This window comes from Ceratotherium simum, chromosome 31 (genome assembly GCF_057802395.1).
Source record: "Ceratotherium simum simum isolate JZ-2026a chromosome 31, ASM5780239v1, whole genome shotgun sequence".
Lineage (NCBI taxonomy): Eukaryota > Metazoa > Chordata > Mammalia > Perissodactyla > Rhinocerotidae > Ceratotherium > Ceratotherium simum.
The window spans coordinates 12,465,570-12,537,658 of record NC_141930.1 but is presented as its reverse complement, the minus strand read 5'-3'; the positions used below and the strand labels follow the sequence as shown (position 1 = coordinate 12,537,658).

The 72,089-nt window shown below is 36.6% G+C and overlaps 1 protein-coding gene across 1 annotated transcript; it reads left to right on the top strand.

The window, feature by feature from the left end:
- The first annotated feature begins 39,953 nt into the window (after nucleotides 1-39,953).
- Nucleotides 39,954-67,034, top strand: PI15 (peptidase inhibitor 15). The gene is made up of 5 exons (XM_004436298.3): nucleotides 39,954-40,226; nucleotides 61,074-61,192; nucleotides 62,236-62,368; nucleotides 62,491-62,606; nucleotides 66,857-67,034. Exons 1-5 carry the CDS (start codon nucleotides 39,954-39,956, stop codon nucleotides 66,990-66,992), a joined length of 777 nt encoding a protein of 258 aa, XP_004436355.1. The 3' UTR covers nucleotides 66,993-67,034.
- The last annotated feature ends 5,055 nt before the right edge of the window (nucleotides 67,035-72,089 follow it).

Here is a 72,089-nt window from a genome sequence, read left to right as displayed (position 1 = left end):
ACACAAGGGAGGCTGTAAAAATAAGGATTTGGCATTTTCAGTTTCTCTAGTGGGAGGAAGGCTCTGTCTCCCACCAAGACACATAAAGGAGGAAATTTACCACGTGTAGAAAGAGGCTTCAGGTGTTTGGCAGCCAAAAATTCAAATGAACACAAGGATTCATGCTCATAGACTTCAAAGACAGAAGCGGAAGAAAACGCCAAACTCATCTTTTTAGTTCAACCTCTTTCCAATTAAGAGGTCTTCTTTAGAGTACCTGGAAAATAATCTTATAATCTCTGTTTGAATTTTCAGATGATGGAGAACTTTTGACACTGCAAGATAATATGCTCTAATCCCCTGCAAATCTTGTTCGAAAGATTTTATTATTGTTTCCATTTCATGGAATCATTTCTTTTTTGGGTTCCTTCACCAAGTAGTCTGTCTTTATCTAGATGCATTGTAGTGTCTAAGTGTCCTGCCTTTGATACGGTACCCGGACATGACTACAATATTCTCCACGTGCGCTGGCAAAGGCAGAGGCTGTTTATTTCATTAAATTAACCTGAGCTTGTGTTGGCTCTTTCAGGCAACCATAGCATAACAATGACTCACAGTAAGCTAAAACCTTTAGATATTTTTACATGAACTGCTACCAAAGCCAGTCCCATAACTGAGCCTCTAAACTTAATTACTTAAAAGACCAAATTGAATTTTTTACATTTATCTATCCAACTTTTATCTATTTAGTTTTAGCTTAGTGATCTGGTTTCTTGAGATAATTTTGGGTTTTAAGTATTTTATTGTCTATGATAGCAGGGTTTCCTTCTAGGATTGTGGCATCTATTAGTTTGTTTGGCACATTGTCTACATTTTCATCCAAGTTATCGATACATTATTGAATAGGAAAATACTACAACAGAGCATTGTGACATTCCACCAATCTTTCTTGAAGGTTGACATTAGGTCATTGAGCAACCTTTTTTGAATTCTGTCTTAAAGCAAACCTGATCTTGCCATTATCCTACGTAAAAACTGTCAGTGGCTTCCCCTTGCTCCTCAGATAAAGGTCACGTCTTTAATATGGCTCTCAGGCATGACATGGTCTGGCCTGTGCTTTCTTCAACTTTGTCTAGGGCCACTTTCCCTTTTCTCTATGTTCTTGCCACAAGGACATTGTAGATGGAATATTCTTTCCTGCTCTTCACCAACTCAGCCCTTTAGGTCTCAGCTTAAGTACCATTTCCACAAAGGAACCTTCTCTAGCACCATAGATTTTGTCAGTTTCCTATGTTAAGTCTTCTCATAAAATCAAATTCCATTCCTTTAAAATTTTCTATTTACAATTGTATATTCATTAGTGTCATAATTTGGTCTAACTCCTCCACCAGACTTAAGCTTCATAAGAGCATGGACACAGCGTGTTTGCTCATCATTATATAACCAGTGTCTGGACCATTGTATGTTCACTAAAACATCTTGTTGAATTAATGATAGAAACCCAACAAATAATGAGACCATTGATCCTACCGAGACTGTGGAGTTGCAGATGAGTGGAATAGTTTTAGGAAGGAAATCCTCTGCACTGTCTATCTTACTTTATGACACCTCTACCTCACAGTTTCTCAATATCAGCACTATTGGCATGTGGGCTGGATAGTCCTTTGTTGGGAAGGTTGGAGGGGTATGTCCTGTGCATTGTAGGATGTTTAGCAGCATCCCTGGCCTCTACCCACTAAATGACTGAAGCATTACTTCTCCCAGTTGAAACAACCAAAAGTGTCTTTAGACATTGCCAAATGTCTCAGGGTGGAGTGGGCTGGGGGTAGCGGACAACAATAATACCCTGGTTGAGAAACTCTGTTCTAACTATATGAGCTTTAATCAATTGTCACATCAAGAAGGACATATCATTTGCTTATTTGTAGTTACAAAACAATGTATGTGAAGTACTCTCACAAGTTTTAGAGATTGTGATGCATTTCACTATTCAATAGACAGGGATGTGATCAGCAGTGCTCACTTATATCTTATTACGACCATAAAAATTTCCATAACTTGGGGACGGCCTGGTGGCGTAGCAGTTAAGTTTGCACACTCCGCTTCAGTGGCCCAGGGTTCCCCGGGGTTTGGATCCTGGGTGCAGACCTTTGCACTGTTCATCAAGCCATGCTGAGGCAACATCCCACATAGAGCAACTAAAAGGATGTACAACTATGACATACAACTATCTACCGGGGGCTGTGGGGAGCAAAAAGGAAAAAAGGAGAAAGATTGGCAACAGATATTAGCTCAGAGCCAATCTTCCTCAAAAAAAAAAAAAATACCTTACAAAAAAGAAAAATTTCCATAACTACTCAAGTCCTAAAAGATCTCCCATTTCAGCCTCTTAGAAAATCACTTAATTTGACAGCAAATAGAGAAATGTTTTATTCAAATCTCCTGTCTGTACTTTGTTAAATAAGCAAAATTTCCTAGGATGTTATATGAATTCGAAGGCCCCATTAGAGGGTTAGATGACTAACAACTTGTTGGACACTGAGTTGCAGATTGTAGGCTGTGACAGCTGGTCTTCAAGATGGCTTCCAAGATCCCACATTGATGTGCGCCATCAAGAAAACTAATCAGAACCTCCTTGAAAATGAGGTGACTCTCGATGTTCTTTCATATCTTGTTGTTTTTATTGATTGTGGGGAATAACATGGTAAATGATATAGGTTGTGGAAAAATCATCAACTAAGGAGGATGCTACAATTTTTACAATGTCTCCTCCCTTATCCTCACCACTAGCCCAGCTAATGCAATCACGATATTACGTACATCACTCTGGATACGAGGTATGATCGGGAAGCATCAGATTTCAATAAAGAGATTTCCAGCCCTCATTATTATGAGAAACAATATTTATTACATAATAAGCATCAAGAAATTATGGCTTGAAATTTTAGCCTATGTTGTGCCATCCACTGTGACATATTAATTTACTGTAGAAAGGAAATGATTCGTAAATCACGGAGGAACAAAAAGAGTTACTGGCATTATCCAGTTGAGCCAACTAAAAACCAAGAGCATTTTAATTATTTTTTTTCTGACCATTCCTGGAAGTAGTTCTCCTCAAGGATAGCATTTTCTCACTGAAATAACAAGAACAACAATGCTGGCACCATTGCTTAATGATGCCTAATGCACTTAGCAAATTTATTCTTCCAAGAAAAAGTTGGGAAGTTAGGAAATTTAGTGCCATTCTTGGAGCATACCTAATTATACTAATGAGGAAAAAATGTTACATCTCAAGCTCTAATCTTTGTGTTGATTGGCCCTAGGTCATTAGAATATACTGCCGAGATGCATGGGGTTTCTAGGTACAAATTCTGAACTCATACACTCAATTTAAAGTAGAGAGATTTCAGAGAGAACAAAAGCAATCACCTCAAAAGTAATGAGAGTTTTGGGTCTCCAAAGCATAGATGAAATATGGAGTGTTAGAAAAATTTATATTAGAAGTCTATAATACAAGGCAAACATGGAGATATCCACAGTCTTGGCAAATATTTTACTTTGTTAATGGGCTAATCCTTATCAAACCATTCCACAAGTCTAGAAAAAACCCGTGCCAACATCGTCCTCTCAAATGTGAAAAGCTGAACAAAATCTTTAACCCTTTGTTACTAAAATAAACTGGCAAAGCTTTCTCACTTCCTGGATGATGCAGTGTGTTCCAAAGCTGAAACAGACCAGACCAGCTTCCTGTTGGAAAGGATAATTCCTAAATGCCATTTGCACTGCTACTAGAAGGTAATGATGAGTTCATAACCTTTACCCAAGACCCATGCTTAAGTGATGTTACCATGTTAATTGCTTAAAATCTAGTTACTATTGTGAACCCTTAAATCATGATTTCATGTTATTAGGAAACCAAAGTACTGAAGAAAATAGGTCTTCGGACTTTTTAAATAAAAAAATACAGTTTTTGTTTTGACAGCAAATGGCAGAGAAATTCACTCTAACTGGGCTGCACAAACTGTATTACTATAACCTAATTTATTGGTCCAGTGGGAGAGAAAAAAAGCCAGTTCTATCAAGCAATGGAATTGATGGTTTTAAAAAGGGAAATGACTTGCTCATTAACTGGATTAACTAAATGAACTTTTTTCTCTTTTTTCATTGTGTGAATGGTTTGTAAAACCAAAGACTATGATATAGGGAGACACAAGGAGCAACATTAACAAAAAACATCATTTAAATCAATGAAATAATGCTTATTCTCCTAGTATCCAGTTGACCGTCTTTTGCTTTGGAATCATACTGGTGCTGAGCACATTGAAGTCATGGCAGGAGGAGGGAAAGAAATGCAAATGCTCATGTGGAAACCTAACAGGAAATTTATGTATCCTTTTGGAGATAAACTTTAGAGTTATCTTCTTGGGTAAATCTGGGACATTTAACTAAAGCAACATCAATAATAATACTGAGCTTCTGCTCTGAACCATGTTTCCTGCTAGATGATTTATACATGTTATTAAATTTTATCCTGATAGTAACAGTTAGGAGAATGTCATTATCCAAATTTTACAGATTAGGAAGATGAGGCTCAGAAGGTTAAATCGTTTGCCTAAGGTCAACAATTAGTAAGTAATGGAGCTAACACTCAATACCAGATCTATCTTATTATACAAACTAGACTGCCTTGATGCAGCTCTGTTTGAATATATATGTATTTACACATGCACACAAACACATGTATGAATATGTATTCATATATGTATGTATATATATTTTATATACAGTTTTATAACACAATGTACTAGAGACACATGAACACCTCTGATGCTAACCTACCATATAATCTTTTTATATCTTTGGCTTTGTAAGCAAGCGAAAAGGGGCTCATTCTGCTCGCCGCAATCTAGTGCCAATCAATTGCAGAGAAGCCAGTGGTTGAGAGAGGAAAATTTATATGATTAGCCAGCATAATCGGAAGATGGCAGACTACTGTCCTAAAGAATCATCTTAAAATCATACAGAATCTTGAGGCAGGGAAGGAGGGGGAAATGGGCAGGGAGGAGGGGGTTTAGGGATGTTGATCATCCAGTGTGACGAACTTCAAGGAGCCTCAATATCCCTTTCTTCTGTCATTTTTTAGGGATACCAACACAGAGTTTTTCTTTCTTGAGGTCATCATGTTCCTCAGGAACTCAGAGAACAACATTATTGTCTTATCAGAGCTGGGAGATATACATGAGCAAGAGTCACAGAGCCAGCAGATCATATATTTTGCAAAAGTGAGAGGTGCTTAATCATCTAGGCTACATGCAGGCTAGAGTGCATTCTCAGAGACTAGTGAGTCAGGATCATAGTTGCAATATTGCTTCCTTTCCCTAAGATGACTTCCCTCACGCTAACTTAAGATCTAGCTGGTACAGCTTTTGGTTTCTTCAAGTTTTCAAAATTGGAACAACTCATCACCAAATGATATTTAAAACTATTTGAGATTGTTGGCTTAGAGTAGCTGTCAAATTACAGGACAAATCAAGGCCAAGGGAAAAACACACCCCAGGAGAGAGAACAGGTTCCAAAATATTCCAAAAGGGGTCAAAGAGGATGTGTATATTTCTCCAGCCGTGGCAGAGCCATTTGAACAGTGAAAGAAAGGATAAGTGTCTATGTTTCATCTGCTTTACTCTACATTGTTTAGTATAAACATAGTGAAGTTTGATGACAAAGATTTTTCTGGCTGTAGTCTTCTTCCTTGTCTCTGCCAAATTTTTGGAGGAACCAATATCTTGGAAACCAGTTAGTGAAACTCAAAGCACCTACTTGAAAATAAATGGACATAGTCACTAATACATGCAAGGAGGGCCCTTGAATGTGTTTGTTTACAATGATGCTTTCTAAAGAATTAAAAACAAACTCTTTACGCTGAGACCACCAAGGCGCTCTGTTTTCCAAAGGCAAGCAGACTTGACATTTGTCTGTATTTCTCTATTCTCAGTCGAGATGAAATCCAGACACTTGGGGGCTTGGGAAAATACCATGTGTGGTTTGTTTAATGCATTCTCCTCTAGGATTCTGTTGCCAGCCTGTAGAGCCGCCCCCTCTTCTTCCCCCACCTCCACCCCTTCCCCATGCATGCACTCTGTGGCCAGAGAGCCAAATAATGTGTGTCAAAAGTACTTTCAATAGAAATACCAGGAAAATGCTGTTTCTAGTGGCATGGAAAAAGCAAACAGAATGAAGGCCAACTTGATGGTGATCTCAGATCTAGACCTCTGAAGAAGGGAGGTGTAAGCACAGTTGAGTACAGTAGGAAGAACATTCCTGCTTTCCAACAGGAAAAGTTTAAGGTAATGTCTTCTTTTATGGTTTTAAAACGAAATATGTCACATTTTATATTTTTAAAATGAATACCTCCAGAGCAATTTATCAGAAATTATATTGTCGTGAATAAGCACATGAATGTTTTAACCTCTTTGTTCAAAAAATAACTACTAATTGCCTGTTTATTTGTGAGGTATTCTTGCAGGTGTAGAGGGGCCACTTCTTTCTTTCTGCTCTATAGAGTTATCACATTATATCATGACTGTCTGGGTACACATGTGACTTCCATCAGATAAAGCCTCATTTGGTGCAAGGGAGGGGCCATTCCATTTACTGTTTCCATAACCCAAGGCATCTTCATTGGTTTATAAAGCCTCAGATTCCAGGGACTTACCATCAAGTAGGAGAGTTAAACATTTGTGCTAATTAGCATGAAACTAGTTATGAAATATCGAGCCACGTTGGTGGTGTGGAGTCTGTGTTATTATAGTTCAGAGATGGCTGCTGTATTAGGGATGATGGGGGGGCATCAGGAAATGTTCAGAAGGAAGTGATGCTTACATTGGGCACTCAGAGAGACAGATCAATGTGTAGAGGAGATAATAATAAGAGCCTGAAATAAGGAGAGGGTATGGGAAATGGAAAATTAATCCCATTCTGTGAGATGAACTGTCATGAAGTTAAATTCTAAGCATGATTTGAGGTAGCATGTTATAGTGGAAAACAACAGACAAACAGCAAACCAGTTTTAGGGTTAGATGGATACAGCTTCTAAGCCTGGCACTGATTCTTACTAGCAGGGTACCACCTTGGGTGTACTGCTTAACCTTTGTGAGACTGACATCTCTGGCTATAAAACAAGACTATTGGTACTCCGTAAATTTATTTTATATCCTCACTGCCTTCAGTATTGCTTTTCATACAGAAAGAGGTCAAAACAAATATTTGGTGAAGGAATGCTCACCAAAGGAAACACAATTAAATAAAATATCACAGAAATGCCAAGTACCTAGGATGCACTCAACAAATATTGGTTCTGTAGCTTTTTCTTTTCTCTTTCTGTTCAGAAAACTTATTGTCTTTACATTGCATAATCTAGCTTCCATTTACTTCTCCAAATGCATTTCCCATTATTTTTCTATAAACAACTCACATTCCTACCAAGTATATTCTTCAGTGTGACCTATATATTATCCATATCTGTGTCAAACTATCCCCTTTTCCTATATTATTCTTTCGCCTCATCTCAATCTGTGTAAAATTTACCCATCCTTCAAGATCCAGCTTAGTACTAACATCACAAAGAATTCCCTGATTTTGAGAGCCAGATTAAGTCTTTCCTTTCTCTGAAATTCTTTAACAATGCGTATACGTTTTCCTTTGTGGCATATAACATTTACAATTTTGTGTTTTGTTTACTCATGCACATGATTCTCTTTTCCTTCATTAAGTTTAAACTTCTTGAGGACAGCGCACATTTCATAATCATCTTACCTGTTCCATTAGGTCAAACTTAGCATTCTACAAAGAGCAGACACTGAATATTATTGGAGGAGAAAGTTAAAATTTCTGGTGAACCTTAAGTTAAGTGGTTGGAAATATTTTGTTGAGATATACATTGGGAATTTATTTCAAATAAATAATATTGTATAATAAGGAAATGAAAGGGTTATTCAAGGAAGAATATTTAAAAAAGAATTAAAGAAAAAATATAGTGAAATTGACACTTTGTTTTAATAGACCAGCATGACACAGTAATTATTTCTCTTCTCCTAAATTCCCACTGAGACATCCAATACCGTATAGAATTAGGGTAAAATTTACACCAGCCCCAGCACTAGAAATTAGGGCAGCATACTGCAATTTGTAAGAAATTGAAAACATTGCCATTATACCAGAAAAACTTAGCTGTTTTGGTGGTGTATTAGTCATTGTTCTCTAGAGAAAGAGAACCAGTAGGATATATGTGTGTATATATACATATATATATAGAGAGAGATTGATTTATTTTAAGGAATTGGCTTATGCAATGGGGGGCTAGCAAGTCTGAAATCTGTAGGGCAGGCAAGCAGGCTAGAAATTCAGAGTTGATGTTACAGTCTTGAGTATGAAATATCCAGAGCAGTCCAGCAGGCTGGAAACTCAGGCAGAATTTCTGTGTTGCAGACTTAAGCCAGAATTCCTTCTTCTTTAGGGAGCCTCAGTCTTTGCTCCTTAGGCCTACAGCTGATTGGATGAGACCCATCCACGTTAGGGATAGTAATTTCTTTACTTAAAGTCAACTGATTTTAAAGGTTAATCACATCTAAAAAATACATTCACAGCAACATCTAGACTAGTGTTTGATCAAACAACTGGAACACCATAGCCTAGCTATGTTGACATATAAAATTAGCAATCACAGATGGTATAGATGAATGGAAACAATCATCCTGGTAGACTGACACATGACACCTCTGAAAAAGAGTGGGAGCTGAACATGAGCAATCCCCTCGAGATTCCCTCTAAGTTGGAGTGGTGAATGTTAGAGGTGAGAATGTACCAAAGGCCAGGCAAGAGACTCATTCCATGGATTCCATCTAGCCAGTGTTGACTTGCAGACCTAGTACCATCCAGCAATGTATTAACGTCTTAAAGTGTTCTACTGGCAATCGTGCCAACACTGAGAAGAGAATTGTGCACTGCAAGAGGCCATTTTGAAGGAATCCTATTCTTATGAAAACACGTATTGCTGGTGATGTTTTATTTAGTCATATTTAGAAAAGGAAATCTATGTACGATTCTTCAGCCTGTACTTAGAGTTTCACAGGAAATGTGCTGAGTTCTGTTAGGGACTGCTGAGAGCCTAGCCAAAAATGTTCAAGTAGGTACTCCAGGTTCAGACCCAAAGAATAAACAATCTGCAAATAGATCTTCCTTTAGAGATACAGCACTTAGTAAGAGTCTCAGCCTCGAGCTTTGGCACAGTACTGCTTATATTGTGTCCAAAAGATTTGACTCCCTATTTTAGAAGATGGAAAGTGGATCTCCTGTTAGAAGTAGTTTTAGAACAGACAAAACAGCAGCAACAAGACAATGAGACTCTCAACAGGAATATCTAATAGAGTTAGATAATATGAAAAGTAAAGAACAATAACAAAAAGTATGAAAAATACAGTTGCCAAATGATTTAAAACAACAATGGACCAGGCTAGGCATTGTGGAAAATAATACTGGTAAACAAAAAAGCAAATTCCATTATTTTTTCTGCAACAAAAACCAAGATAGGATAATAGGGTTAAAATGATGATAAGTATGGAGGATTCACCCTGAAGACCCAAGATACAAGTGAAAGAATAGAAAAGATGGAATAAAAATAACATTTACATGAATAGCAGAATATTTTTCTAATCCAAAGAAACATATTGGTTTAGACCCTAACTGCATGTCTGCATCATATTTCCAGCCCTAAGGAACAGAAAATAGCACCTCAACACAGCCGTGAGATTCTGTCACACCCATGGAAGGGGCAGGCAGACAGTTGAGATGTCTCTAAAGTTCCTAGCATCAGCTGGGGTGGGAGATGGTGAGAGAAGCAATGTGGATTTTAGATGGGATGAAAACTAAACCTCTTTTTATTTATCAAACCTGAGCCCTAAGGCCCAGAAAGGCTGGCGTATTTCTGGTGGTGACAGATGAAAGACGAATCAAAATAAGGAACTCAGGAAGGAGATAGTCATGCTCGGAATAGTTTTATTGTTCATTAAAACAATTAAGCACATAGAGATAAGTGAGAAAATTGCCTTTTACTTTTCTTTTAAGAAGATCAAGTCTTTAAAAATAAAACAAATTGGTGGTATTTACAACTCGAATTGAATTAATAAAATCTGGTAAGGGAGAGGGAGCAAAATAAAATATTGAAACTATACTTTTCCAAAGCGATTTTAAAATTATTTTTATGTTATTGACTTGGACATTTAGTTAAACACAGATTTGTAAAATGTCTTTGAAAAAAATATGCTACCACAATTAAGATGTCTAATAGCACACACACAAACACATGCACATACACACACAAGAAACTCAAAAACATCACAGAAGAGAGAGAAAACATTAAGACAATACAATACAAAATGCCAGAAACATGAAAGAATATAAAAATATGATAATACATAAGAAAGGATCATATTATTAAAAGTAAAGGCTATCAAATTGTGTTGATAAATTAATGTTATGCTTGGTACATGACCTAGTTAAATAAACTTTAAATTAAGCAAAAATAAACCTAAAGGTAAAAAAGATTAAAAAATCAAGGATATGTGAAATAATCAAGAAATATTAATATTGGTTAAAATAAAGTTTTTATTTTTTAATTTTTTTATTTTTGCTGAGGAAGATTCACCCTGAGCTAACATCTGTTACCAATCTTCTTCTTTTTGCTTGAGGAAGATTTGCCATGAGCTAACATGTGTTGCCAATCTTCCTCTATTTTGTATGTGTGTCGCCGCCACAGCATGGCCACTGACGAGTGGTGTAGGTCTGCACCCAGGAACCAAAACTGGGCCACTGAAGCTGAGTCCACCAAACTTAACCACTAGGCCATGTGGTGGCCCCAAACATAAAGTATTTTTTATTGCTTAAGTGTAAAATTCCTCCTGAAAACTCATCAGTCTCATGATCATGTCCCTGTACCTAGAAGTAGATCCTAAACACGGACAAACCAGAAATCATCTCAAATATGAGGAAAAACTGACAAATTCACTTTGGTGGAAGACTTTAGAATGTCTTTTTAATCTATTACTGGTCAAGGAGCCAAAATAGATCCTGCTTTCAGATTATTGCATAACTAGATGAACGATAACATAGAAGTTTTAAAAAATATATTTAATAAAGTTGATTAGTTGATGGGTATAAACTTTTCCTTATAAACTGGGAAATGAAAATATATATATTTTCTATCATCCATGGGACATTTACAAAAATAGATTACATTCTGGGCCACAAAGAAAACCCCAATAAACTCCATAAAGCAGTAATGGTGTAGGCCACCTTTCTAACCATCAAGTGACAAAGCTAGAAAATTGTAATAAATTTAAAGGTATGAGAAATTTTATAAAACAACACTCCCATAAACAGTTATTGGATCAAAGACCAAATTAAGTTTTAATGGCACATTAATAACAAGAAAATACCACATCTCAAAGCTTCACACAGACAGAAAAATATAATCTTAAGTGATTTTATTATTAAAATACAAAAATAGAGGGAAGCTTTAAATTCTTTCTTTATGCTTCCATGTTTTCAAATATTTTCACTGAGCACGCATTACGTTTTTTAATTAAAAAGTAAGATTTTTTTCTTATCAGAAGGAAAAAAAGTTTTGTATGTGTGGCGACTGATGTTAACTAGGCTTATTGTGGTGATCATTTTGCAATATGTACAAATATCGAATCATTACGTTGTATATCTGAAAGTAATATAGTGTTATACTTCAATTATATCTCAATAAAAAGTAAGATTTTCATGTTTGAAACAATTTAATTTTTAAAATGACTCAACAGTCTAGAAAAAAATGTACAAACCCAAGGAAAGCAAAGGGAAGGAAGTTTTTTAAAAAGTTTACATAAGGCTTGCACAAACTGATTAAAAAAGAAACACACAGACTTGAATAAGAAATAGGAAGTGGGTAAGAATCATGGATATGCAATTCACAAAATAGAAAATGCAAATAGCTAATATATGTGAGACCCTATTGCAACTTACCACAAATTCGAGAAATGCAAGTTATAACAGTAATGGTATGCCGTATATTTTCTTATCTGATTGACAAACTTTTTAAAAACATAATACTCAATGGTGGCAAGACTGTGGTTACTTGGGCTTTCCAATACAATTTCAATATGATTATAAATCACTTTAAACTTTCTAAAAAGCAGTTTGGTAATATGTATCAAGAGGTTTCCACACATTTTAATTCATTTATAGAGTAATTCCACTTCTAGGAATCTATTATAAGGCAATGTTCTGAAATACAGATACATATCTTTGCCAAAGTTTTTATCAGCATGTTCAACAACTGAGAAGTTATTAAGATATGATATCTCCATATAATGAATGGCATATTATGCAGAAATTAAAATAATATTTACCAACATGTTTTAATGACACGGGAAAATGAAAATGATGTAGTTTGAAAAAAATTGGAGTCAAACTATATTATAATTATTTGTATTTAAAAAATTGTTTTCAAGAGGTCTGTACCATTTAAAAATAAGAAAAAATAACATAATAATTAATAATTATTTTTTAAAAACAGGTAAGTTTTCACTTGAAAATTAGGTATTGTAAGATCTGCCACGATTGCTCCCCACACCATCTGTACATGTCTCAGGCTCAACTCAATTGAACTCAAGTATGAGGAGAAAAATCACATTCCTAGCGTGGTTCCCGGTGTGTTATCCAGGTGGTTGCACAACTTTGGAGCAGGCATGTTGGTGGCAGTGATAATTACCAAGAGACCTGCCCAAAGTAAAGATGAATTTTGTTGAAAGCGGACCACGGTGTGGACTGACCCTTTCCCCACAGATGCATTCTTAAAATGCAGATCAGATCATGCACAATGAGTCTAAAACGCTTCAATCAGTTCCTTATTGTTCTTAGACTAGAGACAAAATTCCCTTGTTTGTAAGTTGACTATACATCCCAATTAGTCCTATATAGTCTCATTTTACACCATTTTCTTGGCAAAATTATTTATAGTGTTCCTTTACTCTCAAATGGGTCATGTTTGGATGACATATTATATGTCACTCTGTTTCTTTGGTCCACAAGGGTTAGGCTGTTTGGCCTCCATATGCCTCCCTAAACTCAGTTCTATCTTTTCTCTCTGCTGCAGCCACTCTGACCTTCTGTAAGACCCTCTTATTTATAAGACTATCTTCACAGAGCTTGTGATTTTTGGTGGAGGGTGGTCATATTTTATGTTGTTGTGGTGGGTGATGGAGAAGTTGAGCACAAAGAAATGAGCAGGAGAGAATTCTTTTTCTTTGTTACCTTTGATTGGCTTTGGAAACAAGAGATACTGTTTGAGTTTGGAGTAGGAGGGGCAAGGCTTCAATGGAAAGCAGAGGGTTATCATTTTCCCTGAATACAGGTATAAAAACTGATACAGTATCACCAAGAGTCTAGGTATAGATATATGTTAATGGGAACACACAGGGATAAGTTATGGCAAACGAGGCCTCAGTAATTGTTAGTAGACAGAAGTGAGAAGCAGGGAAAGAAGAAGCCAGACCTGTGGGGGTCAGGAAAACTGACCTGTCTAAGAGGCTGGCCCTAATAAGGGCAGTAGGATGATCAGTTGCACAGAGCACATTGAGTATGGGATTTTAGAACTAGTTCAATCTTTCATGAATATGGGAAACATCAGTGGCTGTGCAAGAGCATTCGATTTACAAGGCCGACTCACAGAGGCAGCATGCTATACCCTAAGTTACTCTCATGGAGATGAGGGAACTCCATCTATTCACAAGAAGAAACACAGGACACAGAATCCAGCCTGCCTGCAGGGGGGAGGAGGCTAGAAGAACTAGAAACAATCTGAGCTCAAGGTGTTTTCATTACTTAAGGGGAATGAACTTGTCAGTTAGGGGTAGAAGACAGGAACTGTGCACTGGGTCACAAACGGAGTGGAGAGACATTATCCAGAATCCTGACACTTAGGGATGGAGTCGTAACTAGAATTCGCCATCATGGGCAACAAGATCTAATTTCAAGATTAGATACGGAATGTGAATTCTGATGTACTTAATGCCCCAGTCTGGAATGCATCTGGGCCCATCAATAGAACTGAAAAATAGATCCTACCGAGGGGACCTGGCTAGGCAAAAGGAAAGGAAACAAGGCAGGACCTGGCAGTGAAGAGAAAGGAGGGAAGAGGGGACAGAGTCTTATGAAACTCGAAGAAAAGGGAAAGCGTGCAACAGAGATTCTCCTCACCTAAAACTAAAAGTCCACAACTTCTAGAAACTAAGCAGTTGGAGAACTACTTTTTATCCTATATTCTTTTGCTTTACTATTTAAATAAAAAATTCCTTGATATGAATGCACAAGAGAAAAGCCCCAGTCTTTTTCCCTGTATTGTCATCATCATTTTTAAGCACAATGTTAGGAGATAGAATAAAATAAACAATGTTTTTTGAACAGATGTTTTTTGCTACTCTGCCTGGGAACAGCTGATCCATATGAGGGTCCAGTCTAAGACCCAGTTCAAAAATAATATTTTAGTTGGATCACATACTCTTGTGATTTACACCTAACATTGCCCTTAACTCTGACTAAAAGCCAAATTTTAGCAACAAAAAGAAAACTCGTGTAATTTCCTGGTTCTGAGTAGCATTGAAAAGCTTGGAGGGAGACTAATCTAAGATCCAAGGGAGCTTTCCCATCTTGTCATCAGATGCCTGTGGGTTGATAAACTCTGGTTCTGACTTTTAAAATCCACAGTCAAAGTTTCCCATGTATATTGCTAATTCATTTATGATAAATAACTGAGCTAAAACAGTGAGTCATATTTCTCCTCTCATGAATCCTTTGTGCATTTTCAAAAATTCTCAGGAGAAGCTGAACAAGCTAGATTTTGAAAATATTAAACAGTTCATAGCTTTTCTTGTGAGTCTCTGATTTTTCTTATTCCTTGAGGTTTTCCGTAGTCTCCTGAAATTCTAGACTCTCTTATCCATGCTTTACAGGTTATAGTTTCCCTTTGGTTTTCTCTCTGAATGCTTTTCCTGATATCAGGACTTGTTCTTTTGAGAGCTCCTGCAACCACCATTCCATTACATTTTCACATTCAACTCAAATACACGAAGTTACTTACTGGATGGATTTTTCTGTGTGAAAATCTGAATTCTCTCTCTATTTGGGCTGATCCTATTCCATAAGCAAACAATTTTAATTACTTGCATAAAAAATAAGAAATGAGAAAATAAATGTTTTACCAAAAAAACCCCAACAAAAAACAAATGTAAATTATTAGCTCAAAGTAAATTATTTTTGTACTCGTCACTGTTGGAATTAGCTATACTGTAGCTTTCTTCTATTATGTGACTATTTCAGAATTAAATATATTGAATTATATCTCTGCTGTACCTTCAAATTAATGAAATATGTTATTCTCCCTTTAGGAAAAAGTGATGTTCAGCTTAAACTCCTTACTAAGACACATGTTTTTGAGGAAAACTTTCTTGGATGGAGGAGAATTCATAAAGTTGCTTAATTGGCTTTGGAATAGGAGGAAGGCTACCCTTCCTTCTCGTGCTTTCAGGATGCAGTATCAGGAGACAGAGGAAAGAAGAAAGTAAAGTGAAGGAAAAAAAGAGAGGAAAGGGAACAGGGAAAGCTGAAAAAGCCAAATACAAGGCAAATTGTAATGCTTAAATAATACAGTGATGGCATCACATATGAGTCTACATTAGTGGAACATGGTTTAAAACAAATGTAGTGCCGATCTTCTCCTTTATATTTTATTAGAGTTTTTGTTTGTTTGCTTGTTTTTAAGAATTACATAATCTGGTTATTCAGGTGTGAAAATGGTTTTGAAAGTAAGGAAACATTTATTGGTCAACCATTTATTTTCCTATAGTCATTTATTCCTATAGTCTCTGAATTACATTTTTTAAAAAGTCAATTTGATTTTCTTAATGAAATCCAAAAACAAAAAAACACTCACAAATTGATTAATTTGACATCTTTAAACAACTGTGAAAAGCTTGATTATTTTGATAGCTTATTAGTGAAATTTTGAGGTAATTTTGGTATTCTGGTCATTATGTTTGCTTTTTAGACACTGATCTCGTGACTGTTATAGATTCTGTTGAATATAGTGACCATCAATTCCTCAAAAGACCTGAGAAGAAAATCCTTTTGTTTCACTGAGACCATATTGTGAAATTGGTGCAATTATTCATTGCAAATTGTAAAAGTCTGTCCTTAATATTTTATTTCTAAATCCCTGCAGAATTAATCTTGTGCAGAAATTTTAGTTCTAAATTAATGGCAAATGTTTCCAGTACTTCATAATTTATTTATATTTTTTGAAAGCTGGCAATAACTATTTGTCAAATAAGTAATTGTCCTTTGGTCAATAGTTTTTCTAGGGGCAACCAATATGCTGTGGCACGACTGTTGCCTGTTTATCTGTGATCACAAGCAAAAGACCCCAGGTGGGAAATGCAGCTTTCCAGTGGCAGAGATTTAGAAATACCACTCTGCAGAGTTCTAAAGGTGGTTGGAATACATTAGCGGGGAAGGTTCACATACTTATCTAAAATATATCAAAGCAATCTCTCTTTTTAGCACAAAAGACCTAGCCATCTAAAAAAGTTTTCCAGTTATACCCAATCCAGAAGAGCATAATCAGAAAAAACACTGGACTTGGAGTCAAAAGAACTTGGCTGGAATCACAGCTTCAAATTTATTAGCTTATTTAATCTCTGACAAGTTAATTCACCTTTTGAAACCTGAGTATACTGGAGTATAAATTTAGGGTAACAATACTTGGCTTAAAGGGCAATTTTCAAGATGTTCCTGGTATAGGTCTAGCACATATTAGATGCTCAATATGTGGTGGTTCAATCTTAGTCTGAAGCTAAATTGACATAATGGAACTATCCAATAAGAACGACAATGGGCAATCTCATTTTTTGTGTACTGTGATTTTTTGAGTCATCTGAAATATTAAATTTCATAAACTTAAATATACCCTAAATTATTTTGATTCCAAAATTAACATTATTCATGTTTGGTCTGGAGAATTAAGGATAATGGGCATTTGTGTGATCTTTATCTAAATCCACGGGTTTTGGATAGATGACTAATTATTTCTATTGTTTTAAACCTTTCCATTACCTTTTCCAGAATTCTAGAAGCTTTTAAGTAAATTTATTTCTTACATCTATGTTATTGATAGAAAAAATGGACCAATATTATTAGCAAGGTAATCATATGAGATCCTAAAGTAAGAATCATGATTTGCCACATTGTTAATACTGGATAGCATTAGGGCAATTTTATTTACTGAGACTGAAAAGAAGGAATACCCACTTTAAAAGAAGACCTTAGACCCAGGGCTGCATAACAAGCAAATGGGAAAATGTTACTGACTTCATGTCTATCCAAATATTTGAGTTTTCCTCTTCACACATTTTCCCCTGCTCCTTCTTCTTTGTTTCAAAAATTGCAATATCTCTCCTCTGTGCTAAAAGAAAGGAACAATTATAAGGAAGCCAATAATGAACCCCCAAACATTGTTCAAATTTATTCTCTGACCTACTCCCTCTGGCTAATTTCCTATTTCCTTTAATATTTCAAAAATAAATACACAGAACTTTTTATAGTGCACTGACTTTTATGGCATATGCTTCTTTTATATTCTCTTTATTTCCATTTATATCCATTCCTTAGGACTCACTCAACTTTGGGTCTTCATTGGTTGGCTCATTTTCCAAAACTGACTTGACCATTTACTATTACTACTATACTAGGCAATGTCAGAGACAATAAGATTAAGAATATGTGATTTTATCTATGTGTTTGCAGTCTGATAGGGGAAATAAGACATCTTATCCAAATAACCATGTGTATTTGTCAGAATTCTTCAAAGAAACAGAACCAATAGTATGTGTGTGTGTGTGGATATATATATATATATATATATATTTGTAAATATATATATTGTGGATATATATATATATATATCCACACACATATATACATACATATATATAAATATATATATAGAAAGAGAGACTGATTTATTATAAAGAATTGGCTCACATGATTGTGAAGGCTGACAAGTCCCAAGATCTGCAATCAGCAGGCTGGACATCTAGAACTGATGGTGTGGTTCCAGTCTGAATGCCCTCAGACTCAAAAGCCAAGAAGAGCCAGTGTTTCAATTCGAAGGCAGGAAAAAATTCCTGTGTCCCAGTTCAAAGCAGTCAGGCAGGAGAAGTTTCCCTTACCCGCGGGAGCGACAGCCTCAAATATTAATCTCATCCAGAAAAACCCTCACAGACACACCCAGAATAGTGTTTCACCAAATGTCTGAGCACCACATGGCCCAGTCAAGTTGACACACAAAACTCACCATCACACGAATTAAGGAGTGTGGTCCATTTTTTAGTTCTGGGTAAATGATGCTCAAATCAACATTAGCAGTCCTGACCTCTCATTCCTGTTTCAATCTCATATTCCTCACTTCCTATAAAGCACTTCCATGTACATATTTTTTGCTCACCATAAATTCCTTATGTTTAGATAAAAATGAAGATGTTGAATTCACTTTCCAATCTCTGTCAATGTCTTTGTCATGGCACTATTAATATATTCCTTTCCTGGCTTTACAAACTCCTCTCTTTTTTTGCATCAATAATCCCATTATCCCAGCAACTACCAAATTTTATTGTTTTACTTTTATTTATTTATTTTTTTGTGAGGAGATCAGCCCTGTGCTAACATCTGCCAATTCTCTTTTTTTTTGCTGAGGAAGACTGGCCCTGGGCTAACACCTGTGCCCATCTTCCTCCACTTTATATGGGACGCCGCCACAGCACGGCTTGCCAAGCCGCGCGTCTGTGCGCGCAGGGATCCGAACCGGAGAACCCGGGCCGCGGCAGTGGAGTGCACGCACTTAACCGCTTGCGCCACCAGGCCGAACCCTGCTTTACTTTTAAATGTCTCTTGTATTCACTCACTTATTCCCACTCCCATTATGCTAGGTCACAATAATTCTGTATCTGTGTTATTGCAACAGCTCTCAGATTCAAACTTGTGTCACTAGTTCCTTTTACTGCCATTATACTTGCGTTTCAGACTAGATTTCCTAAAACACAAATTCTCTCTTGTGCTTGTTTAGCCCCAGGAAATGCCCAGGGCTCGTGATGGCCCTACATAGCATGTCTAATCTCTTCATTAAATTTTTTGAGTTTCTCAAAAATCAGACCTTAGCTATGGATCCATTCTTCCTCCGTCTTTCCTAACTTAAGCGTTTGATATATCTTCATAATTTTTCTCTTAGCTTCTCTTTCTAACTCCTACTATATGACTTTTCTTCCACATCATTGCTCATGCCACTTTCTGGCCATGTCCTTCCTCTTTAATCTCAATTTAAACTATATTCACTTTTTAATTCCACCATTAATTAAGGCCAACCTCTCTCTGTCTCAATGAAAACTTTCTTTGACTACTTAGATTCTCAGTCATCTCTGAATTTTCATTGCATTTCTAACCTGTCTCACTTAGCACTTGACCATGTATTTCTATATATTACTGTATTATTATTTCGTGTTTGTTAGCTTTGCTCCTCTTAAATACAATATCTATGTATTACACTTAATAGTACACATAAACACTTAATAAAAATCTTGGTTAACTAGTAAAAATGCTCATTTTACTTTTCAATATAAAATATCACAGACTTTTCCAAAGATAATTTCAGACTTTTGGACTGCAGTACTTGTGTTATTTTAAACCTTTTAGTATTCTGCTCCCAAAATATAATACTTTAGCAGGAAATGACCTACAGGATCTGTGTATATAGCTCATGAGTCAGGGAAGGCATGAGGTAATGTTTCAATTTGAAGGCAGGAAAATTGGAGGGGGAGCAAGACTAAATATCCACATCTGGGATTTAGTTAGTAAATGAAAGAGAGAAGGAAGGTGGGAGAAACAATTACACACCTTTATATATTCTGCTTTCCCTCCAGGGTATTGAGATAAAAATGGAGTGGTACGGGATATACATATTCCTAACCACTGGGACACATCGGAAGTGTTTATCCTATATTATATATTCTAAAAATTTTCTAAATGAACAGTTTATGAGGTGAATCAGAAGTATAAGCAATGCAGAAACAGGTGATCATAAAATCTCACTACTGATTAGACTTGTGGGACTAGGCTGAGGATTTCCCATTTAAATTGAGGGAGATAATTAGCAAGTAAGCTGTGAATTGCTCTGGCAATTATTGCATCGTGAGAACCACCTGCCCCGATAGGCTTGCTAAAATCCGAGATGAGGCTTTGCACCCAAGCAATGACCTTTCTATTAAACCATCTAAACAAAGTTCAAGCATAACCTTCCTTTCTCTGTTAAAAGTGTGTACTATGGTTTCTTTCTTTTAGGATATTCATATATTGTTTTAAAAATAATTAGTATTTTGATTATCTCTATTAATATTAACTCTCTAATTAGTTAATTAAATTAAAGAAATATTGCCATTAGACACCCTTTAAAATTTACAAATACGAGGTTCGATGATTCAGTAAATAGATTATTCAGTGAGCAGATTTTCCCATCCACTAATGAAGAAACAATATAGATTAGTTTAATTATATTAAGTAGATGATACATTTCTGCAAAGTATAGTCTACGATCCACCTTTGTAGTTATGTGGTAAGTATGTATGGTAAGTTCATTGGAATACATTGGCACTCTCTAGCAGTCAACAAGATAAGCGAGATTTAGTACTTAGTAGAGATTAACAGTCCGTCGCAAATAAGCGGTATGATCTAAGTATCAACAGTTCTTCAAAGGCCATGTAAAATTTATGGCATCTTTTGTACTTATTTCAAAGTATAGATAGTTGCTGTTGTCCCTGGGCTTTTCCTGTGGACTCTTGATAGACACTTAGGTTAATATTCTTACCCCAAATCACAAAATAAAATATCTTAGAGTTTTTGACATCTGCATAATGTATAAATTATTTCCTGTGGTTGTCTGAAGTCTGGAAGCTTTGAATATTATTTATGCTAAAATTTAGAAGGCAACAGTCAGATTCTCTATAACACAATATTCTTGGGCTTCTAAATTCATTTTGATCGGCTTTGTCTCAATTTGTGTGGAAAGAAATGTCCATCCATGTTTCAATCTCCAATTTAAAATTTCATGCTTATTGTGTGGAACCTCTTCATACCACATTTATTAGTTACATGTCTATTCTCAAGAGAAATCTTCCCAACTCCACTAACTGCAAAGAAAATTACTTGAATAATGTTATGATTTTTCTACCATTGTTTGTCACAAGATCTTGGACTCCAGAACCATATTGAACATTTCCAATGCTTTTTATCTCTTCCTGTGGATCTGAGATTCCATCAGGTACCATTTCCCTTTATCTTGAAGAATTTCCTTTAGTACCTATTCTAGTGGGGGTCTACTAGTGTTAGATATTTTCAAGTTTCTCTGATCTGAAATGTCTTTATTTCCTCTTTATATTTGAAGGATGATTTTATTAGATATAGAATTCTGAGTTGATAAGAGTTTTTTTTTTTTTTTTCCAGATGTCATTCCATTGTCTTTTGCTCTGTTAGTACTTTCATCTTGCCCTTTAAGTAATATTGTCTTTTTTTTCCTCTCTGGCTGCTTTTGAGATTTTTCTCCTTATCATTGTTTTTCATCAGTTTATGATATGACTTTGTGTGGTTCTCTTTATGTTACACTTCTTAGGGTTCTTTGAGGTTGGAATTCTTTGAGTTCACATTCTCACCAATGTGGTCCCCTCCTCTGGATAATCAGTAGGATGTTCTTAGTAAAAAAATGTGTCCCAGAGTTAGCCATAAAAAATCTAGCTTCAAAACTATAATAATAATAAATAATAGTAATAATGAAAATGATAATTTTGAGTTATTGAATAAGTATGACTATAATATTTCTTAGTCTGGACATAATACTATTCATATTGCAATCCAAGATTATGTTAGTTTTATTTTTCCAGCAATACTTTTGTTTCATACATTTTGCAGTTTTTACTATATGAACTGTTGTTACAAAATGGGATATTAGAGATTAAGGGTTTTTTTTTTTTTTTTGGTGTGGAAGATTGGCCCTGAGCTAACATCTTTGCCAGTCTTCTTCTATTTTGTATGTGGGATGCCTCCACAGCATGGCTTGATGAACAGTGAGTAGGTCTTCGCCCAGGATCCGAACCGGCGAACCCTGGGCCGCCGAAGCAGAGCATGTGAATTTAACCACTATGCCACCGGGCCAGCCCTGAGATTAAGATTTTTGACATACAACAGTTCTTGTTGATGACAAGACTCAAAATGTGACTCTGGGAAGGGGAGGCTGTAGATGGTGGAATGAAGGTGAAAGCTGCTGAGGTCAGAGTTAAGATATCAGATTTAGTAAAGTTTCTTTACAAAGTAAAGACACAAGGATGAATATTCTGTGAAGATGATAGACTCTCCTAGGCTGATGTCAGAAATTTCAATGGCAAGAAAGACAATAGATCAAGTACCAATGTCTCAGTGACTGAAAGTGTGTTACCAGGAAGTCAGAACTTGACAATGATGAAAGGAAAAGCCGTGGGTTTCTTGGTTTTTAAATCAAATACACTGACATCAAGTTTTCAATAATTTCTTTATTAATTGGTTTATTCTAAGTATTTAGTGGAATCCTCTAGGAGTGATCTACTTTTCTGTTTTCACCTCTTTCTATACACCATTTTCTTTGTCCTGTAATGATTTCCTTTGTAGTCTTGAGCACTCAGTAGAGTTGCCCCTTCAACATAATTTTCTACTAAATGTGTGATTCTGCTGAAAACTTGTGGGTAACTTTCATATCCAATTTTAACCCAATAATCTGCTTAGTAACTTTCTGTATACTGACACTATAGCAATCATGTCTTTTCATCTGGTAACATACCATCCCACGCTCTAAACTACAACAAAGATTAGAAATTTTTTGCCGACTATTTGTCATTTGTTTTCCATCCCTCTGGGTCATGAACATGCTGTCTTGTCTATATGGAATTGTCTCCTTAATCTATAGCTAGATCTTCTATATTTCCCCAAGTAAAATGTGATGGGGGTAATTCCTAAGGTAATTTCCAACTCTCACATATAATTGTTGAGGGAGAATGTAAAGTAGGTTTTCTCTGAAATTACGATAATTTCCCAGTCTTAATTTCATGCAAACAAACTCATAGTGTTAGCTAAAATCATTATCTTGTCTTCTAAAATCATTATCGTTTGGACTAATTTCGTCTATTACCTTCTTTTGGTCTAATCTCGCTTTTTTCTAATACCTTATTGGACTTAAACATTCCCTATCAACCCCTCTCAAAATAATTGTTTTCTTGAAGATAAAAGAATATAAAAAAATACGTATTTGACAAGAATGTATTACCGCCCAGTTAGTTGTATATCTCTCAAAAGAAGCCTGCATTGGCTGCCTTTACTCATTGAACTCATCGCAATCTGGTTTTTGCCCCCCTAATTAAACTGATACTATTTCCAGAAGTTTATAAAAGAAGCTATTATTTCTAAGTACAATTACCCCTTTTCAAACCTCACCCAAGATGATCAAAACCAAATTCTGATGTCCCTGCCTTAATTGGGTTCTCCTTCTACATTTTATCTAAGAAGTACTGTCTTCCCACTCAGCTGTTCCTTGAAATTTTCCCTTGTTTTTATTTCATTCATTCAGATATCTTTTTGTTAAATCAACTCTACCTTCAACCACGTTTTTTGGGGGATTTTGTCCCATTGAACAGCACACTGTTACTCTCTTGGTTCAATCATTTACGGTCTATCACCTGGACTATACAATAATCCTTTCAAATGCCTTCTTGCCTGTCTCTTTCTCTCTTAATTCATCATTCATGTTGTCACATGAGTTATCTTCCTTGAACACGATTGTCATCATGGCATTTATTCACTCAAAACCTTCAACGGCTCCTCATCTAATAGAAAATAAAGTTCAAGATTCTTAGCATAAAAGTAAAGTCCCTCTGTAATTTGGAAGTGATATAACCTTCCAGTCTCAACTCCCCACCCTCTCCTCCTCTATATACCTTATAGTCTAATCACATCATTCAGCTTTCTATGTCATGAAAACTTCAGCTCCTTTAAAGCCTCTTGCCTGTTTCTCTATTGATCCATACCCCCTACCTGTTGAAGTTCTGCTCTTCTCTCAAGATTCAGATAAAATGTTTCTTTCCTATGAGGCTAGTACTAGTCAGAAATTTTTACTCATATATTTGATAGCACTATGTTTATACTTTTACTATTTCATAAATTGACCTCTGCTTGATCTATGACTATGGTGGTCATTACCTTTTGCTTCACCAGAGTATGAGTGGCTTGAAGGAAGAGACTGAGTCTATCTGTGAGTCTACGTGTGTGTCTCTAATGGCCAACAATTATTTCTAATTCATAAAGGGTCTCAGTGTATGTTGTTGAAGTTTTCCAATTGCTCTTTAAATGATACTTTTCAAATGTATCATATTCTCAATATATATTAAGTATTTTAGCTAGTAATATATTAAAGAATAGCTTATCTATTAAAAAACAGCCACACAAACAATCTTGATTTTACCTAAAAGAGTCTGTGAAGAACAGACTATTCCTGGACTGTTGCATTATTGATAGTGCTTACTTGACTGTAGGTAAGGCAATGGGAGGCCCACGACATAGGTTTTGAACTAATTCTGTAGGTATATATTAGCCCATGCATCAATGTGTATTTTTAGCAAAAATGTAGGATGTAGAATAGAAAAATTTTACACCCTGAAAATTGACACTTAACAGTCGTTAGTAAAACTTTGTAATTAGTGGTATTTAGAAGTGATTTGAGACCACTGTCTCCCCACATTGAAAAGAGGGCATGATTATCATGCACCATTTTAATATATCAAAGGGAAAAAAATGCCACTTCAGCTCTCCTTTCCCCCTTTGTAGTTTTGCTATTTCTTTATCTCAAAAATGGACCCTGATAATTTCCTCCTCCAATAGCATTATAGAGAGAACAGCATATACAAGCAAGAAGAAGTCAACCGCCCTACAGTTATCATCACTGACAAATTTCCTCTGGTTGCTTTTCCAGATGTGCATAACTACCACATGACCCCATTTGGCTAAAATCTTATTAGAGATCACTTCTGACATGAGACCCAACCTCAGCCAGAAGAACTGATTTGGGACACTTGCAGGGATTATCCTGTCATTTGAATATTGAGGAAGGAGAGGCTAGGTGACCAAGATTCTGGAACTCCTTACCATCCTAGAGCTCACGATCTCAGAGCTCTTGGCTAGAAGCTCTGCCAGAGTGAAGTTGTGGTTCTTTGTGAGATGGGGTCATTGTTATTATTCTTCCAGTCTCCAAAGCAAAATACATTGTGTGACCAGCCGTGTAGGTAGTGCCAAAAACCACCTGGAAAAGACCCACAGTTGTCACCGGGCCACGTTGAAATGTGAATCATTGAAACTGCTGACCACTATAAAACCATGACAATTTTGTTTCCTATCCTTAGCCAGATGATGGTTAAATAAAAGGACCAAAGAACAGGCAAAAGAGAAGGCATTTAGAGGAAGAATTCAACTTGCTAAAAGTGACATTTATTTTCTTCTGACTTACTATGGCCCACATGATGTTATTCTAACTGACCTATTTAGAAACATTTAAGAGTAATATAACAAGCAGTTGGTGGAGGATTGGCAATTTTCTTAAGCTGGTTCATGCGTCACTCTGCTTTTGTTTGTCCAGCTGCCAGTATAAATTATGATCTGTTGAAGTAGATCTTGCTTGGCGCCCTCTAAAGTTGGCCAGAACATTTGGACAGTCACATGTATCTCTTTCTGAACAAGTGCATCATTCAGTGGACTCATGTAGCTCAGATGATGCACAGATATTCTGTAAGAACAGAGGCTATCACAATTGGTGGGAAAATGGAACAAGGAGAAAGACCAAAGGACATTTGAATCTGTCTAGTTCTAAATGTTACTCAATGTGCTAAGACAGTGTAACACCAAGACCTCACTGGTGTGTCTAGCCATCGGGGCTTTCCCAGACATTTCGACCAAATTGCTTTACTGCCTGTTACTGCCCATGTTCCTTACACTCTCCTGCTTGTTTTCTCCCTATCAATTCCTTCCTCCGCCTTTCCAAATCCGAACCTTCTTCAGGATTTGGCATATGCTCCATGGCAGTTGTCTGAACACCTCACACTGAGGCTGAGAATGGCACTTGTGAAGAGTTTGGGGACTGTGTCCCTGAGTTACAGTTGTCTCCTTTTGACCCTCTTTCTTCTCTCTTTCATTACATTAAATTGACACTTTAAATTCACACACTTTAAATTCAACATTTAATCCTATTAACTCTTTTAATGTTTATCTTCTCAATTATGTACCATTTAAAGAAAATTAGAATATTGTCAGAACACATTTCCTATTTCCTTTCATCAAGAATGTGGACATTCTTTCTTCTTTCCTTTCTTAACTCCCATCTCCCCACTCCCACAGTTTCCTCCCTCTTCTTAGGGTTCTTGGGCATAAGCAGAAATACGCTAAATGTGCTATGGAATGTGTGTGTGTGTGTGTTTGTGAATTTGTGTGTAAACACTTTCCATATGTTACTTCATTTGATTCTTACAACAACCTTGTGAGGTAGATTATTATCGCTTCTTTAAGGAGAGAAAATTTAGGCTCAAGAACGGTTATGTAATTTGCTGCTGATCCCAGAGCTGGGAAGTAGGGACCAGGGTGTATGCTGGAGTGTGGCTGTGTGTTTCTAGAGCACATCCTCTCAACCACCCTGCTATACTGTCTCTCACTTTTCTCCCCACAATATATGGAAAACTTGTGGCAAATGTGAGGCTTGTACTTGTAAAAGCTTGAGGTTTTGTGGAGCCAGGAAGAGATAATGAGGAGGAAGACTTAGTGCATGTCTCCTGGCTTAATTCCCACCATTTTCTGGGAAAGAAAAATATAATTTTTTGTGTTATAGGGTTTTTCAGCTTTTGGGTACCACTTGTTACTTTTCAGATCCTTGAAAAGTTGGCTTGAAGATGTGGCTCTCTGCCAAGAACACAAACTTGGGAGGGTTAAGGGATTACACGGCTGACGTTACACTGTAGTGGGAGTGTACACATCAAAAACACTCTTTAGTAAACAACTGAAAATTGCAAGAAAAGTGGGTATTGTGGGATGATTTTCCCACCACAATGTTGAGCAATTGTTCTCTTTGCTTTAGTTGCTGTTAGTCAGAAGTAGGGATTACACATAGTGGTTTATGCAAGACAATTTCACTTCAAATGTTAAAGGGGAGTCATTTAAAAAAAGGTACCTTTTATTTAAGTGTTTAAGGGTTTATATTAACTACAATTCAAACCTCTTTATATCGTTTTCTTCTACTCAGATTGTGATCTGTACTTCTTAAGATACATTCTTTTTGACTTTTAGATATCTAAATAACCCAATAGCCAAAAAGTATTTACTGAGTTCATATTATGTATAAAGTACTTTTCTAGGTTCTGTGGGGCTACAGACAACATGCTCCTCGTACACAAGGAATTTATGATTGTGTGGTAGTTAGAAGATTAATCTACACTAGACAGAGAAGGAATAATAAAGCATAGAATCAAACACAGAATAAGATAGTATCAGTTATTGGTGAGATAAATGTTGGTTTGCACTTCTTCACCTCGTCCCCCAAAGGATGTGAGCCAATTTGTGGAAGTAGTCAAGGAAGCCTGCAGAGGTGAAGAGTGAATGAGTTTATGCCGCACCCCGAGCAAAGCCACAGAGACTGGAGTCAGCATAGGCGTCATCTCATACGGAGGCGACTGACCTGACTAGCCTAGTGTTAATGGGAAATAGGAATGAACAATATGATGAAGAAAGAAGGATTTATGTTCATGGAGTAACAGTCTTTTGGAATTTTAAATAGAGGAATAATAAGATGTAAGGGTCTTTATGAAATTCTGGTAATAATGAGTTGATTAGATAGGTGTTAGGAAAAACTGAAGTAGTTAAGCATTTATTTGAGCATCCTATATCATGAGTGCCTAAGATGGGATGATCAAAATTCAGATGAAGAGAAATACATGGGTACGCTGCTATTTCAAGGGAAATTGGCAGGTCTTAGCTGCACTGTATGTTAGGAATGAATAGACCAATGGTGACACTAGCAGAGACGTAGAGGTTTAAAGAAAATATTTTGTGAAGCACATAATAATTAATCTCTTCTGGTATTGTTGGGTTTGAAGTTATCTAATAGGAGGGAGTGTGGAGTACGAGGTAGGGATTTGAGTGAGAGGTTCAGTCCAAAGCTGAAGACTTCTGGACAGCTTTCTTCAAGAGGTATGATGAAAAGCCATGAGACCCAAGGCCTGGGACCTAAGGCATACCAAAAGTTAGAAGGTGAATGTGGAGGGGTGGGAGGCAGATTAAGGGGTTAGGAAACAATAATCAAAAACTGTTTTAAAATAAGCAGGATATGTACAAATTTTGAGTCAGGGAATAGTAAACAAGCAGAGAAAAAAACACTGAAAATCCTAGAAGGGGAAGGAATAATTGTGGAAATGAGATGCCTCACTTCCAAAATTATCCCTTTCAGAAAAGTAGGAAAGTAAGGTCACAAGTTTGAAGATTTCATATTTAAAAGAAGAGAGCTATTCTTCTAAGAATAGGGAGAGGGAGAATTCTAAATCAGAAGATAGGCATACACATAAAAAAAAACAAAAAAAAAAACCAATGTCTTGAGATAGAAGTGAAGGTAAGTTCATCCATCCATTCATTCATTCATTTGGCCCAGGTTTATTATTGTATTAGGTAGTATGTCAGGCCACTGGGAGATCAGAGATGAGCTAGAGTCAGTCTTCTCTTTACCTTATTACTTAGTGAAGGAGGTAAGTATGAAATTAACTAGCAACTCTAACTAGACAAATAAGCACAGTGTTTTTCTAAGTCAATGGTTCTCATAGCTTCTAGGCCAGCAGGATCACCATGACTTGAGAATATATTAGAAAAGCAAATTCTTGAGCCAACTCCAGTTCTACTAAATCAGAAACTCTGGACCAACATCTTGTGTTATAACAAGCCCTCCAGGTGATTCTGACAATGCTAAGGTCTGAGAACCTCTGCCCTAAGAGAATTGGGACAGTAAGGTGATTTACAAGCAGACGCATGTGGAAGGTCCCAGCTCCCAGCCTTTCAAAGTCTATATAACAAAATTGACTTAGGATGTCAATGTGCTGATGGGGAAAGAAGATAAAAATTTTCTTTTGGGTATCACAAATGCATGTTACCATTGGCCTTTCAGACACATTTTCCTTGCATTTGTTGCATATTTCATTAGGGATTCTAAGTTTGGGCATTCCCATTGGAGAAGGGGTAGGGGGTTATAACACAGTAGAGAGTAAGGACGCTAAGTAATAAATAGTCTTGAAATTTCTTCAAAACACACATTAGAGTCGGTCACTATATATACATACAAATTCTGTCAGAGAAATGAAGCTCTTCCTCTTTACCTATCTTCCTATCTACCTATAGGAAATAAACTTTTCATGCTGAAACTTTTGATGGAAACACTTGAATGATGTGGTTGACAACACCCTTAGCAATATCCCTGGAATTACTGACATAGTACTGTTCCCCTTTCAGTAGCACTTCTATAATTGAGACACAGTACCAATGCATGAGTCAGTGAACACAGTATTGTAGCAGGGTGAAAGAAATGTAGTCCAAAAGTCTCTGTTGACATTTGGCTTAATCCAGAGATAACACCTCAACAATCTAGACAAGTGCTCCAAATAGTCCTACATAAATATCTATAGTGTATTTCAAAGTTCATGCATCTCAATTCAAGATTGCTCCAAAAACATTTTAGCTCCTTTCTTTTCCCTAATCTTCCCCTCAAACCCTCAGTATGCTAGGCAGTTGAATTTGGAGGCAAACATATCCTTAAATTTGCCTAAAAAGGGAATCTCTGACTCTCATAGGTTAACTTACTCTGTTTTGGGTACATGTTCAGTAGTTCAGGGTTTCTCCTCCATCTTCCTATCCAAGATGTCATTGGGGTAGAGGAAATCTTGGACGACTTCATGAGGATACAGCTTTTTAATTCTGCCTCTGGCTTTATGTCCCCTGGAGGCTACTTTGCTTAAATGTCAAAGTCACCTGTACTGCCTGGTAGCTGGGCATTATATTAATATCTGCTCTTGAAATTTTAGTGGGTGAAACTTTAGTCTATGATTTAGGACAGTCAGAATCCAGTGGCCCTCCCTCGCTGATTTGCCCTCACTTCAGCTCTCACTGGCACTGCAGGCCTTCTGAATTTCAATCAGCTTGTTCTTCCCCACACTTGGTTTGGGCTCTCCACCTCCACCTGCAGCCTCTGTTACAAGGTTACGTTATTCTTCATTATTGTCCCTTTCTGTCCCCCAATCCTGTCCACCACTGGATCATGCTGAAGATTGCTATCAGTGACACTTCTGATCAGAAGGAGATTTAGCATATACTATATTTGTTCTTGTCTCTGCTCAAATATGCCATCCTACCAATGCCACCATTCCATTGAGCTGTGGGAATGGCATAATGGTATGGAGCACCTTGCAATGTGCTCTCCTTCCAAAAGCCCGAATTAGATGTGAGTCAAAGCCCTTCTACTTTTGGCTTTCTGCTCTGGGTATATGAAGTATCTATCTTTTGCCATCCATGCTGCATCTCCCAGGATTGCAACCTACAGTGATGAGTTATGGCTGTTGCATCTGTCTTTCTGTTTCTCTTCTTCTTATGTTCTCTGGAACAAGAAAGGCTTTCTTTTTCTTTCTCTTCTGTCTATAAGGGACTTCTCTCATGTAACAGCCTCCTCATCTTTGAGGTGTCATTAACCTGTCCCCTTCCTTTGGGCCATAGTGGCAGACAGGCTTCGGGGAAACATGGTTTACAGGAAGAATAATTATTTCAGTGTACTATTTTCAGAATATTAACCCATTATTTATAATTTTACTCAGCAGAATTTTTCATGACTGTCGATTACTAGATAGTCTAAGGTTACTATCAAATGTTTGAAATGGCACATTTTCAAGAGATTTTAATGCTCTTTCTGTCCCAAAGTCTGCCTAATTACACACCTCTAATCATGGTCTTTGTGAATGACAAATGATGGACTTTGTGATATATAATCTGCCTAATGGCTCGAGTCATCTTAATACCATCATCCCATATGTTCATTTCTAAATTTATTGGGCAACTAACAAGACTTTCCCATAAAGTTTATCCAGACCTTCCTCACAGTGAAAGGACTAAAAAGAATTGATGACTCTGGCCAGAGTGCAGATGGCTGTTGGAGAGCCCAAGTTTTTTCTGGCTGCGTGTTGAGGTTCTGGATTAGAAAAAGGTCGTGCTGATATAGAACTTGTTTATTTATCAAACTTAACAAACATCTTTTGAATGCCTACTATAGGCAAAGTCTGAAATGATGCCGTGAATAAGTGCATTAAAATCGCTCCGTCTACTTGACCACAACATAAACCTCTTGGTCTTTATTTTGATATATTCTTGGCACATGGAAAATAAATATCTTATCCTTGGATCATTGTGCTGTTCTTCTTTTCTAGCATCAACTTCTTTATCCTAAACATAGGGAGAAGGTATTCTTGGGTAGAATAGAAATTTAGTGACTTTCATTTCTGTAGGGTAACCACACAGTTCCCGAATAGTCCTGACATCTAAGTCCTTTTTCCCTATACTAAATGACCAACATCCATACCCCAACTCCAACCATCTGCCTATAAAGTACTTTGGGTTTTTCATGAGTTTCATCAAATATAACCTGTATTTCATACTAGAATTTACCACTTTAACAATATCTCTTTTCTACTGACCATTAATATGATTTTGTTTACCTCCTGGAACCAGATGGTTATAAATTCAATTATACAATCTTTCAGGCACATTAAAGCCCAATGGATCTACAAGCCTCTTAATGGAGAACAGTACAGCTCTCCGACTGGCTATTTTGCTGACAACAACACAAACACACTAGCTGTTTGAAGAGTTCCTTCATTCTATCCTGCTTCAGAGCTGACGAAGTCCACAAACTGATAAAGTCTGGTTAAGCTATGAGATTCTTTTTGATCCACCAGACACTTTGGTCTTACGAGCCTTGAGATTATTACCCAAGATTTCTGAAGGATGTCTAGAGGAGGTAGAGAAAGTATGTGCCCATTTTAAGGACTGATTAGACAAACAAAGGGAGCCCTTTATCTTTTACTGACCCTTAAGAAACCATGGACCATGGTGTTCATATACTTTGTTTTAAAGTAACAAGACAATCCCTGAGATGAGAGTTAAGGCTAACCTCTTTTCATCCAGGGCCATAAAATATCCACAGTAGCAACTGCTACATATGTGTTTATTCAAGGCCTCATTTCCTCCACTGAATAGTAGGAATATGAAAGCACAGCCTCGGATTCACTGGGACAAGGAAGTAAACAAGGATCCTTTGAAACATCGCAGAGTTATTCTAGGAGTGAGGCTATTGAATTATTAAAATAAAAGGCTCTGGTCAGAAGTTCTTGCAACATAACCAAACCAACGAGAGAGATCCTAGGCAAACTCAAGTGTGGTTTCAATTTTATCTACATCTCCAGTTTTGTCATCTGTTTATTTATGCAGTAGACATACTTTAATCTGCACTATTTACCAAATTAATTTTTACTAATTCATTAATTTATTTCATTTTAATTAGATTGTAAGTGTATATACTTTTAAAAGTCAAATAGTTCTATAAAGTTAAAATAAAAATACAGTAGTCCCATGTTCCTCACTCCCATCCACACTTTTACTCCCCAGAAGCAACCACTTTTACCTCTTTAAATAGTTTCTTTTTGGTAGTTAACTCCATATTTCCAAGTAGTATGCATACTTCTTGATTTTAAAAAATTAGCTATTTTCTAAAAATGTCTTATGGTAGGCAGCCTTCAAGATGATCCTCAATAATTCTTACCTACTGGTTCATGGCCTTGTGTAGTCTCCTACCACATCGAGTAGTTCTGAGTGACTTGTGTAACTAATAGGATATTGTGGAAATGCTGGTGTGCGACTTCCACAGGCAGGTCATAAAACACTTGTATCTTCTACCTTGGACACTCTTGGCTCACTCACTCTGGGGGAAGCCAGCTTCAATGCTGTGAGGATGCCCAAGCAGCCCTATGGAGAGCTCCATGTGGTGTGATCCCTATGTGTTGGCCTCCCGCCAACAGCATAAACTTGCTAGCCACGTGAATGAGCCATCTTGGAAGCAAATCCTCCAGCCCCATTTAAGTCCCAGACAGAATCTTGACTGCAACCTTATGAGAAACCTGAGCCAGAGCACCAGCTAAGCTACTCCCAAATTCCTGACCCAAAACAACTGTGTGAGATAATAAATATTTATTGTTGTTTTAACCTCTAAGTTTTGGGATAATTTGTTATGCGGTAGCTGGTAAGTTCTACATTTCCTATAGTAGAAGATGAGTATTAGCTCTCTTTCAAGCCCCACCCCCTTCCCAACAAACATACAAATTCACACTTCTTTCTTCATCCATCCAAAAGTAATTTCATATCTTTGGGTGATAGGCACTATTCCTTGTTTATATTATTATGTATGTATAAATATTCACAGCAGAACCACATTGTCTTCTGTGATTATATTTCCCTTCTCCCACAATGTTTATAAATATGCTTTCAACATGTTAAAAAGTATCCTGAAATCAATCAATTTCATTTTTTTTCCCTTGGAAACACTCTGTATTGGAGCTCATTGTCCTTCTCTTCCAATAGGCTACTACAAAGCTTTTGCTCTGAGAATTCCCTTTGCCATCATCATGGGAATTCCCTTTGTTTTTTATTCTCATGTTGTAGCACCTATTTCTTGGCTTCCACATCTATCTCCTTGATTTATTCCTTTGTTTTGTTGTAGCAAATTCTTCAATAGCTCTCCAAAAAAGAGTACATAACTGGTGAGTTTTTAAGACCTCAAATGAATATAAAACAATTTTATTCTACTCTTACATTAAAGAACAATTGTTCAATAATAAAGAACAATGTTCTTTATTATTTTGTTTTATTTGTTTATTTTTGAATCAAGCTGTGTCAGGGACTTAAAAGGTTGCTTTGGAACCATGATTTTTGGAATTATTTCTAATAGTTCTCAAGTTTGGTCACCCAAAATTGTTAACTTTTATGCTGGCTTTTCCAGTGCAGAAAACTAAAAGTGGGTTTTTTATAACTTGAAGAAAAATAAACACATAGAAGTTGAAATAATCACAGAAATATCATTATGTAATATTTAGTTTCTAATCACTTTTTGTAAGAAAGATAAAAAGAAGAAATAGTGAGTTAAAATATAGATACTTGAATCTATACTAGGTAATATAGTTTTGCAATACTAAATACAAATTAAATTATACTATATGATAGATGGTATTACACATCTTTCACAAAATTTCTTAAATATTTTGAAAATACAGTATTTTGGTATTACATATTATAATTATATATATTTATTATATAATATATAAAATTTATATATTAGAAACATACAATATATAAGCTATATATTTTATATATTTATATATAGTATTTATTAGACAGAGGGCTCAAAATTTGAAAATAATTTGTGTTTATTCTGCACATTTCTGAATCGAACAAATTCACAATCCTCTACAACATTACAAATGGAAATGGAAATACACATTAGCCACCAAAACTCTTTACCATTCTTGCAAAGCCTCTACCTTTCATCAAATTATCCCCTACATATACTCTAGGTTGATTAATGATTATTAATGATTAAATTGGTAAAAAACGTGTTTGCAAAGCTCATTTAGACATTTGTAAATGTTGATGACTCTAGAATGCTATATGAGACTTGTAATTAAGCAAGAATATAATTTATTAATAGGAAGTTAATACACAATGCAATGTTATCTTACTGTTTACTAAGCTTTTTTTATACTAACATACAGGGTTATCTGTAATAATTACATTATCAGAGGCAAAAAGGCTACCACCCTACCCAATGAACAAACACACATGGGCTTGTGAGCTTCCTGAAGCTAACAGGAAAAAGAAAGTGGTTAAGTGTAGTTGGGGCATAAATTGTGGCCAGAGTACAGAAACAGAAAGGGATGGTTGTAGTAAATAAGGCTTACAAGGTAGATTGGTTTATAGTCACAAGGCCCTTGCAAGGCAGGTCAAGGCACTTGAACTTGACCCTATCGGCAATGGACAGCAACAGAGAGTTATATGTAGATGAGTGAAATGAACGGATTCACTTTTTAGGAAGGTGACCAAAGGCAATGTGGATAATCAATAAGAGAAGAGACACTTGGGTAATCCTAGAAAAAGGTAATGGGATTAATTTTATGTGGTCCTAATAATGATAAAAAGAAAAAGGGGTAGAGTGGCGATACATTTCAGAGATTAAAAATCCACATGTTTTGCAGAGCTAGTGGATATACAAAACAAGGTAAGAAAGCATGAGGAACAAAGGAAGATTTGGGCTTCTGTCCTGGGGATGCCAGAATAAAATTATAGCTTCTATTTACGTGGCATGTCACAATTTACAGAACACCTTCACATATACTGCCTTCCATTGTTTCAACAACCTTGTGATAAATTAATATAAATTAAATAACAAGCAGAGTTTGTATGATAATCTGAAAAAGGCTCTGACCACTGCTAAATAATTTCTTTGTGAGATGCTGTTTGTAGGTCCTTTTCCCAGTCGCCTTTTCTTCCTTACAAAGCAGATGTGGACTTGTGTTCCCCTCTTCAAAGATACTTGTATACACCTAGATTGATTTTGGTTCTCCCCATGTTACTAGATAAATGGATTTCTACAATAACTTATTCAATGGGCATGCATGTTGTGTTTCTGAAAAAAAAAAGTGATTTCAATAGTACTTCTCAAATCTTAATAAACATGTGAATCATCTGATGATCTTAATAAAATGCAGTTTCTGAGTCACTGGGTCTTGGATGGGGCCTGAAATTCTGCATTTCTAACAAGCTCCCTGGTGACGTCAATGCTCCTAGCCCATAGAACACATTTTGATTAGAAAGGATTTAGACTAAAGCTACACGCACATCTGTATACACACACACACACGCTTACACACGCACATCCCCAAGTACCTTTGCTTAAGCAGGTTTGCCACTCTGGGACACTTATATCTGATTTCAGTTTAAAAATCACAACCGTTTTCTCACAGGTTTCAAGACAGACAATAATTGCTGCCAATTGTACATGTATTTCTTTTCAATAATATAGCTACATTCCTTTTCTGTCTCTGTTGGCAAGCGTTCTCCTAAAGGTTTTGAAACATGTCAATGGTCTTTTTCAAGAAGAGATCTCATAAAGAACCGCCTCATTGTTAGTTGTTCATTAATAGTTCTCTTACTGACAACTTGGATGCGTGCCTCTTAATTTTGCAAGTATTTTAAAATTAAAATTACTTCCAAAGCATTTCAAATACTTCTTCTGGCAATAATGTCTGCTTGGAAGCAGAATTCTTAACTCTCCTCCCACAGGTCTTTTCTTTTATGATTCCATAGTCTTGTGGGTTTCCTTAATAGTCTGAAATTCCACAATATAATCCATGTGTGTTGAAAGACATCTGAAATCATTGACATGCCTCAGGGTCTCAGGATTAAGCAACTCTCAGCTCTGCCCTCTTATAATTGGACTCGGAGAGGTAATATCCTATTTAGGTCCATCTCAGAAACTCCTTCTTTCTCTTTCTCCTCCTCCATCTCTCCACTCCTTCTTAGAGGAAACCCATTTACGGTTCAGACAAGTTTCTCAAGGAATGCATTTTTATCCCATGGAAGTCCCTCAAATCATACATCAAGAGATGGACAATATCTCTTTGTGTATATGACAAAGAAGTAACCTTGAAAGCAATATTTGATTTTTATGAGATTCTAAGCAAGAAAGGCTCATGTCCACTGCTCATGCATTAAAAGCCCTTTAGTCCCCTATATGCTGGACAGCTATATGCAATAGGTTGAAAAGTATAGGCTATTCAGTGCTGGTAGGAATTTCTCAAAAAGTCCTGGGACCTTTGAGCTGGATGGCCCACATCGAGTACGTTGTCTAACCTTCTATTTGATTCAAGAATCCTTAACACAGGGCCGGCCCTGTGGCTTGGTGGTTAAGTGCGCGCGCTGCGATGCTGGTGGCCCAGGTTCGGATCCCGGGTGCGCATTGAGGCACCACTTCTCCGTTCATCCTGAGGCCGAGTCCCGCATACAGCAACTAGAAGGATGTGCAGCTACGACATACAACTATCCACTGGGGCTTTGGGGGGAAAAAATAAAATAAATAAAATCTTTAAAAAAAAAAAAAAAAAATCCTTAACACAGCATCCTTGAGATTCATTCGAGGTGCCGGGAGTACTTTCTGAAGGAGTGAGACCTTAGCTGGACAGTTCCAGCTGTTGAACATCTGCAGCTGTGAGCAGCCACGTGCATTCCTTCAAGCTGCTCTGATGTTTCATAACATTCCTGCTCACCTCTTGTGCTCATGTTATATGTTCTTGCCTTTTCAATTCTATTCTGTTAATTAATTCCTATTTCCAGCTTTTAGTATAACTTAAGTTCTCCTAAAATGACTTCACTTCAGTTAGGAGATTAACACTCATCAAAATAAAGCAAAACCTGAACTTTGACGCACATTATTGACGTCTAAGACTACATCTCATCATTGTACTTTGAACTCCAGTGACACTTCTGGTTTCAAATACCTTGCTATTCTCTTAAGGAATTTGATGAAGTCGGTCTCAACATAGAATATGCACCTTTTCCCTCCCGTGTTTATATGCACCAATGAAGAGTTAAACAATATGCATCAGGCCACACATACTGCTGGAGACCCAACTGGAAATATAGCCCGGGAAACTTGGCTCTGAGTCCAGTGTGCTAACCACATGACCATCATTTCTGACAACTATAAATTCACGTAGTACTTCTCCCGCTGATGCATGTAGGAGACAATCACATTGGCAAACTGGACAAGTCAGTGTATGTTCAGTAAGTTTCTTAACTGAAAAGTGTATATTTCCCAGGATTCCTGTTGCCACTAACTGTGAATGGTCCACATTTTGTTAATGTTATCATGACACACGGCATTTTGAGGGTCTTTTTATTACAGATTGCCCTCACATTCACATTCTTGGCTTTTGTCTTGCCAGACATGGATTTTGGTTCAATGGCATCTTTCTAAGAAGGCACTTCTGACTGTTGGCAGCTGCTGCTGCTGTTAAATTCTTCATGGCCTCTGTGCTGTGCCCTCCAACGTGTTTCCTGAGAAGCTGAGCCGCTCTCTGCTTAAAATTTCAAATATATGCTTCTAAACCTGAAACAGATGTTATCTTGGCTGCTGTCATCTGTCATGAGCTTCTCTATTTGCATTGTATGCAGGGCAGGTAAAAGGCAGGTAATTGGCTGCCTCGCTCTATAGGGAAAGAAAAAAAGCAAAGGAGAGCGAAACAAGAGAAAGAGAGAGAGAGACTACATATACAAATTCAAGGAATAAAGCCATATGGAGACAGAGCGTACCACCACTTTAGCATCTATTATCCTAATATCATATGCTATAGTTTGGCTATTACTCATTTGTCTGGCATCCCTCTGGACTTATATTTGTGGCCACCTAGATTAACTGTGTGAGCTGGTCTCTTGATGTAATATCAGCTTGTTCTTTTCAGCTCCCATGTCATTTACTGTCTTAAAAAAAAATGTACTGCTTGTTACTCAGCTCTCTGTGTTTTCAAGAACTCACAGTCCTTTTTTTTCCCCCTCATTTTTGTATGGGAACCAGAACTAGAAAGCATTAAATGAGGAAAATTAACCACTCACAGAAAAGGTGGAAGCCCAGAGAAAAAAGGGTTTGTCTTTTATGGTTTGTACTTTGTAAGCTGTGGGTGTGACTCAATTTCCTCACCACCCACATAAAAAGGTTGCCACCCAATCACTGTTTTTTCTATCCCAAACCCCTCCCCTTTGATTTTGGCTAGGAGATACCCTAAGAAAGACTGCCCTTCTGGACGTTACAGACTGTGACATATAAAAGCTGTTAGCTGCTCCTGTAGCCAGCAGCTTTCAAACATTGCAGAGTTTTGCTCTCTGCAAGCTTGTAATAAGACACACTCCTCTTACAAGAGTTCATGCTACAGCCTAGCAAAGAACTTTAAATTTTTGGAAGAACAATATATTCATTTTGGCCTTGTGCAGAGGTAAGCTATTTAGCTCAACAAGTTTGTTTTGCATGCATTGATTTTAAAGTAGCTCACATTTTTATTTTTATTTTTTTAGAAATGAGATTGTATGATTATAATTTTTTGGGGTATGTGTTCTATCACTTGGTGTCCATATATGTCTGGCTGACATTACCAGCACCTTCTCTGTTGTTGCCTGTGATGCAATTTATCTCTTCACTCTCAAAATGAATTTCAATTCTTAAAGATGTCCCTCTGAAAATCAATATGCAGTAATGCACTCTGTGGCTCAGGCATTTGGGGTAAATGTTTCACATTCATTTTAGGATTAGTAGTCATGCTGTTTATTTTTCTCTAGCTATAGGAGTTCCTCTTAGGAATCTACCTGGTAACACCAAGTGAAATGTATAGAGATTACTAAAGATTGTCTCCTAAGCTTGAGTCCAACATTGGTTTGGATTTTTTTTTTTGGAGAAAATCAAATCAAGTTATGCTCCCAAATGATGACTGTGTAAATTCATACCCTCTGGCCCTGTTTTTTTTGTTTGTTTTCTTTTCATAGACCCTAACTCTACCTTTCTGCTTTAAAGCAAAGTAAGCTGGGTGGCCTCTCCTTCTCCACTCCTCAAAATGATAGCAATCTCTGCCGTCAGCAGTGCACTCCTGTTCTCCCTTCTCTGTGAAGCAAGTGCTGCCGTCTTACCCGATTCCACTGACTCATCCCCGCCAACCAATAATTTCACTGATATTGAAGCTGCTGTAACAGCACAGCTAGATTCTGCGGATATCCCCAAAGCCAGGCGGAAGCGCTACATTTCGCAGAATGACATGATCGCCATTCTTGATTATCATAACCAAGTTCGGGGCAAAGTGTTCCCCCCAGCCGCAAACATGGAATATATGGTAAGAGGAATGTGTTTTCTTTGAATTTTGAGGGAGAGGGCTTTATTTAAATTGTGCATTGGCAGAACCTAAAGAGTGTTTATATGTTAAGGGATATGGGGATTGTTACAGATTTTAACTTAGGAAAGGTTCTTATGTCCCTGGTAAGTTCTGTGAAGGACTCCTTAAGTACTGTTCCATCATAGAATCAAAGAGGGGTGGGATCTAATTTTCTTTTGTGAGTTCCATAACCACTGGTGAATCACATATTGTACAAGAAACATAGATAAAGAGTGGGGTATGTTGACTGATGGCGTTTGAAAGGTCCACTTTTTAAAAAAATTCACATGGAACTTTTTCTGTGCTTTGTTTATCTAACAGTCATATTAATCAGCTAAAACATTTTTTGAAAATAATTTTTTAAAATTATAGGTTTCATGTGCATGATTTATTCTCTGGGTAGGTGTCTTGCCCTTTCTTGGAAAAAGCTCTTCCTGACGCTAATCTATTTGTATTCTCAGAGAACATGCTGACTTTTCCTCTTTGTGATTTAATGCTTTGTCGTTCAGATAACAGTGAAGCCAGCACACTTGCACACTGTTCCAACTTGCCATGAACACATTCCTTGCTCTCTCTTAAAAATAGACTCTCTGTGTTTAAAGCATTTTACTTAGTAAAAAAAAAAAAAACAAAAAAACCAACTTAAGTTGGTATTGAAAGGGTCTTTTTAAAGTTACTTTATTTTTGGTTTTGAATTTATGCAAGGTTATGGTTTAAATTCCAGCACCTTCCAAGAGCACAGCTTGGAGCCTGTTTAAGACAATGAAGACCACCAATATGGTATTTCTAAGTTGGGGTGGGAGGGATGGGGGTGGTATCACTAACAACTTTTTATAAGTGCTGACCTAAAATCTGGAATTTCTATTAGGTTCTAAATTCATCTATTTTATTTAAATAAGCTTTTCAAGGTTGGCTAATTGCAGATGTCAGAGTCACAGGAAAAATAAAGACTTGCCAAATGTAAGAGAGTCATAGTTCATAGAAGTACAATTTAGATTCTGTGAAAATGCTATTTTCCTAGGATTTTTTAAAGAAACAGGAAAAGAAGAAGTAATCAGTCCTGGTGTATGAGGGGCAATATAGTCTTCTGATTAAAAGTATGGGCTCTAAAATCTAAATGCTTGGGTTCAAACTCCAGTCCTGGAATATAAACTGAGTGAATTCATTACCTGATTGTGTTTCATTTCCATCATCTCTCACATGAGGATCAAGGAAGGGCCTGCCACATAGGGTTGTTATGAGTTGAGGGGGAGAGCAATTAGACCAGAGCCTACAGCAAAATAAACATTAATGTTCAATAAACATTAGCTTTCATGGGTTTCTGTGAACTTCTTGTGAAAGGTGCCCAGTGAAAACTCATTCCAGATCTAAAATCAGAAACAGTTACCACATCACCTTTCTAGAAAGTAATATGCAGATGTAGAAAGAAGAGGAACAGATACGTTTTTAAAATTATCATAAATTATGAGAGCAATATGCATGAGGTTCTGTGTGAGATCAGAAAGGTACAACAGCCAGATTGTGGGATTAGGGAATACTTCTGGCAGCAATCACATTGCTATGCTGACTAAGCAGAGGATCAAGACAACTGAACCGGCTTTGGAGGCGAGCTCTTCTGGGTTCAAATCCTAACTCTGCTGCTTACTTTGTGGCCTTGTGCAAGTTACTTAATGTGTACAAGACTCAATTTTCTTATCTTTAAAATGGGAATAATAATATACATAATAACCAATCAGTATATGATGCAATTCACTAATTTGGTGACATTGAGGGCAGAGGGATCATTATGAGTAAAGGTGTAGATGGGGTAGAACACAGTAGAAATAGGTTGAAAAAGCCACATTTTTCTCATTATATTTTTCCTTAATGGTCAAGAATTAATTCACTCCACATGCATTTAATTTCTTCTGTGTGCCAAGGACTTGGCTAATTGTTTCCATAGATGATCTCACATTCTCCCTCTGAGGTTAAGATTGTGATCTTCATTTTACAAATGAAATCACTTAGACCTAGAGAAGTTAATGATTAGGCCAATGTGGTAAGCATAATGAATGGTATCACTGGAATCAGAATTTAGGTCTCTGTAATTTCAAAACCCATGCTTGTGTTGGGGAGCATCTTTTCAATTGCCAGATCAAGCAAATGCTCCATTGGAGGAAACCTCTGAAGATGCCAGGATATCCTTGTTTTCTCCTTTAAATGCCAGCTGAAATCCTATAGTATTCATATTCTATTCTATTATTATTTGCTTCTCAAATATAGGAGCTATTACACATGATTTATTTTGTAAGAATCAGATACAGTGCTGGTTATATAGTAGATACTTTATAAATCCTCCTTAACTCAGTAAGGTTAATGAGAAACAGTAGTTAAAATAGTAAGTTCTATAAAGTAAAATGTGACTGTCTCAAATTATCATGTCAACAGTGCATATAGTTCATTCACATGTATTTATTCATATAATATTTATTGAGCATTTACTATATGTTAGGCACTATTTTAAGCACTGGGTATACATTCACAAATAAAATAGACAATCCTTGGCCCTCTGGGTGAGGAATTAGACACTAAACAAGATAAATAAATAAATTGCATAGTATGTTCAAGGGTGATAAGGGTATGAAGAAAAATAAAGCAGGTTGTGGTGAGGTCATGAAATTGAATAGGGTGGTGAGCGAGGAGCCTGCTAAGAGTGTCTGGAGGGAGGTGAAGGAGGGAACCACATGAGAGATAAGGGAAGACCAATCCAGGCAATGGAAGTGCAAGGGCAGAGGGAGAAAATTGATTAGTTCAATTAGAAAAATGCACTCAATTTAGTGAAATCATAAGTTAGAAGGACACTGGGTAAATTAACCAACTGAAATAATTCATCTGGATCCCTCATGAAGACTCAGAGAAACTTTGAGGGAAGTATAATATAAGAGGTAGCTTAGACGTCGGAGCAAGAACCTTAAGTGACTTTAATCTCCAGGCTGGGTGAAAAATACCCATCTCAACTTAACACTGTTGCCTTTATTTGAACTTGTTCAACATTGATTGGGATGGTGAGCAATTTGAAAGTGAGCTCAGTTCCCAACCTCTACTATGTACTTCAAAAACTTAGGACACTGAATTCACTATGGCCACCAGCCATGTGATCATATTATCCTCTTCAATGAGCGACATCATCATGGGGATGGCCTTCAGCTCAGGGCTTTTTCTAATTGCACCAGCCTGATTTGCAATCCCTTTCATCCACAACTTTGCCCTCGGGGCTTTTCCCAGTCCATTTCTTCTCCCTCTAATGTCTCCTCCTTAACTTATTCCATTACTTATAATCCTAACCTTCCAGTTTTATATCAAAATGCTGTGTCTTTTACTGATATTTCTTACACTCAAAATAACATTTGGTTTCTCCTTCTGAACCACTGTAATGCTTTATGTCTATCATACTGCTCTCATCAAAATTGAACTTGATTTATAGTCATTTGTGTATTTCTTGCAAACCTCCTATTTTTAAGCTTTCAGGGTGATAAATCTATGTTTATTCACCTTTGAATCTCTATATTTTTGGGAAATTTCTTGTGTATAGACCATTATCAACCAGTATTTAATGAATTTAGCTGAAATCCTTATGAATTGTTATATGTTTATAAGCAGCATCAATTTTGATATTATGATATATATTTAAATAGGGTTTCTCATCACTTATAATAATAGTTTATCCCATGCACCTAAAATTTAAAAAAGAAGTTTTTCATAAATTCTAAAAAAGCTCCTTAAAATTAAGTGATTTTATCTTCTTTGAGTGTTTGGTTGTGTTAGTGTATGCTTGACTAAATACAGTGGAAGCAATTTGAACACCAGAGTGTTGACATTCATATTATAGTTGTATAATATTTTCTTTGGATATATTGTCCCTGGTTTTAGTCAAAACACATTATTTGAAATATTTAATTTTCCAAAACAGTATCTTTTCAAAAAAAAATAATAATATAGATAGAGCTTAAGATACACAAGTCAAACTTCTTTACTCTTGGCTTCCATTCTGCAATTAGTTTATTGACAAATTTCCAGAGCTCCTTGGACACCAGCTGTTTTTCATTCTTCCTAAGGGCAGCTTAAACCATGACTCTAAACCACAAACCACACTAGTTTCTTAGAATAAGAATTATCCCCAAAAGAATGAAATTGCAAGACTCACACATGGAGTAAAATTTGTAGAATATACCCTGAATTCAAGTCAATTGAATACATTAATTTTTTAAAAAAATTGAAGTCCTTTCATGAGAGGATGAGATCCAAAGATAACAGAAATCTTCATCTTTAAAGTATAAACAAAACAACAAAAAACAAAATAGACAAGGCAAAAAACCCACTAAGCATGTAATTCAGATAATACCTGCCACACAAGATTGATGTAATAAAAGAGGTACAGATAAATACCATGGAAAAGTCAAAGAAAGATGTGATAATCTCTAGTTGGCAAAATCATGAAAGGCTCCTTGGAGGAGGGGCATTTGAGACAGATGCTCAGGAAGGGGCAGGGTTGGCTGTTCTAGTAGGTAAAGCAACGCATGAACAAAATCGACAGGAGAAAAACAGCATAATGCGTTCAACACATTTTTGAGGAGTTTGAGAAAAGATTGAGGATCACTTAATACAAAGCAATAAGGGAGACTGCGGAGGTTTTAGAGCAGGGTCAGAGGTACACTTTACAAAGATGGCCTTAACAACTGATGGAGTTTAGATTGGTAGCAAGGTGACCGAAGAAGTGGCAGCCAGAGAGTCAGCGGTGCGGTTCCTTTAGGCAAAGCTAAGGAGGGGCCCCTCACCTATGCCTAAACACAATGACAGATATGAATGACCAGCTCAAGTGTAGTGCAGGAGACAGCCGTCTTCACAGATGGTGTAGAACGCTGCAAAGGCAGGGGAGGGACTTCAAGTGTGAAGACATGGATGGATATGAACTGAACAACTTAAAACTGAAAAAAAGAGTAGAATGTAATTTCAAGAAGCCAAAATAGGTATATTGATAATATGGCCTATTTTATTTGTTTGGTGCCTGTAAATATAATTTGCAGGGCTAAGGAAATAAGCCTTCCTATACTTTTCTGGAAAAGAAAGAAATACTAGTTACCAAGGCACAGCGGATAATAAAGTAACAGAAAGCATGACTTGAATAAATGAATAGAGAATGGATTAAGCCATCCTCAGAAATAGGCAATAAACTACTTGCCTATAATAATTTATAACTTGGGAATAATGAAAAATGCTGATTTTATTTATTTAGGTTTCATGCTGAAGAGAATGTAGATAACGTAAGCTATCTTTTTTCTTATTCAATAGTTGACTAAACACTTGTGATGCCTCTCCTTATCATTTTTTTTTTTAATGAAATGATATATTGAACCAGTTGGCACATGTCCTCTCTTTTGGGAAGGATAACTCAATTTTCTTGTTATAAACATGAGAAATTTGATGTGTCTAACCTAAATCTTTTCAGTGAATGCTTTTATGACCACTAGAAAGCCTCCTGAGAGCTGTTGCCAGCCAACAGTGAACTGAGAAAGACTGCTGACAGGAAGGCATTTCTCCAGCACATTCGGAACTCCTCATTCTTGACCTCCTACGTGTAGGACCTTTTAAGTGTCTTGGCTGCAAATGGAGACCAGGCACATTTTGCAGGAATTTTCTCCCAAGGTGCAGGTTGCTTAGTATTACTTACTTGGTATTACTTACATACGGATGTTCAGCTCTCCACATGTGGAGCTAGCTGAAGGTAAGAACCTTTTGTTTGTGGCTCTAAGAAGTACAGATGTAAAAACATTAACACCATGTGATTCAGAACCTCACTGTTAGGTTTGAGACAGGTAAGCTGTGAATCACACATAGGCTACATATATGGTGACTATATTTCCTAGTATTCACCACTGCTTTTCTGGTGGCAAGTAATATTTGACCAGCTACAGTAGTATAGAAAAATATTTTATTAATATTCCTGCTGAGTATTTATAAAACCTAGCATCATATCTGTCCCACAGAGGATACTCGGTAAAAATCTGTGAAATAACCGAATGAAGTCTTTTAACCTTTTCTGGGCATCCCATGTAAAGAGCACATGGCTGTAGTGCTCTGTTGAGCAAGAGTCATTTCATATTCAATCACTCATTCCACAATATTTATTCATGTGTCTGGCACCGTGCTGGAGGATTCAATGGGGAGCAAAAAGATACTCTTTGATAGGAAATACTGTGAACAGACAAGAGGGCAAAGAAGTGAGCTGAGCACTGAAGAAGAATAGATACAGGATGCTTTGGGATCTCATGGGGTGTACCTAGCCCAGACTCGGACTCGGGGTAGAGAGGCAGAGAAGGCCTCGAGAAGGAAATGATTTCAAATATTAGCAGAGTGCATGCACTTAACCACTATGCCACGGGACCAGCCCCTCAAATATTAAATATAAAATATAAATAAAAGTTATACAGGCAGGCGTTAAGGAAGGAGGGAATGCATAGTAGGTGTGGAAAGGTGTTCAAAGAAGGTACATGGCACATTGAAGGCAAGGATAAAAATTCAGTGTGTCTTGGATGTAGTGTATAAAAGAAAAAGTGATGTTTGATGAGGCTGGAAAGGCGTGTAGAAACTCCTTTGAATTTTATGCTAAGATCAAGGGAAGTTATTGAAGGTTTTAAGCAGGGAAGTTACATAATTAATTTGCATTTCAGAAAGGCCTTTCTGTCTACAGAATGAAGAAGAGGTTGGAGACAGGCAGAAGTGAAGGCAGATACACAGTCACTAGGCTGTTATAACAGTCTGGATGAGAGATCGTTGAAGCCTCAATGAAGTTTAAGGCTGTAGGGATGCGACAAAGTGAATTTGGGGATCAAATCTATGGGAGTAAGTGATTTATATGATGAGGTGGTCAAGGAGGATGCCTCCATTTCTGACTAGGACAATTGGGTTTCTCTGAGTTGGAGAATACAAAATAAAAATCAGGTTTCAGACAGTCATTTAGCAGCTGCAGGTTTATCATCCAGTGCACACATCTACAGAGATTGAAAAAAGTAGCTAGTATGTGGGAGAGAACATTCTTCTACTACAAAGAATTTTGGATGGGAATATGCTTTGGTAATCAAAATGGAGCACTTTGCATAATAGGGGTAGGGCAGTGTCATGGAGACAGCATGGATGGATGATTTTATGTCTGGGAACGTACTCAAGAATTTCTGCAAGAAGTTTTCATGTATTTTTTTTTTTTTTTTTAGACTAAGTGCTGAGACTTAAATCAACATGAATCCAAGTCTAATTCAGGGGCCTAGGTAGCACCAGGCCCATCTAGTCCTTCTGACACACTCAGAATAAAGTATTTTTGGAAACTAATCAAAGGACTTCAGAAAAATGGAAGTTGGCTAGAGTGGCTGGTCTGGTGTCCTAGTATCTGAAAATCATTTAATAGTCAGTCAGTGGCCATTAAATAGTTATGAACTTAAAATGTTTAATTGTCTATGAGAATTTCTGAAGAATGGTGTGGGAAGGGGATAGGAAAGATAAAGACTAACAACACTGGTCAAGAAAAATATTTGGCATAAAATACATCATGGACTGAGGTTTGGAGGGATAGGATTTGCATGTTCCCAGTCTATGCTACCCATAGTGTCTAAATTCAGGTACCAAGCATTTTTTTTTTGACAAGAATATGGAAGAATGCCCAACAACTTGTGTTTTCAGGCTAAACTTTTCATGACTTTCAAAATTTCACACCACATATGCCAAACTGAAACAATCCAGAAATGTTACTTAAGGACACAATATTTTTTTTCTAACAAGTGCACCAAATTCATATTTCATAATTATCAAATATGAACATTCTACCAAATCTGCTCTTTGCATTCCAGCAAGACCATGTTTTCAGCAGGCGGTAGGTAGGCGGAAAGGCATTTGAATTCTTCTGACCAAGTGGGCAACAGCGAGATGGGGTTTGCATGTGTATCACAGGATAACTTAATCGAGAAATCAGTTTCTGGATTATTGTAACACTGAGTGGGTGAAAAAAATTAACCACACCTGAAAATGTCTTCCTGGCTCATAACTCCACTATTAAATGATAGGTGATGGAGATTACATTTCCCTGGAAAGGAGAACCATTGCTAGAATCCATTAACAAATGGTCTTAAAATTTAAAGGTAAAATGTATGATAGACAGTGGTTTAAGGTAGGAATAATAAGTTTTAAAGCATCTAAAATGTTCTCTAATTTTTATCTTCCACTGTCTGATGTTATTTTCCCTGGAAGCGGGCTTCTTATTATCTATACACAGTCCTGTTTCTGATTGTTTAGTCGCTTCAGGGTTCGTGTGTTTTCGCTTTATCTGATTGCCTGCTTGGTTGAGACGAAAGCTTGGTGTCTCTTACGCTTCTGCCTGCCAGATAACAGGATCAAAAGTGAGCCTCACACTGCTTCCCCTTTCAGGCAGCTTTCTAGTTCACTGGCACCACTTCTATTCCAGTGTCTGATTCTCCAATAATAATAATATCTACCACTGAGTACACCCTGCCCTGCTATGGCTGTGCTAAATGCTCTTTAGTCACTATCTTGCCTAGCTCTCACAACAGTCTTGAGAGGTGGGGACAATTTTCCTCCTTTAGAGACAGGAAACCCAGAGCTTGGAGAGCATGAGTAACTTCCCCAAGGTCACAGAGCAAGTAAATCAAAATGATGAGAACACAATTCTGACAACAAAGCCCAGGCTTCCAAAGAGCGTACACTACATACCTCCCTTCATGTGTTCATCTCCTGCTCTTGAGCCCTCCAGCTAGGGAATTTCCCTACATGCACTTTATCTGAGGATATCACTGAATGTTAGAAAGTATTTCCTCATGTGGAATCTTGCTCCCTGTACTCTTTCTATCCTTGGAGACGGTGTAGGAAAATTCTGCATTATGATAGTGCTTCAAGTCTTTGAAGGCTGTGAGCATCCATGTCTTAGACCGTTGACCCCCAGTCATCCAGCTCTTTCTTAGCCTCCAGCTCTTTTGTGTTAAATACCTATACACACCACCTTTCACATCCAGAGTGTTTCCGACATAGCCTGTCAGGGAAGGTTGCACAAAGATATTTGCTTTCTGAAAATCCTGGGAAAGGTAAGAAGTTGTGCCATTAAAGAAATGGAAAATCAAAATACTCTCCCCACCCCCTACGCCACACATACGCTCATGAATGGTGCCAGTTAGATTGTCTTGGGAACTTGAAGCAATGTGGCTCTGAGCAAGGAATGTCTTTCATCCGGTTGTTGTCCCTGGTTGGGTTCCAACATGTGTGTTCTTCTGGCAATGAGGTTTCTGGAATTTATGGGACCTGAGCAGTGCAGAGTAGTGATGAGAAATTATTCTCTATTTGTTCTCCTTCTGAGGATGCATCCTAAAGTTAGGTTGGCAGATTGGATGGGCACATTCCTCTGCTGATTCATATCATATTCTCATGAACTAAGTTACTTATAGGTCAAATATGTTTTTCAAATACAGATTCAATGTTATTGTAATGGAAAGTGATTGCCTTACTTTTAAAGTTTTTTATCTTTTTTTTCAAGATTTTGGATTTTCAGAGAGTTATGTATATGTTTCTCCCACATGTTACTTATGATATTTTGGTTAGAAAAGCCATTTAGAGTTCCTATGATTTCTAAATAAGCGCCATGAACACCATCTGTTAATTCTGTATTCATATCCACATAGCCACAAACTATATGCTCACTTCTACTGGAATTGTCACTCTCAGAATGAATGATATTGGTTTGTTTGTACAGCAGTATACAGGATGATTTCTCTACCTCTCTCACCCATAGTTCTGTCTTCCACGGATATACAGAACAACCATTCTCACAGAGTTTGGCACACAATGTCTGTGATAGTAAGACATTTTCCTGATGAAGTGCTATTTTTTATTTTTATCAAAACTTGGATCCATAATAGACCAGAGCTGAGAGGAAGGATACTAATGTAAGTGCTTATACATGAAAATTGACAGACGTTAACTATCAGAAATGTCCCCTTCTTTCTAAGCCTTCCATGTGGTGTGTGAGTATATGTGTGAGGAGGGGGTGGGGAGGGGTGGAAGAGGAGAGAGGAGGCCCAAAGTTCTCTGCAATCAGAGTGATACTCCACCAAATAAGGCTTTAGATGGTTATGTCTAACCAGAAGAGCACAGACCACTTTACAAGTATACATTCAATGTCCCCTACCCTGAAATTTTGATTCAATAGGTCCAGGATTGGGCTAGGCATCTGCCTTCTCAAAAGTTCCCCAGAAGATCCTGGAGTAATTTCCCAGGTGAGAACTCCAAAATATGATTTAAGAACCATCTTAGGGGGTGGCCCAGTGGTGTAGTGGTTAAGTTCACGTGCTCCACTTTGGCAGTCTGGGGTTCACAGATTTGAATCCCGGGCGCAGACCTACACACCACTCATCAAGCCATACTGTGGTGGTGTCCCATATACAAAAAATAGAGGAGCATGGGCATGGATGTTAGCTCAGAGCCAATCTTCCTCGCTAGAAAAAAGAAAAAAGAACCATCTTAGATCATGGTTCAGGACACAAAAACTGAGCTGAGGAAAATATTATGTGGCTCAAGTATCTACTTATTTGTCAAGAGACTATACACTGAAAGAATTAATAGGTTAAACCAAAAGAAGAATTATCCCAGTGATAATTTCTATATTATCACAAAATTGCACTTGACTATTCATTCAGCACCTGCTTTCAGAAAGCATTGTGTGGGCACTGTGCGTGAGCTACAGAAGTATGTAGCGTGGAACAGTGCTTACTCGGGAATATACTTGATTGACTAAGAATGCTTCAAAAGAAGCAAACTTTTAAGTAGCACATGATTGTTTGGAGCTTCTTTATATAATGTACCATACATTATATATGTATAATGTGTCATATAATAACGAATTTATATAATGCATCATAATTTGCAATTGTTCACTTTTTTGTTTAGTAGTGTTTTATTTATTTATTTTTTGTGAGGAAGATCAGCCCTGAGCTAACATCCATGCTAATCCTCCTCTTTTTTTGCTAAGGAAGACCGGCTCTGAGCTAACATCTATTGCCAATCCTCCTCCTTTTTTTTTTTTTTTCCCCCCAAAGCCTCAGTAGATAGTTGTATGTCATAGTTGCACATCCTTCTAGTTGCTGTGTGTGGGACGCGGCCTCAGCATGGCTGGAGAAGCGGTGCGTCAGTGCACGCCCGGGATCTGCACCCGGGCCGCCAGTGGTGGAGCGCGCGCACTTAACCGCTAAGCCACGGGGCCGGCCCCGTGTTTAGTAGTGTTTTTATTGCCTCTCTCCACTAAACTGTAAGGCAGAGTCCATGTCAATCTGGCTGACCATTGAATTCACCGTACTCAGTGCCTCCCAATAAATATTCATTTGCTAGCTGCCTAGATGAATGAACCACCTAGGGTCCTATTGGTTAATCAGGAAATTTCACATTTCTCATAATTTCCATTGTTGAGGACAAAGCAGCAGTCCCTGTTTGGTAAGTTTGTTGTAATGAGGCTTGGGTCAAAGGTAATTCCAGGGTCACTCTTTCCTGCCACCATCCATGACTGTTAAGAGGAAGATGACACATGCATGTAAGTGTAGTGGTGATAATGATACCTTACTTTAGAGTCATAAACTGTAGGCCCATCAACTACTCTAATTAGTTTTCTTTTGTTGTTAGTGCCATAGAGTCAACTCTGACCCCTAGGAACTCTGTGTACAGCAGAGCAGAACCCTGCCTGGTCTTTTTCCTCCATCCTCTTACCTTCCAGCACTCTATCAGACAATGTTCCACTACTATTCATAGGGTTTTCATGGCCAAATTTTTGTGGAAGTGGGTGGCCATGTCCTTCTTCCTATTCTTTCTTAGTCTGGAAGCTCCACTGAAACCTGTCCACCATGGGTAACCCTGCTGGTATTGGAAACACTGGTGGCATAGCTTTCAGCATCACAGCAACACATAGCCTCCACAGTATGACAACCAACAGATGGATGGTATGGTTCCCTGACCAGGAAACAAACCTGGGCCTTGGCAATAAGTGTTGAATTGTAACCACTAGTCCACCAGGGCTGGCTTACTTTAACTGGTAGCTATGTTTAATTTGCTCTACATAGTATTGAACTGTTTAGAATTTTACATTTTTAAAAATTATTTGCCAACATGTAAAAGTTGATGTATTTCACATATACATCAGGATTTCAAGATAATCCTGAAAAATGGTAAGCTCTAGACATTGGGCCCACCTCCTACTTGTCAGCAATTGGTTAGAGAGGAGTAGCCTCTTTGGGTGGGGAAAGTTCACTCACTTCCCAGTCTCTCTCTCCCTCTTTTTTTTCATATAATTGTCCAGAGGTCAAGCAGCAATTGTACTCCATCATCTTACACCCAATACTACTTTACTTATTTTCATTACAAACCATCCCCCCAATGCAATAATTTGAGTTTTATTATATTTATATAGCGCTTTGGCATTTTCAAAGCCCTTGACTGAAGTACAGTTTCACAGTGCAGATTTAGCCATGCATAGACTTAAAACATTGAAAATTTCTTTCCTTTATTTCCTAATCACTAATCCTATTTAAACACTCTTACCTCACATTCTGAATATTTTTCTTTTATCTGTCCCTTCATTAATTTATATATTAAGGCTCCACGTATATGAAGCCCTTGCTCGGTTAGGAGTCTCTTTCAATAATCCAGATAATAAAAGATAGTGGCTTTGACTGTGGTTGTGGCAAGAGTGGTGATTATCAGTGGATAAGTTCTGGATATACAGTATTTTAAAGGTAGGATCAACAAGATTTGCTGATGGAGCAGATAAAGATTATGAAAGAAAGAGTAAAGAAGACTACTAGATTTTTGGCCTGAGCAACTGCAACAGCAGCCTGTAAACTTTTTCTGAAAAGGGTCACATGGTAAATATGTTCAGCTTTGTAGCCCTTATGTCTGTGGTCCATGTTACAACTACTTAACTCTGCCTTTGTAGCACAGAAACAGCCGTAGATAATATATGAGCAGGCAGTGGGGAAAATTTGTGACCCTTGAACTAGCAGATGCGTAATGCCATTGGCTGGTAGAAGGAAGACTGAGGGAGTAGCTGGTTAGGGCGTAGAGAGAGGGGGAGGGTTGCGAATATCTGAAGCTCGACCTGGACGTGTTATGAAGAGGTTTAAAGTAGTTGGGTGGATAAATTAGTCTCGAATTCAACTGAGAGCTCTAGAGAAATAATTTAGCATAGAGAATAACAATTAGAATTAGAGAGTAATAATACCACCAGCATATAAACGCTATTTCAATCCACGAGACTGGCTAAGATTATGTAGACAGTGAATATAGATGAAACACAAAAGTTAAAAAAACAAATAAGAGAAGTGGACATAGCCAGAGTCCTGGGAACCCTTCAGCATGTAGAGGTTGGGGAGATGAGGAGGAATCAGCAAACAGCTAAGCAGCAGCCAAACCAAAACAAGACAAGTGTGGGTATGAAATCAAGGAATGGAAGTGCATCCGGGAGGAGTAAGTGGCCAGGTATGCCAAAGCTGCTACTGGACCGAGAAAAACGGGACCAGGAAATCACCACTGATGGCATTGGTAAGAGCGGTTTGGGTGGAATGGAGGTGGGGTGGGGAACGTGCCTGGGGTGGGCTCAAGAGAGAAAGGAAAAAGAAAAATTGGAAATTCTCAGTTAAGACAACTGTCAAGGAATTTCATTGTACAAGGAAGGAGAAGAGTGGTGCAGTAATTGGAAGATGTTTTTAAGAAATGCATGCTGTTGGCAATGACCCTCTCTAAAAAAGGGTACTTGACGTCATCTCTTTACAGAAATTCAGCTATCCCACCTCCATGAAATGTAGTCCTCATCTTACTGTCAGGAAGTCTTCATTATCTTCTTTTTATCATTTAAAAAATGCTTACCACATTTTGATATTTTATGATATAATGTGCTCCCAGACTTTGTCGTTATTTTTGAGGCTTAAGGGATTTTTTTTTAATTAAGTTTCTTTAACTCTCTTCTTCTTTTATAAAGTAGAATCCGTTTAATATCATTTAATTAATCTACCCAATGCCCAAAATTTCCCATATGAAGGCCTTTCCTCTTCCTCTGTCCTGCCCCACCACACTCCACCCCATCCCTCTCCAGCTTTACCAAATCTCATCCCTGCCCGCCTGTCTGGTTTAACACTGGATCTTGTATACCCAGCTCTCAGTTTCCTTTACTGGCCATTTCACAGGCACTTCTACCTAATGGAAATAAACCCACCAATTTCAAAACAGAACCGCAAACATGCCCATGAAGTCTTTTAAAAGCTTTTGGCTGCCCTCAGGGGAAATAATTTTGTCATCACTTAATTTCTTTTTAATGTTTCTTTTTTATTCCTGTAAGTCAGTACCCCTTTTCCAATCTGACTAATGCAGAAAAAGATCTAACAGTCCTAGCTAAATTATTTGTTCAAAACCCCAAAACTTTCTACCTAAATTGACTACTTTTTATCTGATCTGAATATACAAAATATGACCACATAAATGTGCAAGAAAATAAATAAGACATCTCATACTGTCTCCATTTCCATTGCTATCATAGCACCCATGGCAATAACTAATCTAGAAATATGTCTCAAAAAACTCAAAGTGTGAAATTTTTATTTTTAGCATTTTATGTCTTTGAAGACAGTTTCCACGGGCAGAATAGATTTTTCAGGAGGTCACTTTTGTTTTCAAAATTAAGATTCTTGGTTCTTCCTTAATTTAGCTTCAATTAATGAATCTTTTGGTCTATTCATAAATCTAGCAAGTTTTGACAATCACATTTCTTTAATATCTGTTACTAAAAATTTAATTAATTAAATTTCTTGAACTGCCTTTATAGATTTAATATATTTGATTTTTAAAGTACTTCAATTGATTTATTGAAAATAATAATTTCCGTATATTTAAATGTCTTAAAAGTCTAAGAAATAAAGTGACTCAAGTTCTAAATTTTGCAATACTGTTTAAAAACAATCTACCAAGATTATTTTATAATTTTCAACTTAAAATGACAAATATTAAATAATTACTCATTGACATGCTTATATTGAAATTAGAAGAATAACCTGTTGCTTTAATAAGCCACATTCTCTTAACCATTGCAATTTTAAGAATAGCAAATATGCACAGGTTCCTTAGCCAGAAATATCTATCCTTTTTAACACCTTACATTTGATTCTTTCAAACAGTTCTACATTTAATTCTTATGTTTGGAATTAAAAGATATTATCTAGGGGCCAGCACAGTGGCGTAGTCGTTAGGTTTGCGTGCTTTGCTTCGGTGGCCCAGGGTTCACAGGTTTGGATCCCAGGTGCGGACCTACGCACTGCTCATCAGGCCATGCTGTGGCAGCATCCCGCATACAAAGCAGAGGAAGATGGGTACAGATGTTAGCTCAGGGGCCACTCTTCCTCACCAAAAAAAAAAAAAAAAAAGATGTTATCCACTTAAAGAAAATAAGCAGTATGTCATCTCAAACAATGTTGGGGGTATAGTCCCAATTAGGGTTGCCTTCCAATTTGACTACATTTCTTGTTGTCCAGAGATACAGACTGGAATTCAGGAAGGGAGCTTCAGATATCAATGCACTTCATGATTCTGGCTGCCGCTGTGCTGTGGATACTGAAACGTACTGAAACGGCGGATAAAACAACCTCAGCCTGGGCTGGATCATATCATTCTCTAATTCTTCTGTCTCCTTAGGAAAATCAGTGACCTTCTCTCATGCGGCAACATTCTTTGACTTGATTTTGTATTTCTTTGGCTCAAGCTCTAAAGATCTCTGAACTTGATGAGAATCTGCATTCTTTTCATACGCCTCCTATCTCTTGGAGCCACAACTCTTCTAGATATTTAAATGACATCAGTTTGAATTCTGGATATCTCTCATGGCTTAGTCCGACTATGTGGTTTCCCCAGACAAGATGCTTACTCTATTTATAGGCAGAATAGCTCATGGCGAACCTTTTAGTCCAAAGCTAAGTCAATCAATTTATGAGCTGGCCCACTAAATGGCTTGTAACAACAAAGAATGGAAGAAAACCATTCGGGGCAATAGGGTACACCTACAAGCATATGCATGCTCTGACACTATTCAAGCCATCTTTATTTTGTGAATTATCTAATTTAATCATTATATTTAACTTCCAGTAGGTCCTGTAAATGTTTTTGTGTATCCTTGCACAATATAGGAGGCAGGGTGAGATATTAAGTGTTTACAACTAAATTATCTGTGAATATATCTATTTAAACGGGCAAGAACTAGAAATACAGAATGTTGAAGCTGGTTGAATAAAAGCCAAGTAAGTATCAGGTATTTAGTTTTTCCAACAAAAGATAATAATACATTGCATAGTTATGAGGCATTCCACAGAATATTTAATAAGTGCACACGTGTGCCCTTCTTTTTCTGTTGCTATATTTGTAGGCTATAATATTAAAATCATTTCAAATAAATGCCACTGATACTAAGAGAAATTCAGCAGATAGACTGTCCATCAAGCAGTCAGAAATTTATATATTAAGTTAAATGCTTAGGCAATTTACCTCTTTGTTCCCTGAACTTTTATAAGTTGTTAAAATTATTTTACATAGTTATGCTGGCAACACTCATTGCAATTTAGAGCTTCTGGATAGGAAAGAATAGGTCATATTGGGCCACTCCCTACAGCCCCCAATTTTTTGTTGAAATTTCTTATTGTTATTAAATAAATTTATCATTGCTTGCTATTTTCAAGCTTCAAAGACCTCGCCTTATATTCGTAAATGTAAATACCACTGGAGATTAAGGGGAGAAATAATTTACTCATCTTCTCCTGGGAGTTGTAACCCATGGAGAAAGGTCTAAACAGCATATGCGGATCTCAACTTTAGCAGTAGATAGGATTGATGTAATTCCCAAATTTCAGAGCTTCTTACTCAAGCTGTATCTTTCCCTCTGTACAGGATGAGTGTGAGTCCTTCCTGGGCACAAAGATGCAAGAAAGAGTGCAGGAACTTCTGACTTCCCCTGCAGTGAGCATCAAAGGGACAGTCAGTCATGTTTCCCATAGGAAGGAAAATGACCAGCTCTCTGGGCGGGATGCATCCAGTGCCCATCAGACTCTCCAGCACCTTCCTTCTGGGACATAGAGACAGGCACAAATCCCTCCCATCAGTTCCCTCAAAGTAAACACAGAGAGAGAAAGAAAGTGGTTATCCTTCCTCCTCCACAGCTATCTTCTCCAAAATTTTAATTGTGATGTTTGTACATAGAAGCACTTAAAACGGTAGACATTGGTAAGGCTAAGTACATTATCTTCCTGTCAGAATCCCTTATCATAGGTAACAAAGTATGCTCATGTAAAGATATTTTTCAGGCATGAACTTTTTGGTTTATCTTTTTGACATACACGATATTTCGTTTTTAAATATATGAATAAATATAAAGATAGGATTGTACATGCTAAATTTCTTTTTAAATTCTTAACTAACTTAAATATTTTACATTATTTTTGAAAGAATCTAGTTTCACTCTCTCTGCAGTATGGAAAGGGCCAGAACTGAGCAAGTCATAGGCCAATATAACATAGACCTTCCTGGCTCTGATGCTGGGGCTGCTCAGGTATGTTAAATCAGGAGACGTTGAAGATGAAAGGTACCCTAGAAATTACCTCATCCCTTCTCCTTGTTTTACAGATGAGTTAACTGGAAGACAGAGAAAATAATTAACATAACCTCAGTCACAGATGATTTTAGCAGTAGAATTAGGATTACAACACAAGAGTTTTGATTTTCAGGTCAGTGCTGTTTGTGCCATTTCTTAATGGCAAGGAGTGGATTCCGACTCCTAGTGACCCTGCGTACAGCAGAGCGGAACCCTGCTTGGTCTCACCTTCCCGTGCTATGTCAGATAATGCTCCACGGCTATTCATAGGGTCTTCATGGCCAACTTTTTCAGAACTGGGTGGCCACGTCCTTCTTCCTAGTGTGTTTAGTCTGGAAGCTCTGCTGAAACCTGTCCACCCTGGGCTACCCTACTGGTATTTGAAATACTGGTGGCATAGCTTTCAGCATCATAGCAACCCCAGTGTGACAACTGACAGGCAGGGCGTTTAGCTCCCTGACTGGGAAACAAACCCAGGCCGTGGCATAAGAGCACTGAATCTTAACCACTAGACCACCAGGGCTGGCCGTTTGTGCCATGCTGTGCTGACATTTTAGGATGGGACTATAATAAGGAATTTTAGCAGTTATTGATCTGAGTGCACACTGTAGTTCAATATGTAAATAGTACTTAGATGTATTTTTTTCCCAAGTGACTACAATTAGTTTAGAGCCCTTCAGGGAACATAATTTGATGCTGGTATTCCATCTGGACTTCCTTTGTGAATTAATTGTGCTGGTTTACATTTCGGTGAACTGTCATCCATATTTTGTTGATCCATATTTCATTTAAAAACCTCAAAAGAATAAATACTAGGTAAATCCATTATCAGTTAAAAAATGCTTTTAAAAGTTAATTTCAGTCCTAGGACCCTATGATTTTCATTATAAATTTATTTGGTGGTGTTGATATACTTTGCCCAGATTTTTACAGACAAAACGAAGTTTGAAGTAATAATTCACAAAATTTGTGTCAAATGATTATTTTACTGAGCTAAGCAATTAACTAGGAAAAAAGTAGTACAAAATTTCCTAATTGTAAAAAAGTGTAATATCAACTCAAAAAAAAACACAAATACATAAAGAAATAGACACTAGCTCTTAAAATATTATAGCATGAATGTTTTCCATTTTTGATACTCTGTTGAACATTGATTACTTATTTATTGAAACGATATTATGTAATATTTTGCCACATTAAATTTAATCCACCAAATGGACAGATTATATTCTGGATAACTAAGGAAAGTGTGTCCTGCTATATCTCCTTGAGTAATCTTTCTTTTTACATGCACAAAGGAGACATGGCCATTGTCACCATAAAATTACTCCAGATTCTTTTTAAATAATTCTGATTTCATATAAACTTAGTGAGTTTATTTTAATGTACTTCTATGTCAATTCATTTAAGATGATTTTGTTTTTCTAATTTAAAGCAATTTCTGAATAACAAATCTCTTTTGAGGGTGGCTGCCATGGCCTTCTAGGGTGAAAGTGTCTCTTGAAGAGTTCATCTATTATTTTGATTTTTTCCCATTTTATTTCAGTCATTAAAGTAATTTCCTTTCAGGTAAATACATTGTTATATTAAATAAATCTATGTATCCCATTGTCCTTGGGGAAAATTAAACGTTTTCAGCGTCATGGTCAAGCAGCCCCATGAGTTGTCTTGGAAGCTTATGACTTATAGAGAACGCATAGCTATTAACCCTAATGTAGGCAAGTCTTGCTTGTCTCCACCCAGCCTGGTGGAAGAGAAAGTCACCAAAAGAATGATAAAATGAGAGAGACTATGAAAAGATCAGTAGAAGAACATCTATACACCTTCTTATGGAGCTCCATGTGAATTTGAGTAATTATAAAACTGTCACCTTCTTCTTCATATAAAGGTTTACCTTCTAAAATATACTACTAATCAGTGTCTGGCCACAATTTGAACAAGATTTTTTCAGATAGCATAATAGATAAATAATTTAGGAAATAATGTCATGATATTGAACTGTAAAACTCAATTAAAATCATTCTTTACAACAGATAAATACTTCAGTAAATTATATTTTCACTAGAGAGAAATTTTGAAGCATTTTTTTCTATATTTACTTACGAGAATTGTAAATATTCTCTATTTTGTGTTTTTGTACTTTGTAACTTGCTAAAAAATAAATTACCATTTTAGAGTTGATTTATTATTGGCAGATCCACAAATGCTTGGCTTAATTTCCCCATACAGCTTTGGAGATGAAAATGTTAATCCATATGGTAACTAATATAAACGCATATCAAATCAATAAAAATAAAAATCTACAGTAAATCATTCAAATGTTATCCCACAATTTTTTTCAAAGAAAGTCATTACACATCAATAATATCCTTCTCAATTTAAACAACTTCCTTTTTCAAGAACAATGACTATTTTTCTTAATTTAATTGAACCTTACCATAACATATTTGTATAGCAGCCTTATGTAGCATAGTCAAGTTATTTTTAACATAAAGATAAAGAATGGTGTAAAGAATGATTTTGTTTCCAGTTCATATCAACTAAAATGTAATTTTCATATTATTATTACTGCCAAAGATTCAAATGATATAAAATATGAAGGCTCCATGGAATTTATTACACTGTAATATAGTTTGACCTTTAAAAGTTGCAATATAATATTAGACATTATTAATTTTGGTAAATAGATTTGAATAAATTCTACCATAATAATTTTTAAGGTATATTAATAGCGTGGCTCCTTGTTGCTGTGAACGTGTCCTTTGGGGAAATCAATTGACTTTGGTGGATTTAAATTTCACTAGTCAGTATGAGGTGTCCCCAAGGTACATCTAGATACAGTATTTTTGTTAACCTCTCCTTTACTAAAAATGATGTCTCGTCTGTGGATCTAGAGGGCACAATAAAAGCAATAAAGTTTCCTGTGGTATAATCATGGTGAATCGTTATAGAACTTTGAATATCAGTGGTCTGAATTTGCTTTCTTTTAGTTAAAATAGTCTCAGAAACCAGAATTGAAAGAACTTGAGGAAATAGTAGCACCGTTTCTTTCCTCTTACTTTTTGTTTGTTACTAGCAAACCTGGTAAAGTTGAAGATTTTTCCCCTTTACAGGTTTGGGATGAAAATCTTGCAAAATCTGCAGAGGCTTGGGCAGCTACTTGCATTTGGGACCACGGACCTTCTTACTTACTGAGATTTTTGGGCCAAAATCTATCTGTACGAACTGGAAGGTAGGAAGCAGTGTCACTGATACTGTTTACCCACCCAACTTTATTACTTATGGACTCCAAGGGTGAGTGACACCAATTTCAAGTAATATCAGCCAATATTTATTGAGTGCTCACTATGTGTCAGGCACTGATGCTTGGCCTACAACTGTTTTAGATGTCTTCAAGGATTATTTAATTTGTTAAAAGGTCCTGATAAGGCCAGTCTCCCCTTTCACCCTTGGAACACCCTCCCTTAGCCTGTATTTTTCACTTACCTCACAGAGTCTGAAAAGATCAGGCATGTGTTATATCCTGTATCCTGTCTCTTCCACCTCAAGAAAATCCCTTGACTTTGGCAGAAGCTATTCTTGAGTGTATGCAACTTTCTCATGGTTGCATATACCTGTATATGTATGTGTGTGTGTTACACAAATTATGTATATTTACATATATATGTGTATATACATACACACAAACACACACACACATATATATCTCCAAGTATTTGCAACTATGGGAAAAGCTGTTCCCAGTGATAAGATAGTTTTTCTATCACTATGGAATGTCATCATCCAACATTCCAAAGACCCATTCTCTTCCATATAGAGTTGGAAAATCAGGAGTGCTATTATTAAAATTAAAGTGATTCAAGTTTAAGGAAAAAAACACACTGAATTCTAGTATTGCAACTACTTTTGTGTATCTAATTCTTAATTGTGTATAAGATTCTGATGGAAGAAAGTTTTGACATAGATAAAACAAGATAAAGATGTTGATTCTCGAAATATTTGCATTTCTCTTTTTGAAACGACCAGACACATACTTAGACAAATATAGAATCACTTGCTCCACTCCTGGGCATTTTCATGCTTGGCCCTACTTGGAGGAATAGAGGCTTCTATTAGGTGGTGATGGTAATTGTGAGGGGTGGGTATACTCTTGATTCACCGTGAGTAATCTTCAAAAGGAAGCATTAACTTACAATTTAACATGAATCCACTATATATTACCACTGCTGTACTCTAAATTCTCATCGTTTTTTTTTTTTTTTTTTTGATATCTAGGTATCGCTCAATTCTCCAGTTGGTCAAGCCGTGGTATGATGAAGTGAAAGATTATGCTTTTCCATACCCCCAGGATTGCAACCCCAGATGTCCTATGAGATGTTTTGGCCCCATGTGCACACATTATACGCAGGTTATTTCAATTGTCTTGTTAATTTTTGATCCAAATTTTCTTTAAAATGCTCTTACTATTTTGGTCAACATACATTTTCTTAGTTCTGACTTCAATAATGTTATATTGGTTTATTTTTGCAGATGGTTTGGGCCACCTCCAATCGGATAGGATGTGCAATTCATACTTGCCAAAACATGAACGTTTGGGGAGCTGTATGGAGACGTGCAGTTTACTTGGTGTGCAACTATGCCCCGAAGTAAGTACCAGGTTGGATTCAACTTCCTGGAACCTTTAATGGAGTTAAATATTTTCAGTCTGGTAGGTATTTTAATATGAGGAAGACAACTACAATGGCCTCTAATCCTCAAATCTTCCATCACTCCCATATACCTGAAAAATGATGAGCTGAACGGTTTCTTTTCACAAGGACAGGGATTCCAGGCTAAAGTTGTAGACAAAACAATTTGAGATATGGAGATTCACTAAATTCTCCTCAGCGTCTTCCTTTAGTCATGGTGATTGTAAAATAAACACAGTACTGCCAGGCTTTTGATAGCTGTATACAAGGCATCGGAAAGAATCTTCTAGGGAATTTATCCAGATTACAATATTCTCATCTATCAGTACTAGAATGTTGGCTTACCTTTTTCACTAGGAAAACAAAACAAGCCCCTCTTCCTTTTTTTTTTAAAGTAAAATTAAAAATATAGCTTAAAAATTCCACAGATGGTTGAGGAGGTATTCATTATCTGAAGGGAAAATTTAAGTGCTATGACTTCTTTTTAAATTAAAGCTTTGCCATGATTTAAATTTCACTGTTAAAAATTATTCAGTAATTTCATCCTATGGCATACATAAAATGCATTGTGAAAATTGATCAAAATTATAAAATATAGTCATTTATGAACATTCTCTGTGAGAATAAATATTTGTTAACATTTGATAAAATGCCTTCTTGATAACAATAACTCTTGAGATGGTAAAATGTTCCAGTATTTATACATGAGTCTGTTCTCATTTGGAGTAAATACCAAAATGTTCAAAGGATTTATGATTCTCTTGGTGTCTTCCAAAGTAAGTCCCAAACAAAGATTTTCTCCAGTTTTGCCAGTATGGGGAGGGAATGAGAAAAGGTTTCATAAATAACTGCATTACTCATTTATATGGTAGTATGCCAGTGGAAGTGTTTTTGCAAAGTTAGAAAAATAGCGATTTTCCCGATGGTCCCCTCTTCACAATTATTAGAATAGCAAGGTTTGGAAAGTAGAATGTGTCTGCTTTATGAAAAGCATTAAACCTTTGCATTTATTTGATATTTTCAGTTTCACACCTTACATTTTTCTATTAAGCTTTTACCCTTCTTCCTGACATAAATAGGCCAAGTAGTATCCAAATGGTGATAGAGGTTTTTATTTCATTCATTTAACTATTCTGGTTTTGGCCAATGATTAGAATTTTCAAATATTATTGATGAAATATCTGATTGTTTTACAGGTCCAAGAGATTAAGATATTGTGTTAAGGCACTATATTTGTTCTAATAAATAACCATTATTTTGAAACCTAGGCAATGAAGAAAGTTTTAAAATCTTGACTGATAGTTGAATGTGATTCTTCCAATTCCAGTATCAAGTTATCTCAAGCCTAACTGTTTTTCAAGGGAAAAGAAAAGAGAGAGAGAGAAAGAGAGAGGGGGAGAAGGGAGGAGAATTTAATTAAATAGGATAGGACAAAAAATAAAAGAATGAATAATATAAGTTTATTGATGGATTGATTTACTATTGAATATAATTATTCAATAAAAATATGTGATTTATGTAAAAGTTTATAATATAATATGTAATAATTTTTACATACAATAAAATTGTATTTTTTTCCCTAAGGAAGATTGGCCCTGAGTTAACATCTGTTGCCAATCTTCCTCTTTTTGCTTGAGGAAGAGTGGCCCTGTGTTAACATCTGTGCCCATCTTCCTCTATTTTGTATGTGGGACGCCTACACAGCATGGCTTGATGAGTGGTGTAGGTCCACTCCCAGGGTCTGAACCTGCAAACACGGGCCGCCAAAGTGGAGCATGCTGAACTTAACCACTATGCCACTGGGCTGGCCTAAAATTGTATTTCTAAGTTTGTGTTACCAAAAATATGTGCTGTATGATTTCAAAAAGTTATGTTGAATAAATAGAAAACTATGAAATTAAAATAGCATAGGCTGAGTCCATATACTTTCATAGCTTTGAGTAAATAAGAGGGAAATAAGGTTATAAATATAGAACAGGAGCGATTAGGATAAAGGAGTGAGCTACACTCATAGGAGAATGGGCATCATTGAATGTTTCTGAGCAACCATGTGACATTACCAAAATTATGCTTGAGGAAGCTTATCTGGAGGGCAGAGTGTAGAATAAACTAAATAGAGGTGGGCAGTCTTGGAATCTCATCTCATTTTGTAATATGAATGTTAATCAGCATTTTTTCATTTTTATAGATAAATTTTCTGTTATAGATATTTTATAGATGAAAGTCTGAATTTTTACCTGACTGATCTAAGCAGATATTTTCATGTCCTGTAGATACACTTCATGAGTCACTGCTTGATCTTATTTAGTTCTTAAAGAAGATGAGAACCACCTGTTTCAAATTTTAGCCTCTTACCTACTGCTGTCTTATCTTCAACCCTGACTTTTCACTCTTGACAACCAAATTTTCTCCTGACCATTCCATTTTCTTTACATTGCTGGCTATAATGCTATTCCTTAGTACTACTCTAGTTACTAATCATCATGCTACTGAAAATATATTTATTACCTTCTCCTTCATAATTAAAGGAGCTAAATAACAGTAAGGCATTACGGCAGTTTTTTTAAAGATTTTATTTATTTATTTTTCCCCCAAAGCCCCAGTACATAGTTGTCTGTCATAGCTGCACATCCTTCTAGTTGCTGTATGTGGGACGCGGCCTCAGCATGGCTGGAGGAGTGGTGCCTCGGTGCGCACCCGGGATCCGAACCCGGGCCGCCGGCAGCGGAGCGCACGCACTTAACCGCTAAGCCACGGGGCCGGCCCAACGGCAGTTTTTAACTATCCTAAATGGAGAATTTGGTGTATTATTATAATCATGGCCATCCTGGGTGCGCACCAACGCACTTCTTGGCAAGCCATGCTGTGGCGGCATCCGATATAAAGTAGGGGAAGATGGGCATGGATGTTGGCCCAGGGCCAGTCTTCCTCAGCAAAAATAGAGGAGGATTGGCAGATGTTAGCACAGGGCTGATCTCCTCACACACACAAAAAAATAAAGTGAAGCATTGGAGGCCGGCCTGGTGGCATAGCGGTTAAGTTTGTGTGCTCTGCTTCGGCAGCCCAGGGTTCACCACTTTGGATCCTGGGCGCACACCTACGCACTGCTCATCAGGCCATGCTGAGTTGGCGACCCACATAGAGCAGCTAGAAGGATGTACAACTATGCATACAACTATCTACTGGGGCTTTGGGGAGAAAAAAGGAAAAGAAAAAGGAGGAAGATTGGCAACAGTTGTTAGCTCAGGGCCAATGTTAAAAAAAAACAAGAAAAAAACGAAGCATTGATAAAAAATAGCTATAAGTTTACGTATGGGAAAAAGGTTTTGGAATCATCTTTAATTGCTTCTATGAGCCCTTATTCCCTTACTATGAGAACTGAGTTTTCCATATCTCATTTTATAAATATTGAGAATCTAAAATATTTTAACTTTAGAAACAAATCTTGTGACATTTATGACCTATTTTTTTGTACTTATGACAACTTCTTGCTCCATCATTTCTAGGCCTCTCAGAAAATACTATATATATATATAACTTAGAATAGCATTAGCATGAGTTTTTAAAAAGTGAATATGGCCTGATTATGTGCTCTAGAAGGCAGCTACAGGAAGAAGACACATGTGGTGGCTGGAATGACATCAAGCCTGGAGTCAGAGCACTGATTATGCCACCATTCATTGTAGTGCCTCACTTTTTATCTCTAAATTAAGATAATGTTAACTTAGAAAATATATAAAAAGTAAGATATATAGAATAATTTACTGTAAGAATAAGAAACGGATATAACTTCTAGTGCCTTTCTAAAATGACAAACTTCTCAAAAAGATCATTACATGTGATCATTTGCTTCAGGACAATCATATTTTTTTTCTCTTTCTTTCTTTCTTTCTTTTTTTTTTTTTTGGTGAGGAAGATTGGCCCTGAGCTGACATCTGTTGCCATCTTCCTCTTTGTTTGCTTGAGGAAGATTAGCCCTGAGCTAACATCTGTGCCAGTCTTCCTCTATTTTGTATGTGGGTCGCTGCTGCAGCATGGCCTCCGATGAGTGGTGTAGGTCTGCACCTGGGATCCGAACCCATGAACCCGGGCCACCAAAGCGGAGAGCACTGAACTTTACCACTATGCCACTACTGGGCTGGCCCCACCAATCACATTTTTTTAATGCGCAAGTAGCAGTAATGCTATCTTTTTCTTTTTTTTTCTAGGGGCAATTGGATTGGAGAAGCACCATATAAAGTAGGGGTACCGTGTTCAGCTTGCCCTCCAAGTTACGGGGGAGCTTGTACCGACAACCTTTGTTTTCCAGGAGTAACGTCAAACTACCTATACTGGTTCAAATAAGATTATCTTTTCCTCTAGGAAATAGAATGGTTTCTGAGAATCATAGGCATATATATATATTGAGTTTTGCACATATTATACATATTTTATGATAATCTTGTTTTCCTTTTATTATTCATTGTCTAAATTAGTGTTTTTCTACTATGTTTGTTTAATCTTTTGAGGTAATCAAAACATCCATTTCCATTTTCTGACCACTAAGCCTAAATTAAAATATTGTATATGTAGTATTGACATAGTTGAAGCATCCAATTCCAAAACTTGCTTTCTAAAGAAATTATGTTTCTAAAGAATAAAATATATATTTGGGCTGTAATGTATGTGCGTATACATATATACACATACATTAACATATAATAGATTATGTAATACATAGATAATAATATGGTTCAGTAGTTCACTTGAGGGAAATTAAAAAAAAATCCTATTCTAAAATATATGCGAGGTGGTGGGACACCTTCACACCCATTTCTATAATACCCATGAATTGATAGTTTGCAAAATAACCCTCAGTGATATCTGGATGTAATAATTTAATTAAGCATGGATTTCATTTTGGAGATATTTGGTCTTATTTGGGTTCACCAAAGGATTTGCTCAACTTATGTAAGTTTCAAATCATGCCTTTTGCTTAATCTCTTCTGTTGAATTAGTAATCATTTGTTGAGTTCTTACTATGTGCAAGGCACTCCGCCAGTTATGTTCTGATAATGCAAAGATCATGAGATATGGTTCCTGCCTTTAAGAAGCTCATAAAAATATCCAGGAAATAATGCAGCCTAATGATTTTGCTGTGAATTATTATTTTTTAACAAATTGATTTTCATGTAGCCTTGAGGAAGTAATGTAATAATGATGTTCACCTGTAGGTGGAACAGGTGATAAGCCACACTGTGAAATACGTAAGGCTTCTGACTAGCATGAAAATTTAGCTACAGTGCCCTGAACTAGAAGAGGCAGGGAAGAATTAACAACTGCCCAGGACTACTGAATTAGAGTAGATAGTGGTGACTTTGGAAGGCAGAAAGCAAGACCCTAAAAAAACTGATGAGGTGAGGCCCAAGAGAAACAAGATTTAGGAGACAGCTATAAAAAGTCACAGAAATAGGGTTATTGCACTCATACACAAAAAAAACAAACAAGTGGAGAGCTTCAGAAGGGCATATCCTGAGGGTCTAGTATATCAGGAGGCCTGCCAGCAGGAGGTAAAAGATGCCAGAGACAAACACGTGAGGTGCCGAGAGGACACTTCCTTCTCTTCATTATCATTAGTTGGTGAGAACGACTCTAACCATCATGGGTCTTCGTGCATCGTATTAAAAATCCTGCGTGCGCACCACAGACAGTTATGATTTTGTTAAGGAGTCCCTATTCAGATGATTTTCTAAGGACTAATCACTAAATTTTATTTCTATGTCTACACAGAAGAATAATTTTCAGTTCTCAATTAAGTTTGCTTGTGGAAATCAAATCAAAGTCACTATGAAAATTCACTCATGTGACTTTGGAAATGCAACATTTCCTCATTCAAAGAAGTCACTTCAGAGAGGAGAATTCAACACCTGGGTCAAGACACTTACATTACATTTTGTGTGTTTGTGTGTGTGTGTGTGTGTGTGTGTGTGTGTGAGATTCAGATTATGTAACACGTCCATAGAATTACGGAATAAGTAAACATGGTTAGTTCCAGAGTACAAATAACAGAAGGAAGCTACTTGTTTAAAATTTCCTACACGTTTGCAGTTTCTTAGGGTGGAGACATTGAAAGATGACAGATAGTTAATTAAATCCATTCAATGGGAGAGAAATCCACCATCTGGAGTTTAGGTTTACATGACAACAAACAATTGTCCTGATTCCTTTTACAAATTGAATATAGTGACCAAATGTTTTGATATCATACTACCCTGCTTTTGTGGGCACATATCTAGACTTCATTAAAAATAAATATTTTTGGAGACAAAATGGAGAACAGAAATAATTATATGATTTAGGCATCAATCCAACTTTTATTGAACATATAGTAGGTAATTGAAGAGAAAGCTCATTAGTGGGGTGTTTGCTTGATTGCTCTAGAAAGTATTTCCATCCTTGATTTTGCTGACTAGTTCTATAGAAGTAGCAAAAGTACTATTAAACCATGGATGACTATTGCCAGTTCCAGTCCTGTTGCTAATTTACTTGTGTGGCTTGGTTTCTCGGTTCTAAAAAAGAATAATGCTATTTGCTACATATTTCACAGAGGTTCTTATGAAGGTAGAATTATCATATTAATAGAATTTATGAATATTAAAATTATCATTAATGTTGTGAGATTTGACATAAAATTAAATTTTTCATGAGCTCCTCTTTGGCAGAAATTCTGTCTAATTCTTTGTATTTATCCCAGCTTCTTATATAGTGGCTATAATGTAATAAATGTTTATATGAATGGATTTTTGGAATTAACTAAAAAGTCTAGAATTGCAACGATTTAGAGGCATCCCACCTTTCCATGTTTTCTTAAGACAAAAATGTCTCAAATACAAAGCTTTGAATACATCAAAAATCCAGATTAACCATCAAACATATCAGATTAAGACTAGGGTCTACATACTTGTAACTTACACAACAGTCCTTTCCAAATCACAACTAGAACTATAAGTTTATTTATAATTTAACAACTCAGCTGAAAATATAACGGGTATATTTGTTATTCTATCTGTACTTTTTAAAGTTAGTCATATAAAATGGCTGTGTGAAATGTTTTATTTTCCAGGCTAAAGCAAATGAAAATTTGCTAGTATAAACACAGCATGTCATATTTTTCACAGCATGCAACAATGGTGCTAGAATAGCTATTTCTCACTGTAATTCCCAGAGGTGGAAAGGGTCTGGGTATAAGCTATTTAATAAGAGCAGCTTTAAATAGTCAGTATTGAGGTTATCATTTCAAAAGGTTTCATTCAAAAGAAATAGTAATTGGCATACATATTCTACAGCCTTGATCCTCTCTACAGTATAGATTTTTCATAACACCCTTTATTCAGTAGAAAAGTAAAAAAATTCTGTCGCAATATAGGTTTTTTGGCTTTCATGTCATCAAAAGACTGGAAAAATGACAATTTTAGCTGTTAAACTGATGGATTTCTTTACAGAATTGTATTTGAGCTGTGTAGGCACAGTCTTAATGTTCTTGGTTATGAGGGATAAGCTTGCTTTTAAAAAGTGGTAGAAACAGTTGTTGTTATCATTTTTGCTTCTGTTCAGTAGTCTAAGCATCATCAGTTCTGTGGCCTATCAGAGCTTCCGTACCACCTTCATTTGACAGTGCTGTAATGTTCATTTGAAACCTTCATGGAAAACATTCATTCGAAAGCTCCATGCAGCTTTAGCAGAGTTGACCAAACACTAGGGCAAGTGCGACCAATACAATTTACTAAGAACATTTGAATTGAAACAGTATATATTTTCTCATTAATACATGCTTGTGTTAAATCAACTTGTAACATCTACATCAGCAAATCTTATACACATATAGGCCAGTTTAAGTGTGTTGTGTTCATACTCTACTTATTAAATGAATGTGTAAGCTAAACATAATTTGAATGTGTCCGTGAAGGAAAAATAATGTGGTCCATGTTCTCCTTAGAATAACAACTTGCATGACAACATTCCCTGGGTTCTGCAGGATTGTAGGATGCAAATCTTGACTGGATGGAAATCTTTACCTACTGAAGTGTTTAGGGAGAGTACAGTTAGATGTCTATCTAAGTCTGACATCATCTTTGTTTTTATATATATTTTTTACATTTTCATCATATGTATGGGGGAAGACATATTTAAACACATGCAAAATATTTTTAAATATTATGTCATGGTCTAACCTTGACTTATGAGAGGTCAATCAAAAACTTATAAAGTGTAACAGTTCACTGGTTAATGGTGCTGAAAATGAATTACAACCACCATATCCTTGCTGTTTTGAGGTTTTTTTGCAATTAAAGTTTTTATCAAGTGTGAACTATCATTATCTATTCTGGTGCTAAATATATGGTGCTAAATGAATTGTTAGTGTTAACAGCTTTAGTAATGCTCTTTTTAGTCCTTGTTAAAAGTGTTATCCATTCAATTCCTGACTCAGAAATGTTAATAAAATCCTGTTAAATTAACCTTACCCCAAAATAGTCCAGTGAACTCTATTTTTTATCTAACAGTCCAATATTATTTAGGTGTTACAGAATGTAAATATATATATTTTAAAGTTATCAAAAAAATTTTAAGGCATTTTTTAGCTTGGTAATGTCCAAATTCAAATATTATTAAGGTTAGATTACACCTACACCAACCATGCTGCAGGCAGTTGCGCCCTCTGGTGGTTGTAAAAACAAATTCTTGCAGGTTACTTGGCCTGCAACAAAAACTATTGCTTTCTGTTCAATAAAAATTTAAGTTGCACAATATTAGAATTCTCAAATACTCTCTAAATATGACAGCATTTAAAAACACTTGACTCCATTGACATACTTTTTTAAGAGGATAAGAGAGATAATATATCTTGGCATTCACTTTCCTAAATAATATTGTTTTTCATGATTTTCCAGTTCTGTGGTGCTTATTAAAGTGTTTTCTTTTAAACTAGGTACTACTAAAATATATTTTTTTCATTTGGTTTATATAAGAAATACAATTATAATTAAAATCAGCAAAGATATTTATAAATGTGTCTCACTTTCAGAAGCGATCATTTTTTATATAGAATAGTACATAAGATAAAAAGGAGATACGTTGAAATGATTAATTCCATTTATAAAAGGATTATCTCTCCATCTTTACTTGTTGGTCTATTATTTAATAGGGTTCTTTGGTCATACTATTGAGCTAACAATAAGATTTTATTATTCCATTCAAAGTCCTCAAGCCTTACAAATGTCTATAAAAAGCTTAGAATTATATCACCAGTAATTAATGAAAGCAATATTCTTAGGTAAACTTTCAGTTGAGATACTTAATTGACTGAGTGTGATAATCTGTTTTGAGAGATGTTTCTTAAACTATATTAGCATAACCAAATGAAATATACTTTGAAGCAGTTTTCCAAATTAGTATTTTCAAACT

What these genes read in the sequence shown, in the direction of transcription:
- PI15 (XM_004436298.3), top strand. Translation starts at nt 39,954, where the DNA reads ATGATAGCAATCTCTGCCGTCAGCAGTGCACTCCTGTTCTCCCTTCTC. An exon ending in CCGCAAACATGGAATATATG is followed by an intron (nt 40,227 to 61,073) that starts GTAAGAGGAATG and finishes TCCCCTTTACAG; the next exon opens with GTTTGGGATGAAAATCTTGC. An exon ending in TGTGCACACATTATACGCAG is followed by an intron (nt 62,369 to 62,490) that starts GTTATTTCAATT and finishes TTATTTTTGCAG; the next exon opens with ATGGTTTGGGCCACCTCCAA.